Source organism: Cucumis sativus, chromosome 4 (genome assembly GCF_000004075.3).
Source record: "Cucumis sativus cultivar 9930 chromosome 4, Cucumber_9930_V3, whole genome shotgun sequence".
NCBI lineage: Eukaryota > Viridiplantae > Streptophyta > Magnoliopsida > Cucurbitales > Cucurbitaceae > Cucumis > Cucumis sativus.
In genome coordinates, this window is record NC_026658.2 from 6,144,404 (window position 1) to 6,212,252 (window position 67,849).

Below are 67,849 nucleotides of genomic sequence, written 5' to 3' on the forward strand. Positions count from 1 at the left end.
ATGAGAGATTAGATTGGTAGCTAGGTTAATTTTGTCGTCATTTTGATAGGAGAGGCAACTACGCCGGGGAGAGGACTCATTTTGATAGGAGAGGCAACTACGCCGGGGAGAGGACTAGCTTGGACCTAGGGAGGTTGGGAATGTTTGTTATTATCTTTGCTTGTTATTTCTTGATCTCTATTGTTGTAACCTTTTGACATCTATACATAAATAAAGATTATCAGAGTATTTGTCCGTTTGATTATAATGGATTGTGAATCACAAACCGACAGTAAATCTAACCAATCAAACATGAGATTGCAATCCATACCCACTTCAATCCAACCCCATTACATCCTCCAAACACCACCCCTCAGATTGTTGAATCAACTTAATAGTATGATATGGTATAAAAAGGAAACAATTGCGCATTTGTGGGAACAGGCAGCAACTTTGAGAAGTTTGGGGCTATGTGGTGAGGAGACTAAAGTTTTTCCTTGCTCATTAAGGAAGAGCGATTGTAGGAGAAGTTTCAGGAATGCCTATATATATATAAAGAAAGATAATTTTAAAGAAACGAAAACGTACATTTGGCTATTGTATTCTATTTTGGCCCTGTATCGTCTCCAGTCGAATACCTAATGAAGTGTTTCTATACCAAATACCAAAAAGTATCAAGGAACTGTACATATACTATAATATATCACATAAAAATTACAAAAGCAAGGGCCAAGGGTTTATACAACTTTATAATTGTCTGTCTGTACACATAACGGCCTCTATCCTTCCTTTCACTTGTGAGGGGCTGGATTCTGCTCCCAGCTTCAGAAGCTTTCGTCCATCAGGGTTTGTGGGTGCAGGTGGGTTCCTCCAACTCCAAACCAAAATTATTTGGATTTCTTGGGTTGGAAAAGGAAAATAGCATTGAACACAAATCAAACGAGTTGTGTTCCTCTCGATCTGAACGAGCATTTCAGTTGTGAATTGTGGTTTGTTTTCCACTTCTTCTGTATACAGTAACAATTGTTTTGGATCAGGATATCAACTGAGAACAAGGCATTCGTATGGGTGCGAAGACCACAGTGAGTCGTGCATGGTCGGAAAGGGAGTAGTCCTCGGGCCACCTTCCTTTCTCAACTTCAGCAGGAAACAAGACTGCATTTTCAACACTAAAACCAATCGTTTGCTCCTGATTTTCCTTTGATTCAATCTCGTTGCTCTTTTCATCTCTCTTCTCTGTCCCCGTGGAATTCCAAATTCTCTGCTGTGTCAAGGGATGAGATGGTTTAGGTACGTTATACCACAAAAACACGTCCACCATTACTATCACAATCAATACCCATGCCTCTTTAACTCTAACATCTAGTACTCCGCTCCAGTTTTTTTCACTAAAAAGACGAAATACTAGACACCAATAGGCAATAGCTAAAAACTGTCAACATGCCCAGTGCCAACTACAATTCCATTAATATCATTTATCTACTACAGCTCAAAGTTTATATATTTTATCCTGTTTCAAAACAAGCAAGAAGAATTCAAGTTGAGAATTTATGAAGTAGCACACACTTGAACTATAAAAGCTTACCTGAAATTCATTATGATCAAGTATGCCATTTCCATCACTATCTGCTTGTACCCACAAGTCGTTTATCTCTTCAACACTAAGGCCATGGAGATGTCCAGTCAAATTGAGCTGAAGCAAAAGATTTAATCATTCGTAAACAAGTTTTTCAATTAAAACCAATGAGGATCTTTCTCGTCCACAAACAAAATTGGCATAAAGTTTTCAAAACCAATATCAGCAAGTCTCTTCATCTACCTGTCGAAGTCCCTCACAGAAACCAGAGTAGGTTATATAGTCACCATCATTGTCCGCCTTCAGAAAGGCAAATGCATCATCTGCTGTCAGTGAAGCTCTTCGAAGCAGATACTGATAATGTTAAGATTGAATTAGAATCGGAGAAAGAAAACAACTTGATAGTCACGACAAAGTTTAGTTATTTGAGTGATGTTCTAAGAACTAGGAAGACAGGCAGCACGAGATGGTTGGTTCAAAAGTTTATACCCCACATTTGTTGTATTAAATTAAAAAATAGTCTAGAAAAATGTCCTTGGTTGGGCATTACAACAAAGTGGAAATTCAACGAAAGATAAGCACATCGAGCAGGAAGATTATTCTCTAAGACAGATAAGTTGCAAATATATATTGTTATAAAATTGAAAGCCACAGCAATTAATATGGGTGGAGAACTTGTTACCTTGAACATGCCAAAAATAGCTTCACTCCAGCTTGCTTTTAGCAATCTTCTGTATCCGTTTGGATTTAAAAGCCATATGAAGTCAACCCCACAAATGTTTCCCCGATGATTCCGGTGACTCACCCACTGGTTCATACACACAGATAAATAATAATAAAAAAGAGCACTACCCAAGTTAGAAAAATAGTCAACGTTGTGTTTGTCATGGGGGAAGGGAATTGAAGATGTTAACCTTGCGTGAATCTGCATCTGTGTATTGATGAGCTGTGTCATATGAGGACACAAACCCCTGCGACCTAAGAAACTTGTACACATGTCCACGTTTGCTTCCATTCCAGTCACTAAACAAAACAAGCATTCAGAAACACAATTACCATGTTGTTCTAGCGAAGCAGATAATAAAAGACAGTGACAGACTCAAATCCAATAAAATTACAATAAAGAATTAAGAAGGAAGTGAACGAGGTATACCCGCAAAGTATGATGGGCATGGGATTGAGTTTGTTTTCTTTCTGATAAGATTCAACGTATTGCAGAATTTTGTATACCTGAAAGAATAAGTTTAGAAATCTTTGGAATTGGAAAGTGCAAGAAGTTGCATAAATGCAAAAGGCCATAAGAGCACCTACCTGATTCAAACGGACAAGACAGAGACTAGAATCGTGAGGAAATAACAAGTGAGTATTGACGATGAGAATTTCCTGACGAATATCATTGTTTCGGCAATGGGAAAATGGAACTGCTAATTCAACATGTAGTAATTGCGCGACGCGGTCTCCACAATCGTTAAATAGCAGTTCTCGGTAGTTTACCACTCTGAAATAATCCTTATGCACCGCAGTCAACAAACCTGAAGAATCAGATCGAAATGGGCGGAGGCCAGAATTCAGAAACACAATACGAATAGCCAAATCATGGAGGAGGAAGTGTCAATTTACAATTTGGATAAGATTGAATGAAGGAATGTTGAGTAAGAGAAGAAAGACGTACCATCGCCGCGGTTGTTTGTCCGAGCAAGCTTGAAACTGATATAACCGGCGTTGCCAAGTCTGTTTTCATATATATTCACAAGTTCTTGGTTTCCAACCCAGAATTCCTGACATCAACGGCCTCGTAAGATGAATTTAGGAAGAAACAAAAAATAAAGGGATCTGGGAAAAAAAAAAAAAAAAGAAACCTGAAGGCAGATAATGGAAGATTTCTCATACAAAAGCCAATCCAGAATTCTCTGATTTCTGGCTAGCCAGTACGTTCTGTAATCGCTTTCGCGACAACTGGGATCCTGTTTTGAGTGCATCCATTGATATTATATTAGATTAAAAATGAAATTGAAATGGAAAAAGAGAAAGAGAAGAGAAGAACAAACCTGTTGATTGAGACGGTTGTAAATGGGAGCGAGTATATTAAAGGTGGTGCAGGTAATGGAAGGGCGTTGATGGTGGTGGTCTTTAATGGAGGATGCAATGGCGTAACTCCCAATCATAGAAATTCTTCCCTTCATCTTCTTATCTCTTCTCATTCTTGATCTTCCTAAGTCCGGATGTAAATTAACAAAACCCCCCACCAGCGTGAAATGAAATGGAGTGTATTAGAATAATAATATTTATATTTATTATTGGAAAGAAAAAAAAAAAGAAAAAGAAAAGGCGGAATGGTGATGGAAAATGAGAGAGGTCAAGAAATAAATGTTAAGTTGTTAATCTGTCGTCCTGTGGTTGTGGTTAAGATTGTTTGTTTTAACCCAAACGCCAACCAACACCCAACGCCTATTTTTTCCTACTCCTCATATTTCTCCTCTTCTCGCTCCTACTCCTACTCCTACTCCTCCGTCTTTTTGCATTAGATTCCCCATCCCCATTTTTACAGCTATATGTTTTCCAAACCCAACTCAATTTTACCACTATATTTGACCTTTCTGTTTCTCTCTCAATCAAATCAAATCCAATGTTGCTACTTTTATTATTTTACCATTCTCCACCTTATATCATATTAAACACATATTCCCATATTCTCATTCCATTCCGCCGAAAGTTGCAAATCAAATTAAGATTACCATTATATTATAATTTACTACATGCATTTCTTCTTCTCAATATATTAATATAAAACTTCATTTTCTATACATATCTCCGCTCTATTAAAATCTTTATCCCTTCTCTGCCATATTAAAAAGGGTCAAAATGGAAGAATCTATACTTACTTTTCCTTCCTTTTTTTCCACATATACCATTGTATCTTTAGAATTTTAAATAGCATTAGGACTTATTGGTTAGTTATGATTCAAGCACCCTTCTCTAAATTCACATTCTTACCGCGAGTTATTGATGTGATTCAAGCACCCTTTCATAAAATTTTCACTCTTCCCTAATTTTAGATTCAAGTTTAATTTAATTTGTATTTTAGGGAAGAATTTTACTTTCATTCCTCCCATTGAAATGTATTTTCCTACTTCAATCAAGACTTTCATAAGTAAATAAATAAGAGAAGAGGATGATTCACTCTCATATTTTCTCTACTCCCTTACCCACACAAATCAATTAGTAGAATCATCTCACTCTTACTTACTTATAGATGGAGTGTAAGTTTTAAATTTTCCTAATCCAATTTTGTTTAATGTTTTAATTTTTTTTTTTTTTATCAAAACAAACACTTAAATCTTGAATTTGCATGTTGGCATCCACTAAAACTTAAAAAGGATGTTATAACTTAAGTTTGTTTCTGTCACTTAAATGAAACAATCGAATTGGATATCAAAATACTTATATTTTATGTTTTTTAAATACTATTGGAATTATTAATGTTTTAAGTTTTTTTTCTTTTCAATTTTTTAATGGCTTATTTGGCCTTAAGAATTAAAAAAGTCTAAAAGAAATGAGTGTATAGTTCAGAGGAAATTCTTTTAAAAAAACTAATAAAACAATAATTACTAATTAGTTTTATTTAAAAAGTGCAAAAAAAAAAAAAGTGTAATGAATTTTCTATCTTAGTAGTTATGTTCTGTAAATGATTTATTCATTTTTATATATTTTTTAAAAAAAGAGCATATATTTATGACGAGCAACAAAATTATTTTTCAATATGCCTTTTCTTTTAGTCTCTTTTCCTGATGTACTTTTTATTTTACTTTTTAAAATTGTTATTTGATTCAAGCTACTCAAATGTAAAACGATCTTTACAAAAAAAATAATCAAATTTAAATGAAAATCCTTTTAAAATATTAATAGCCGAATATTGATCATGTACCAAAAAATTTCATATTCTTGAAAAAAAATCAAGCACACTCGATTTTTTATATTTTTTATGGAGGGCTGTTTGCATGGTTTGAAATTGTTATGTGTAAATATTTTCTCGTTTTATTATATATTTTTAAAAACCCTAGTTATTATCTAATTATTTATTTTTTTATAACAATTTTACTTCCTTCATGTATTAAATTTAGAGGACCATCATTTTTTCTTTAATTTTGATTGAATTAATAAAATTGAATCCCAACTTCCGATTTTTGAATAAAGTAAATAGACAAAATAGTAATGATTCGTGTCACAAATTGAAAAAGTCGGTAGAGTTTATTATTTTTGTAAAAATATTCATGTTTATCATTCTTTATTATCATTTTTCTTCTCTTTTGCAATCTTCTTTTTTCTCTTAGGTATATTTTTTTCTTTTCGTTGTCTTTTTCTCTTATGTAATTTTTTAAATATTTACATTTGTCCTTTCTTTTCACATTCTTTCTTCTACAATTTTTAGTTTCCTTTTCACAGTCTTTTTCTTTCTTCACTAGCTTTTTTTTTTTATATATATTTTACAAATTTTTATTTGGTTCAAGATCGTGTGTCAAATATAAAATATTGTGAAAAAATCGTTGGGATATAGGATTGTCAAATATAATACAAAAATATAAAAATAGTCAAATCTAAACTATCGTTTTCCAAATATATTCAAATATAAACCATCGTATACTAAATCTAAATGATACAAAAAAAATATTGAAAAAAAATTGGCTACCCTAATTTAAACTATCAAATCTAGACAATCGCATGTCAAATCTAAACGATAGTTTTCCAAATATATTATGTGCGCTTGATGCCAATTAATCACATAATTTTCTATTGAGGCTTGTGGGCTTTTTTTTCGTTTTTAAAATTATTATATACAAGTAAATATTTTGTCATTTTGTTCTATTTTTTAAAATACCCCTACAAAAAAAACTATTTAAATCAAATTAATGAGAAAAAAAGAATTTGAGTTGGACATTTTATAAAATAGAAATAGCAAACAATCCTCTCTATATATATATGATAATATGACCTATGTTACTACATTTTCTAAATTGCAAAAATATCAAATTTTAAAGCCGATAACATTCTAATAGTCATCCAATATCCGTCTTATAGTCGTTTGATATCACTAATTTTGTTATATTTACAATACCTAAAAAATAAATATCATAGACTGTTTCTTTTTCTAAATGTTTTTATCACCTGATGCAATTTTCCAAAAATGAATGAGACGAACGGATAGGATTGAGATGCTTCAAATAAATAAACAAAATTCTATTTATACTCAAACCACCGTAGCAAACTCTCCAAAATTATGAATTAAGATCAAACACATATATATTGAAACAAATTTAACTTTGATACACCTAGAACATCATCCAGTTTAATGGTTTTAATCCCATTTGAACTTTAAATCTAATCTACGTAATTAAATCATGTTTTTATATTTGAATATCTACAAATGAATCACTAAATATTTATTAATGACGTGACTTATCACCAATAAACTATAAAAGTTGGATTTGTATTTTATATTCTTGTATTATATTATATTTAATACATTTTTTGAATGTGAATGTTATATTTACCTCGAATCAATATAAGTATAATATAGAGTATGAGAGAAGGAAATCACCGACGGATTTAGTATAGGTCCAGGGGGCTCGAGCTCTTCTCAATTTTATTGTCTTTATATAATATCTATAAACAAAACAAATTAATACTTAATATTTGTAGACAATTTAGTGGTAATTATGTTTGTCAGTCCCTTCCAACCAAAGGTTAAGTCAATAAATTTTCTAGATCTGTCGTTGAATGAGAACACTTAATATGCAAACCCTATCATAACAGAGAGTGAGTGGTGGAGTTTTACGTGGGTCAATCAAATGTTGACTATCGATCAAACTTAAAATCGAGTATGGTCTAAGCTTGGACTAATTTTTGGACTTTGAGTATATGACTGAGCCTAAAGTAAAGATAAGTAGTATTTTATTTTAGAGACAATTTTAAATATAGAAAATAAATTGAATCTATTTCCAAATTAGTGGAAAATCTCCAAATTTTTTATAGATTATTTAAATTTCCTTTCTATATATTTTTGTAAATAGTTTCAATTTTATTTTACTATTTATGAGAATTCATCTTTGTTTATTTTAGTTTTAATACTTAAAAGCTTTTACGTCTTGTCAAAGATGAAATAGAATTTTACCTTAGATTATATGCAAGAGTATAATGCAATTTTTTCAAACACCTAGATAGAAGGTAGCCTATAATAATAAAATTTGGTATGATATGAAAGGAAAAGTAGGAGAAGAGACGTGGAGAGCTGATAAGATACCCTATAAACCAACGGGACGTTAATTAAGAGAATTTGGGAAGTTGATTGTTGAATTTAGCATTAGGTGAGAGGGAGAGGACTCTACTTTTTTTTCAATTAAATCTCCACGCAAAACAATAAAATAACGTAACGGTGTCAAGTTGGGTGTCTTTACCTCCTTTGCCTTTTGTTTGCCTTATCTAATATTATATGCCACAAATACCATCGTACCTTTGATGACTTGCGACGCATACAGTTTGGAGCCTTTTAATCGCTCAATCTGTGGGCCTCAAACTCACATATTTGCTTTCCTCGAACTCCACCCACAAATTCAATCAATCCCACTTTTCTTTTAAACCTTTCTACTCTCGCTTTTAGTGTCATGCTTTAACCCTACTACTTTTTCTTTTCTTTATCTTAATCATACTTTAGTTTCTTTTATTTGTCACTTTTTTTAAAGATCTTTTTTTAAAAAAAGTATAACAAACCGATATTTACACGGTATAGAAAAGTTGCAAAAAGAGAAGAAAAAGAACGAAAAGGAAGAAAGAAGAAATCGGAGTCACGTAAAATTAAAAAGTGACAAGAACAAATCAGAAATATTTTAAAGAATAGTCGTTTTATTCTATTTACCATCATTCCTATTATATTCATTCAAAATATACATCTGTCTCTTTGTGTTCATACTAATGATAACGTTGTTAACAAATGAAAAAAGCAAACGTGATTTTCAATTTCAATTTCTTCCAACTTACTTAGTCTCAAAGGCTACAAATCAATGAACTGCAGCTTTGAACTGCAGCTTTATTTCTCTCAAACACTCTTTGTCAAAGACTTATGGATTCTTGCATTTAAGTAGATCAATTATTAAACAATATGGGTTTAGTTCATGATTATTGTACTTAAAGCATTCTATTATTGAAAAAGAAGAAAAAGAAGACCAAAATCACCAATTTGGAACATCAAACACTAAATGCACATATTCAAAAGTGAAGAAGTTTTTCTGATCAATTAAAAGGGTTACTTGCATATATATAGCCAAATGAGGCTAAAATATTGTAAAAATTATAGCAAAATATGAAGCTTAAAACTAATTGTAAATCTAACTAAATGTACTTTGAACCGTGGAAGCATGAAATTTCCAGTTTTTTCTAGGATATTTTGATAATCTCGTTTTATAAAAGTTTTCTATACTAGTACTTGTAGGTCTCTAATAGTATAACAATTATACTATACTATAAGAATTTTACATTTTCTTGCGTCTCCTGCGATAAAGGCTTATTAAAGTACAAGTTCTCCTCCCAAACAAACCGACATGAGTCTTTTTAGGATGTTTTGTCATCACTCACATACATTCTGGAAAAATTTTCAGGTCACCCAACATAGAATTGCTTCAAGCTAAGCACACTTAAATTTGAAGTTTCCATGATCGAGCCACATAAAAGGAAGGTGCACCTTGTTAGTATATGTATTAACTTTTAATTATTTTAAGTCTTTCTTAACTTTACTTTCATGTTTTTAGGATATCTCTCATTCAGACGTGATATCGGTTCATTAATATTTTTCTCATAAACTGGGGGGTGTTATATCAACGATATGATTCTATCAAATAGATACAATACTGTAAAAGTTGTCACGCTCCCAGCTAAAATTCGTCCATCTCTTACGTTCTTAAGCACAAACAATGCGACTTGGGTAGTTCTAATGCCTCAAACGAAGAGCCAGAACCCCCAAACTTAAACTTAGCTTTTTCTGAAACTTAAAGTTGAATCTGACCCATGGAGAATGTTAGAACGCCTAATCATTAAGACTTAAGCTTCTACTTAAGAAACTTACTATGCGATATAAGAATGCAACTGTTACGACCCAAACTTTTAGACTGAGCTATGGTCATTATTCAAAAGATAAATATCAAAAGACACTTTCTTGAAAAGGAAAAACTAAATTTTTTATAAAACTAATATCAATAACTCTTTGTAAAAACATAAAATTTGCAAATTCAATAAAACACCGTAAAAACATGACGCGCAGGTTCTAACAATTTTAAAGAAAATAAAATAAGAAAATAAGGTAAAACCTTAAGTAAAATGTTTAAAATATAAAATACTAAAAAACTTATCCATGGACATGGAAGCAGAATTGAGTTCCCATATGACATGTCATGGATCATTCCTGTTCTCGCTAGTTTTCCAATCCTCTACCTTTGCCTAGAATATTAAACATAGAAAAGAGTGAGTATATAAATAGAGGCAATTACAAAAATAGCAAAAGAATTTATGATAATAGGTCCTATGTCACTACATTTTCTGAATTGTAAAGGCAACAAATTTAAAAGTCAATAACTCTCTGGTAATTGTTCAATAACCATCTGATAGATGTTTGATAGGTGTCTGATATCACCAATTTTATCATATTCGCAATATGCAAGAAATATGTCACGTGGTTAGAATCTGAAGCTAACCATACGTGCGGCACTTGGCTAACTACGATGCCCACGTGGCCAAGTAAGCCTTTCCCGGAAGGGGTAGTGCGCCAAGCACTACGCCAACGGGTTACAGCGGAAGTACTTAGGTTGGTTGCAAGACACGAGAGAGGTTGGAAGGATGAGGGAGTTTGGATGGACACGTCTTGGGAATGATACATTGCATTCCAAGAATAGATGAATACATATTTGGGTACAAATATGCTGTCTTCTTGTCATGGGGGCACCATGGGCAAGGAGACTTTGGGTGGCAAGGTTACCTTGTTTGGCTAAGACATGCCAAGATGCAAGGTTGCAAGGCTTGATACAAATGAGGCCCTCCCCAAGTATTTATAGACCATCCTCAACGACCTTGGGCCTTAGAAGGTCGGCCAAGGAAGATTCTAGAGATTACAAGTTCATTTGGTACATAACAAGGAAGCCTAGAACATTCTAGAGAGGACTAGACCTTTCATGACACTCGTTGTCCGTCATAATAGCCTTCTAGAGTGTTCCAGCGCGTTCCAGCATCATCCAGCACGTTCCAGCATCATCCAGCACGTTCCGGGGCCTTCTCGGGAGCTTCCCGCGCATTCCAGCATATTCTGGCACTGTCTCGGACGTTGTAGAGGCTTCTAGGGATGTCTAGACCGAGCACGGGCGGGGCAGCACGCACATGGGCGTGTCTGGAGCCTTCTGGAAGAATCTGGGGACGTTGGGCCGACACGGGCGCGCGCGCTGGGGCCGCGGGCGTGGGCTGCGCGCGCGGTACTGCGCGCAGCGTTGGCATGGGCGCGCGCGGCGGGGTCGTGCGCGCCATGCCTGGACGAGCATGGGCGGCCGACTGGGGTTCGCGCGGGCTGCGCGCGCAGTTGCTTGTCTTGCCGCCTGGCCATGCGCATGTGCCCGTGCGCATGGGTCCGATGGGGGGCGCTGGTGTCGGGCGCCTATGGTCGTGTCAACGGGCATCTGGGCGTGCCATGGGGCTGTGTCGTGGGCTGACACTTGGGTTGTCATGGGCACTCGTCGTGGCACGCGTGCCGGGCTTGTGAGCTGTCCTCGAGAGGTGTCTGCCAATGTCGTAGGTATATGTCGTGGTCGCCCTTGGGCTGTCTTAGGACCACGTTGGGCTGCTCCTGGGCCTTGCCGAAGGAGTCGTGGCACGAATTGGCGCAATTTTGGGGGTGATTTTTGGGGTCAAAATTTCACACGTGACAAATAGGTACCATAAACTTTTTCTCTAAATATTTTTGTCATATGACGCAATTTTCCTATAAAGTATACCCAGGAAAAGACCCACTACTGGTCCCACTAGGTGATGTGTTAACTTCCTATTCGAAACATAATAATAGTGTCGTGTGTCTAATAGAGCGCACTTGGGCAAGTGAGAATGTACGAATACTCCTAATCGTGTGAGTGATTCCGAAGGAACATCCCTAGTCGTGTGAGTGATCGTAGATACACATTGTGCGAGTGATTGTAGATAGAAATTGAGCGAGTGAGACTATATGAACACCCTAATCGTGTGAGTAGTCTCGTCAAAACACCCCTAATCGTGCGAGTAGTCTTGTCGGAACACCCCTAGTCGTGCAAGTGACCTCGTATCCATAGTAAATTGTCTCAATATGATCTCATGCTAATTTATACCATTGATATTATGAGATATACAACTAGGTAATAAATAAGACTATTTAAATTTTTCTCTCGGATTGTAACTAAGTCAATTCAAAATTTTTCAATTTTTTTTTCATTTCTAACATAATTGATATATACACTTTTGTCAATGTCATAAATTCTAATATTTATACAATCTACTATTAAAAGAATGGAGAGAAAGAAAATAAAAAGAGTGAAGCAAATTTCAAAATATTTAATAGGAAAATTGCATCAAATAACAAAAATATCTAGAAAAAAACAGCTCATGACACTTATTTTTTGTATATTGCAAATATGACAAAATTAGTGATCGGAGAAGAATAAGAAAACGTTTCGAAATGGTGGAAAGGCTATTCCTTTCCTCTACTCTCTAGGGCTTTGACCTATTCAGGCATTGCGCTCATTCAAGCATTCTCTTCTAGGTTGAAGGAGATGACTTTATATAGGCAACATTTGGAAGGAAAACTTTTATTCTTTTGAACTTGTCAGTGTCATCCACTGAAAAGTGTCTGTTGCACATCACATCAGCTCCAACTACCAGTCTTTGTCTTCTAGTGACCCTTCCTCGTGTGATAGCGTTGTTCCTCGCCTAGAGACGTTAATCACCAGATGAGTTCCCTACCACATAGTCCTTGTGCGATATGTTTCCTGCAGTTCACTAGTTTCTTTCTTTGTTCAATATATCGGGTTTAGACATTAACATTGTGTAAAATAGTTGGAACACTTATGTAAAGTGTATTTCCAAATACTTATATGTTTGTAACACAAGTTACGCGTTTTGATCATCTTATTATGCATTTTGATCTCATTATTCTAATAAAATGAGCTATAATAATGGATATTTATACACGTTACTAGTGAGTTGAATTCGAAAGAATTTTTGGAGACAATAGCCACTTAATTTTTTAGTTAAGTTATTGAATTTCTCTTTACTTTGTTTATTGGAGAGTTTCGACTGCCAACTAGGGAATATACTTTTGGCTAAAATCAAGGTAAGAGATTCTACTACTAAACCTTCAAACATGAATTTAAGTTTTGCATGTATTTTGTGATTATGCAGTGATAGTAGCTGAAAATGCATAATGAGATGTTGTGGTGTTAACTGATGTTACATGATGATTAAGCATGATTTATGGATCACATGCTTTATGAACTATTATGACTGATGATTCATGTCATGTTATGATGATTGTTACATCTTTTTGGACTGTGGTATGTCTGTTAACTTTGTCTATTAAGCTTTTTACCCTACTTGTATTGTGTTCTTATCTATGTGGTTACTCGCATGAAATCGTAGGTCATTAATGATTAGCACAATGTTGATAATATTTTTCAAGATGCCTAATTATTGCCATTAAGTTTATTAGTAGACAACATATTCAAAGTAGCACTCTAGAAAATCAATCAATTTAGCAAAATTTTAATATATCGAAAGTGGTATCTGTTTTGCAATGATACTTCAGTGAGATAGGATAAAAACCTTTATAGGGTGATTAATTATCCCTTCAGTAAATTGAGACAATCTCATCTAAATATTACACTAGAATAACTCTTATTCCTATAATAGTTAGTCATCATTGTTTAGTCAAGAAATGATTAACTTAAAAATTTCTTGTAAGTGTAACCCTTCATTTTAGATTCTAGAGTTCTGCCGCAATAAGTAATATGTAGGAAAAAACCGATTGGAGCTAAAAATAAAGAAATTATATCCATTTCTAGAGTTTAAGTAAAATCTCATGCAAACACTTTCCATAAGGCAAGCAAAGTTGCCTCGTGGCCGAGCATGAGAATTTACTAGAAACTAATTAAGAGACTACGGGATATGTGTTGATACACATCCCTCTCCCACTTACTATGAACACTATCTCCATTCGCCTTGTTATTAACTTATGCAAACATCACCCATAGGGGGACACAAGAAAATGTGTCTCAAGGTCGAATATCTTCGACTTATTTTATAGTTTTAAATTGATTTAATTAAATAAAATTAAGGGACGTTTTTAAAAATAGCAAAATAAATTAAAATATTTACAAACTATAGCCATATCAGTGACTATCCATGATAGAATTTGCTATAGGTTGTAAATATTTTGTAAAATCTATTATTTTTAAAAATTCTCCTAAAATTAAACTAAACCATTAATTAATTCTCTGTCACACCTCATATCGTACAATCAAGGAAAATGTCAAAGTACTAGGAATATGACGTGAGTTTGTTACAACTTTGAAATTTTTGTATAGCAAAATATTATTCTCAACTTCTTTTATACTATTAACAAAACTTAAAACACAATAATGGCCAACCTAAACGCCAAGTATAATAAATACCTACCAAAATGTTTATTAATAACATGCATTTGATACATAATTACAACACTTTGACCAAACAACCAATGTTTTATTTCCAAAATGTCTGGAGTCATCTCGTCGCAAATCTTTCAACCTTCTTCACTACTTGGCCTAAACGCCTAATCTTGGAAGATAATTTTTTGAAAGAATGTCTAAAAGACTGAGGTTTTATGAAATCCTTTTCGCAATATCTTTTCATAAATATCATTTCGCATAAATAACATCAAATAATTTCATCTCACATAAACCTTTCTTTATGCTTAACATATTCATAACATAACAATTTCACATAAACACACATTAGTTAACATTCATTCATTTCTCCAAGGATCCCGAATCGTTCTCTATGCTTCGTCTCATTACCTCACGTTTGACTACTGTATCAACAACATCTGAGAACATACAGATTTGTCCTTATTGCTCAGGCCGCTAAGCTTTATACGCTCCTTTCAATGCATAAGTCAGCTTCTTATCACCATGTGGTCCGTACACCTCATGACAGCCTTGACTCTTTATGTGCACATAAAAGTTAGCATCATCTCAAGGAATCAACTAATGGTTTTAAAACCATTTCATAACATGGAAATTGTAATCATCAAATCAAGCTTTAATACTCTCACTAAAAACCCTTTCATAACTTCTTTTTGAAACACTTTCTTATTTTAAATCATCTTTCAAAATAGTCAAGTGGAACCACAAAACATTTAAGAAGAAAACCACTCACCACACTTTAACAAAAATTCTCCTCTTCCTTCTCTTCTCATGGAGAGGGAAGGGAAATTTTCTTAATCTTACATGTTAATCCCAATTATATCAAATTTGACATTTTCTTAGCCAGAACTTACTTCTCGCCTAACCCCATACCGCAAATAACTTTAACCACAACACTTTTCGCGAATAACCTTATCGTATAGTTATATTTTTACAAGAAATCTTCCTTGCGAACTAACCAAATTTTACTCGCTTAGAACACTTATCGTGAATTTAAACTTCAAGGCTTCCTCATAGACTTCTTCATCGTGAAACTCTTGGTTCTTATCGCAAAGAATACCCAAATCCCTAGTTGTTTTAAAACTTACGAACTTTCTTCTAAGAGCATTTAGACTTATAGGTTCTACTACAAATCCTTCTTTTCTCAAAACTACCTCGCGAATGAACTTCTTAATCACAAAACTTATTCTAACAATAAAATATTTTATCACTTAATCCTTTCTACGCATATATCAAAGACAAATTTCTATAGTAGTTTTAGCCGAAATTTTACTTCCTATACTCGAATTAAAAGTGGGCCTCACATTCTCCAAATTAATTAATAGCTAAATTAAATATCTTATATTTAACTTAAACCAAATTTGAATCTCATTCAAATATGAATTTCTCTCAAAACCAATAATTTTAATATGAATCAAATTCACATTAAATTAATACTTGAACTCATTCAAATATTTTATCTCTCATGAATTAATTTTGAATCATATCCAAAATTAAATTTATATAACAAAGTTTGATTAAAATATCTAAACTTTATATTATAATGTATTACCATACATTATACTAATTCCCAAAGTAAATTTGGACATTTCAAATTACAACCAATATAAATAAATCTCATTACCCTTTACAAGCAAGGAAAATGACCTAATGGACCTACAGATCAGAAGCTACAATAATATGAGGTTAATTGACTATACTCATTAACCACGTTAATCAATATTTGTTAACTGTGTGTATACTCCACTAAAGACTCACAGTTGAACACTGGTTGTTATATTGTGTCGTGGACTTGGATTTAATGGTCATAAAAGTTACTATAGCAATACTTCACTAAGTCAGGTAACCGCACTTAATGTGTTCATCACAACTTTCAGTATTGCTTGCTCTTGATTTTGGGTTATGTGTCAGGTCATCGCGCATAATGCACTCATTGTAACTCTCTGTAGAGCATGCTTTGATTCTAGGCGATGAGTCATGATCATTGCATTTGAAATGCTCTCATGTACTTCTTCATCGCATAATTCTTAAGTCCTCGTTGAGTACAAATTTTTCTATTGCTCGCACAAGTGCAAGCAAACAATAGGTTTACCTGGGTGATCCAGGGTCAAACACAAGAAATTGTTATAGATGTTAGTTTTAGGTTCCACTTACCATTAGGCATTATGACAATTAAATTGAAAGAATGACATACTAACTACTACTACCGGTTTACTACTTGAGACTCATGCATAAAGAAATATGTTATAGCTAGGTATAATAAGGTTGAAGTTACTTTGAGTGAAGGAAATCTTACGTACTATTAAATGGTTAAGTTAATGATAGCCTTAACGCACTATAATTGCATAATCATCATATGATTAAGGCAACCTTCTCTCGAAGTGTTTAAACGCAACACTTGTTTACCTTTCGGGATACAAATGACTATGCTTGCTTAGAAAAATTAAAGTAGAGAACGTGACTCGTAATACTTATAGGACTTCTTGTTTAAGGACGATAACTTCTTGATTCCTGTTGTCCGCACTTGTTCTATTTTCAGGATACAAATGTTGGAAGCTACCTCGCTAAGGTGAAGTTTGTCACCAAACTCATTCTTTGCACGCATTAGTTTTATCCTTGCTACTTACCCTTTTGGAATAGTTGGCGATTTACACTGGCCAAGTGATGAATATAGATCAACTAATGCTATATTATTTATAAGTTGAACTCCTTATCAAGAACTAATCACAAAGAACTCCCCATTTACTAACACAAAGATAGATGAAGAGTTAAGAAATGGTGGATTGAAAAGGTATAAACATGTAATCTATATATAAAGAATATAGGCATTCAGCCACTGTACAATATGAACAATACATACATTACAATGAAATAAAAAATGGAGAGATAGAAGAATGGAACACATCACTACAAGTTAAGAGTTCAACAACAAATGACTTCTTCTTTTATCATGGCTGCATATTCTCCAGGTAGCTTGTTCTAGCTCTCTCTTTCTCTATAATTTTTTCCAGCCATTTTGAGTCTCTCTTTCTCGGCTTGTTCGAGCTCTAAGCCTATTTGGGCCTCCATTTTCTCTCGGTAGGGATGAATTACTTGTATAGGCTGCTTTTCGGCGAAAAAACTTTGTTCCTCTAAGTGGGCCAGCATTGTCATCTGACCCTGTGAAGTCACATCATTCCAACTACCGTTCTTGTCTTCTTGTGAGCCATCCTTGCATATGTTTAGGTTCATCGACTAGAATTTTTAATCGCCAGGAACGATCCATCGCATTATCTTTGCGTGAGATGTCATGTGCTAACTGCTCCTTTCTTCTTTTTCCCACTTGTCTTGCATTTTAAACATGATAATCGCGTAAAATAGGAATGACATTTATGTAAGCCATATTTCTAAGTATCTATGTCTTTACAACATAAGTCTTGCATTTTGAGCATCCCTTATGCGTTTTAACCCCATTATTCTAATAAAAAGGACTATAATAACGGTTATTTCTGCATGTTATCAAACTCTTTTCACTGTAGATATATTTCTGTGTTCACATATATAAACCAATAATAGTAAGTTAGTCCTTCATGAGTGTTCGTAATATCAACTAGGTTAAATTACCATTTTACCCCTTGGTTACCTCTAGTTCTTAAATACCAGTGCTCTTCTAATGAACAACCTGTTTATGGTTCAACCAATCAACAGAAAACCCTCTAGTGCCATAGAGAAAGGAGGACCATTTGTTCAAGTCTCGGAGACACCATTTAAGGAAACACTCATCTACTTACCCAAGAAGGAGTGAATTCCTTCTTGTGTAGCTGTGTTTCCAGCTCCCCAATCATATGAATCCCCAAGATGGTAGACATATTGAATCGACAACATAGGTCACTCTCATCTACGACAGACCATTTAGGTTATCACTTAAATATGATCCACATGTATGTCTCCACATACATGTTTATGTTACAGAAGATAACCTTGGATGTTAATTTATTAATTTTGTGGGTTAATGCAACTAAATGACAAATAAAATAAAAACACTTGATTTTATTAGATAAATAAAATGTTTGTATAATATATACAGTTACAAACTACAAGACCATGAGATTTAGGGCATCAACCCCAACAATTAGAACATCTTGATGAACTTTTAAATTCACCTACAGATGGAATTCATTTCGTTCTAGGTTTTTCAACTTGACGTTTAAGAATAGGAGGTAATGTTTTCATGACATCATCTTCAACTCTCCAATCCAAATGAACTCCAATAAGTTTAACACACCCACTACATGCTGGTGACAATGTTTCTCTATGATAAAACTCAGCTACATAAGAATAAGTATATAAATTAAGCATATGTAGACTAGATAGATTGCTATCTGAGATTAACCTAATGGGATTCACCTAATAGATAAGATAAGTAAGAGAAAAGTAATAAGTATAAATAAATATATATGAGATAGACATAAATAAACTACTATATGTGCTTATTGGAGATACACACCCAAATAAGATCCAAATACAACAAGTAAATTAACTTTGAAAGTGTTTAACTATAATTGCATAATCAACATATGATTAAGGAAACCCAAAAAGTGTTATTAGGTAACTATTTGTTTTTTTTTAAAAAAATTATTTCTACCAATTTTTTTAATTTCTTTTCATCTTTATTAAGTAAAAAGTTAAATTATTATTTTAAAAAAAATTAAAAGTTTTATTTTTTTTACCTTTAAAATGGGACATTTTTAAAAATAGCAAAATAAATTAAAATAAGAACATTTTTAAAAATAACAAAATAAATTAAAATACTTACAAACTATAGCAAATTTTTGTATTTTATCGCTGATAATCTTTTATCACTATAACATATCAATGACTACCAATAATAAAAGTTGTTATAGGTTGTAAATATTTTATAAAATCTACTATTTTAAAAAAATTTCCGTTAAAATATTTATCAACTATAGCAAAATTTTGGATTTTATCCCTGATAGTCTTCTATCGTATATCAATGACTATCAATAATATAATTTGCTATAGATTGTAAATACTTTGTAAAATCTACTAATATTAAAAAAATTCATTAAAATATTTATCAACTATAGCAAAATTTTAGATTTTATCCTTGATAGTCTTCTATCACTATAGCATATCAATGACTATCAGTAATATAATTTCCTATAGGTTGTAAATACTTTGTAAAATCTACTGTTTTTAAAAAAATTCCTTTAAAATATTTATCAACTATAGCAAAATTTTGGATTCTATTCCTGATAGTCTTTTATCACTATAACATGTATCAATGATTATCAGTGATAGAGTTTGCTATGAATTTTAAATATTTTGTAAAATCTATTATTTTTGAAAATTTTTATTTTAAAATAGGCTTAATTTTTAAAATTATTAGTAGAAAGATAACAGAAGAAGAAATATAGAAGAGGTTTTTATAAACTTAATTTTAAAAAATAAAAAAAATGAAATAGTTGTTGATTAGAGCCTTGAAACTACTGCTAAATTAATTATTAATATATTTTATCTTCATATCATTTCTTAAATCAGCTCTCGTAGCTCAGTTGGTTAGAGCACCCGTTTAGTAAGCGGGAGGTCTTGAGTTCGACTCTCAACGAGAGCAATAAGGTTTTTTTCACATTTTCCCTTTAGGTGAACTCACGCCACGCGTCATAATATGAGTGCTGGACTATAATATCCACTCCAACTGTCATCATTTTCTTCCCCATTAATTTTCCTGGAAAAATATCATAAAAATTTGGGATTATACGAAGAATATTTACAACCATGGATTCTCTGTAACTTTCCCAACCACTCACTTTCTTCTCTTCCAATTGTGAAATACGGTTGGTCCATTTCTCCATTTCTCCATTTCTCCTTAACAAAATCACAAATACGATTGAGCCCTTTTCCCTCCTTTGTTTAATTTTTGGTTTTGGTTCACAGTTTTTGATTCTCTTTTGAAGGAGAATCATCTGCTAGAATGCGCTCATGTCACCTTCGGAGCTCAACCACAGCCACTGTTTCCACTACTGTGATGTTCCCTCACAAGTTTTATTTCCGTTTTTCCCCAATTTTCCGGCCGAGGGTACTTGGTCGCTCCGTGAAATTCCGCCGCCTTTTTGATCGAATTAGTCCTGTACCTGTTGTTACTGCGTCCATCAATTCTGTTATCGCCTCTGGAAATGTTATTGCAGCTGCTGCAGCCGCTGCCTCCGGCTCTGGATCTGTTCATGGTGCTGTCACTTCTGCAATCACGCATGTTGCTGTTACGGCCGTCGCTATTGCCTCTGGAGCTTGTCTCTCTACAAAGGTGGATTTCCTTTGGCCCAAAGTGGAGGAGCAACCAGGTTTCATTTCATCATCCAAGTTTATTGTTGTTGCTATTATCGTTATCGTTGATATTATGTTTGGAGATTGGAACATGGTTAGAGGAAACGGGTTTTTTGGGGTGGGATTAGTTATTGATTAAGCTTCAAACGGTTTTACTAGTCAAGTTGCTTCCAAGTTCAAAGATTCTTTGGTTGGGTTATGAGTAGACATTGACATTTATTTGCTTATGAAAGTAGAAAATACAATTCGAAGTGACTCGATAAAACTCCGGTTTTCTTCTCTGGGGAAGTATAGAGATGCCAAGCTCAGGTTAATCGAGCAAACCTCTTATTCAATCTGAAGAAAAGAAATCATTTTGAAGCTAGCTAGTTCATATCATACATTTTCATTATGCTAGCTTCGATTTTCATTTACCTTACAAATCTTATTTGGTATGAACTCGGTCCCAGTCAGAGTAGATTTTTCTTTTTTTCTGCACACAGTGCTCCATTTGAATACCGAGTCGTTGCCCTCGTTACTTTTTTTTTGGTCTCCATGTTATAACTTATGGCAGTAATGACAATGTAGAACTTCGTCCATATCTCGACCAGAAAATCTAACCTGCCTCTATTTGGTATTTTTGGTTTTATATTCATGATGCTCTTTAATTCTGTTTATAAAGTGATTCCCTTTCTGTCTTCTGTTTACAACTGCACGTAATCTTTGTTATCTTAAATTCTTCCATTTTCTTGTTTAAAATACATTACTCAATGCTTAGAGAGATCAAAACTTCACAAAGAAATGTACTCATGGTGGTAGCATGTTTTAATTGGTCTGTAACTTCTTGATCTCTTAATAACGTGCATAGGATCATAACACTTGGAAAGTTACCGAACTTTTTAATTATCTATCGTCAACTAATATTAGTTTTCCCTGCTTGTGCTAAAGTCATTTCCTGCCATAACATTTAATATCCATACAGGTTCTCTTGTATTGGATGGAGTTGACGTAACTGGATATCTTATATTTGAGGATACCAAGGTTTTTCATTTTTCTCACAGCTAGTTTGAACTTTCTCATATTCTGCTCTCAAGTTTTCCATCTATGAAGGCAGGTGCAAAAGGCTATTGAGTTTGCAAAAAAGGCTCATCATGGACAGCTGCGGAAAACTGGAGACCCTTATTTAACTCATTGCATCCACACTGGAAAAATCTTAGCTGCTTTAGTTCCACCCACCGGTAACAGGGTACATAAAACACATCATTATTTATTATCCTCTATTTTTGTGGTTCATTATTGTATCTCAAAACTATAATTAATTATTTCTTAAAAGAGAGAATTCCGAAAGCCACATCTTTCTGCGTATAAAAAGTTTTAGAAGTTTCTGTATGGCATTCCTTATTACTATAGTTTCCTTTTGGGGGATAAAATGAAACGTTTCATTTTCAGGTGCTATCAAACAAATACTACAGAACTCCAAAATTCTTTACCACATTTCCTACAAAAGAAGGGTATTTCAGAAATGACTGATCTCTTTTTTCCTTATCTTCCCTGAAATAAAAATGTATCACAAGTTAATTGTTAAAGGGTAGAAAAAGAGGAGTAAATTTATGTGAAAAACTATATAGCAGGGGGAGAAGAAACCACAATAGAGTCACTTTTTATTATTTTTCCACACTATGAAAGTTACAAGAGGAGATAACTTTATAGGCTCTAACAAGCCATTATACAAAAAAGGAAATAAACTTGGGGTGAATAAAAATACTAAAATACCCTCGGGGCTATAAACTATCAACAAAGCCCCTTATTTCTAACACTTCCCCTCAAGTTGGGGTGTAGATGTCAATCAGACCCAATTTGCTAACATATCAGTTAAAACTTGGCCTGAGTAACCCTTTGGTGAAAACATCAGCAACTTGTTGACAAGATGGAATACACGAAATACAAATGTTGTTATTGTCCAGTTTCTTGTTTATAAAGTCTTTGTTAATCTCCACATAAATGTTCTATCATGTTGTACAAGATTATTGGCATTATTATAGCCACTTTATTATCACAATAGACCTTCATAGGTAAAACACTAATTAACTTTGAGGGAGTTAAATTACTTTTCCTTATTATTAAATATATGAATGTTGGTCTTCTTATATAGGAGAAAGACCTTTTACAAATAAAGAAAGAATAAAAGCAATAAAGGCTAAATATTTGAACAATAATAAGTATCTAGAAATAAAATTCCAACGCTCCCCTAAACCAAGTTTGAAGATGTCTTCCATAGCTAGCTTGTCAATCAATCTATCAAATTGATTCTTTGGAAGGCCTTTAGTTAGGACATCAGCAATTTGCTTTGATGTAGGAAAATGAGGAATACATATTGTTCCCGCTTCAATTTTCTCTTCAATAAAATGTTTATCAACCTCGATATCTTTTGTTCTATTATCTAAAACCGGATTATGGGTAATAGAAATGGCAGCTTTGTTGTTACAATAAATTCGTGTAGGTGTAGTTAAGGAATTCTGCAACTCTTCAAGTATCCTTTTTATCCATATGCACTCACAAATTCCATGAGCAAGGCTCTAAATTCTTCTTCAACTCTACTTCTAGCCACCATATTTTGTTATTTACTTCTCCAAGTAACCAAATTTCCTCCAACAATGGAACAAAAACCAGACGTAGATCTTCTATTTGTAGCACTTTCTACCCAATCTGCATCAGTGTAGACTTCTATTTGGAAGTGATTATTCCTTTTGAATAGAATGCCTTTCTCATGAGACCCTTTCAGATACCTTAAAATTCTATATGCAACTTCAAAATGAGTCGGTTGAGGAGCATGCATAACTGACTATAGCCATGCTTACAACAGAGGCAATATCAGGACGTGTATGAGGCAGATAGATTAATCTACCAACAAGTCTTAAAAAAAGGTTAAGTTTTCTCTCTCCCTTCTCTCCTCTCTCCTCCCCAATTCTATTCCGCCAGCCACACTCTTGAACATTTCGACAAGATGCAAGATTTAGGATGGAAGTTGTCAGATGCAAGCTAAATCAGTCACACTACTGTATTTGGAAAGAAGAAGGAAGTTGTCAAATCGAAGATATGGAAGCCAAAAGAATCTTATCCGTCTCTGACAACCAACTTTGTTGTATTCTGTCAGCTACTTCGAAATTATTACGAACACCAGTGGATAGTTACTTTAACAAATTCGGAAACACAGACAAAGGAAGGCTAAAGATTTGGCAGATCCAAGCAAAGTGTTAGACCACCCATCATACGCCAGTATAGTAGGAGAAAAAACAGGAAAGAGAAAAAGGACGAGGAGTTGGTTATGTAACCAACTGCAAGTGGGGACCACAAGGAAATGGAGTGCCGACGCACGATCACCATGGCAGGGGAGTGAGGGAGCAAATATAAATAGAGACGAGAAGGAAGGGAGAGGGCAGAGAATTTTGGTGATAAGAATCCTACTGTTATTCCTTGAGAGATAGGAAGGCAGCCGAGGGAGAGAGGGAGTCTTCGACAGGGAGCTTTTATTTTTCTTCTGTATTTTTCATTAGCCACAGTATTTCCTATATTGTATCCTTTTCCATTGCCAACTGAGAAGTCGGGTTCTATCACAAAGTTTGGTTGGATCCGTAGTTGCGATCATTGGCCTTTTGTTGGGGGTCATTTCAATCTAAGGGTTTGCTCAGGAGAAAGGCAACAAGGCTGGTTGTTATTTTGCAATATGTTGGGTAAGTTCATTGAAAGAGTGGACTATATCAAGTGGTTTGTTGGTAATGCACCCGGGAACCCATCTCTGAGATTGCTTGAAAAGCAAAGTTATGCAGAAAAGGTCAAACTCAGTTATTCCAATGAATTAAAAGAAAAGTCTGAGCTAATGAAAGTAAATCAAGCAAAAAGCAGGAAGATATGCAAGTGACTGGCTTCCCTACACATACAGCACACCAAAGGCAGAAAACCAGAAGCAATTGGTTATCAAGAATTTGGAGGTAGTTCCAACTAACTTCGAACAATTGTGGATTGTGACTAAGCTTTTTGCTTTTGATGATTGGAGGAGAGTTCATAAAATGCTGGAGACAGTTTTACAAGTTAAGGTTGTGATAAATCCTTTGTTTGATGAAAATGCTCTAATTAGTTTGGATCAAGGCCCAATCAAGGACCACATAAGGGGAGGAGTTTGGCAATTGATGGCTCCTTTTCACCTCAAATTTGAAAAATGGGATAAATTTAAACATAGCAGGCCTGTTGTCACAAAAGGATTTGGAGGTTTGCCAAAAATCAATGATCTTCCTTTAGATTACTGGAGAAGAAGAACTTTTGAGGTCATCGGAGATCACTTTGAGGGGCTTGAATCCATAACCTCAGAGACTATCAATCTCTTAAATTGTAGAGAAGCAAGAATCAAAGTCAAAAGGAACCTATGTGGCTATATTCCTTCAACGATAGAAATAAAAAACCCAAGAAGAGGTAATATTTTTCTGCACTTTGGGGACAAAGAACAGATGAACCCGCCGAAGTACATAAAAAAAAATTTGTTGTTCATGATTTTAAAAATGCCATAGACCTTTTACGCACCAGAACTGCTTTGTATGACGAAGAGGTAACCTTACAGGATTCCCACCGGTCCTAAATGTTCCCAAATCCACCTTCGGGTCTTTACCAGTAGCAAGAAACCCATTTGAAGCCATGAAGAATTTTTCCGATCAATTGCTGGTGTCGGAGAAGGGGAGGGAGACGATTAGGAGCGTAGACACAACATTAATGGAGCTGTTAAAGGAACAGTAACATGTAATTAATCTCACCAAGCCTAAAACAGACAACTGTTGCTTTAAGTTGACGGGCCCCACTATTTTCAAAAAGCAGAAATATTAAGAGTCAAGTAATGGGAGGCTCTCTTCTGCCTGAAATGATTCGGCCAGTCTGGTCAGCTCACACTATAATTCCAAAATTCCCTCCAACAAAGTCGCTCATCCAGTTGGCGCCGCTTTTTCTTCCACTACTGAAGGTACCCTAAATAACCATAGATCAAGCAAAGGAAAGAAGCAAAAAATTTCCCCAAGAATACCGGTGAAACAGTTCATCAGAAAACAAACATCATTTGATAATGCTTCGACTGCATTGCTGAAGTCTGAAGCACTTGCAATATGTTCCTTTAAGGATCTGAAAAAAGACTCTTAAAAGAATCAGCCAAGCAAGTCTTCTTTATCAAAGGAAAATGCAGATCTTTTGGAAATTTGTACCTCCATTCAATCAGTCTTAGATAATATCAGGTCAGTATCTCCACGTCCCACTACTGTTCATTTTAATTACTCAAGCTTCACAGATCCTAACACTAAAATCACTTTAATCCGAGGGTCGCCATGCCAATCAGTTGAGTCAGTGCGAAAGCTCTCAAATACAGAAATTATCTCCCCTTATAGTGTCAGCAGTGAAGATTCTCTAGGATTAACGCAAATTCAAGAAGACAGAGCAAATGTTGAAATTGAAGTAGTGGACCTGATTTCCCTTTTCGAAGTGGAATGCGGTGGTTTTAGTAATATTCATTGCTCCTCCCCAATCAAGCCAGTAGAAATTCCAAAGGAATTGTTGCCCATTATCAATGACTGAAATTGTGTTGATATAAGTAAGTCATTGTAAAAGCATATGCTCAGATTTTTCTCTCATGAAGATCATTTCTTGGAATACAAGAGGCCTAAAAGACCCATCCTAACGTTCTGCTCTTAAGAAGTTCATAAAAAGCTATCACCCAGATGTGGTTATGATTCAAGAATCAAAAATGGAAAATTTGGACGTAAAGTTCATTAAAACAATTTGGAGCTCAATGGATATAGGATGGGAATCAGTCGATTCAATTGGCGCATTCCGGAGGTATTCTTACTTTATGGGATAAAAACAAAATCACAGTGATGGAAACCATAACAGGACAATATTCCCTTTCAATAAAATGTCACTTTGTGCAAAAAGTGTTGTTGGGGTACCAATGTTTATGGTCCGTGTGGTTATTGAGAGGAAATTTGTTTGGGCAGAATTACAAACTATCACAGAATGTGGAGAAGAGGCTTGGTGTTTGGGAGGAGACTTTAATATCACCAGATGGGCTTACGAGAGGATTCCAGTTGGCAGAAGCACAAGTGGATGAGACAGTTTAATGAATTTATAGATTCAGCCAATATAATGGAAATTCCCTTTCAAAATGGCAAATTCACTTGGTCAAAGAGGGTGGCACAGCTGCAAGATCTTTGTTGGACATATCTTTTATCAATAATAAATGGGATGATGAATTCGAAAACTCAAGAGTGTCCCCTAAAGCAAGAACTTTCTCCGATCACTTCCCATTATTATTAGAGGCTGGTGCAGTATTATGGGGGCCAGCCCCATTCAGATTTTGTAATAGTTGGTTGTCAATAAAAGAGTGAAACACAGCCATTGAGGAAGTTTTGAAAGCGCCCCAGGCAACAGTTGGGCTGGTTTCATTCTTCATGAGCAGCTTCGTAAAGTTAGTGATGAGCTTGCAGAAAGGGTTGGTTTGAATGAAGTGGAATTGGCTCTCATATCAGCCATCCAAACAGAATTGCTATGTATTTACAGAATTGAAGAAAGAAACTTTATACAGAAAAGTAAACTAAACTGGCTTGCTGCAGGAGATGAAAATATAGGTTTTTTCACAGATTTCTTAATGCAAAAAAGAGGAAAAACCTAATCACAAAATTGGTGGATGAACAAGGGGTGATAACGAAATCTTTTCGTGACATTAAAAGGGTTATACTGGGGTTCTGTGAAGGTCTTTATACAAGACTTCCAGGAGTCGGATATTTATCTTTTATGGCAGATTGGTCTTGTGTCTTTGTTTCTCAAAACTTATCACTTATCAACAGCTTCTCTGAGGGGGAATTCTCAAGGCACTAGGGGGCAATAAAGCTCCTGGACCGGATGGCTTTTACCACAGAATTTTTAGTGAAAAATTGGCCAAATCTTAAAGAAAGTTTCAAGAGATTGTTTGATGACTTCAGAAATGGAAAGCTTAATGCTTGCATTCAAGAGAACTTCATTTGCTTAATTCAGAAGAAGGAAGATGTGATCCATGTAAGAGACTTAAGACCCATTAGTCGCACAACCATCACCTACAAAGTGGTTGCCAAGATGCTAGCAGATAGGCTCAAAGGGGTTATGAACTCAATAATCAATCCTTTTCAAAGCACTTTCATTGAGGGTAGACGGATTTTAGACTCGATTCTGATAGCCAACGAAGCTGTAGAAGATTACCATGCCAAAAAGAAAAATGGTGGATTTTGAAACTAGATCTTGAAAAGGCCTTTGATAGGGTTGATTGAGGCTTCCTTGAAAAGGTAATGTACGGCAAGAAATTTAGTCCAAAATGGACTTCTTGGATAATGGGCTATATCAGAAATACCAAGTTCTCCATCTTTATCAACGGTAAGCCAAGAGGAAGGATAGTGGCTTCAAGGGGAATTCGACAAAGGTGATCCTCTTTCCCCTTTCCATTTCTGCTAGTCAGTGAAATTCTAGTAGAGATAATAAATAAGTTGCATTTGAATACACATCCCCATTCTTCAGTACGCCGATGATACCATATTGTTCTGTAACGACGATGAAGGTATGTTGTTTAAGCTTAAAGATGCCATTAATTTGTTTGAATGGTGCTCAGGTCAGAAAGTGAATTGGGACAAATCAACGCTAAGTGAAACTAACTTGGGGGATGACGAGCTTTCTCGCATGGCTGGAAAATTGGGTTGTAAAATGGAAAAACTTCCCTTTTTGTATCTAGGTCTTCCGCTGGGAGGATATCCTAGGCAGAAATTATTTTGGCAGCCAGGTTTAGATAGAGTTTATAAAAAATTGAATAAATGGAAAAGATTCAATTTATCAAGAGGTGGAAGGCAAAATCTTTGCAACTCAGTCTTGGCCAGCCTTCCAACATACTACCTGTCCATCTTTGCTATTCCAGAAAAGGTAGTTTCTGATTTTGAAAAGCTAATTCGAAAATTCTTTTGGGAAGGGAATTCTGGCATCAAGATTAACCATTTGGCATCCTGGATAAAGGTCAAACCTTCCCAGTTAGATGGGGGGCTGGGTTTGGGTGGTCTAAAAAGTTAAAATAAGGCTCTCCTTGCTAAATGGGGCTGGAGGTTTATGTAGGAAGATTCTGCGATAAGTAATTAAAAGCATTCATGACTGCAAAAAAATTGAGTGGCAGAATCTAAACAAATCAGGAAACAACTTAAGAATCCGCAGATCAGTATATCTAGAGAATGGAACAAGGTGGAAGAGTTGGCTACTTTCAAAATTGGGAACGGAAGGAGAGTAGCTTTTTGGACAGATTCATAGGTCTGTGATCTTCTTCTTAAAATTCAGTTCCCAAATCTATTTAGATTAGCTGAGCTGACTGGGATTATGTTACAAAATCTTGGTCCTTAGTTTTTCAAGGATTGCTGAAGGATGAAAAAAATCAGATTTCCAGCGACTATTAACCCTCTTATCTTTGAAAGGATTAACAGATTTGGATGATAGAGGAGTTTGGTCATTAGATTCCTCGAGTCATTTCTCAGTTAAGTCTCTATCGAGTCACTTTTCTCCTTCTTCCCCTTTGGAAAAAGATTGCTTTAAAGCACTTTGGAAAACCAGCAGTTCAAGGAGAATAAATGTTCTGGTTGGATTATGGCAGTTGGTCTTCTTAACTGCTCTGAGACTATGCAAAGGAAGCTACCCAATAATTATTTGCTGCCATCCAAGTGAGCACCTAGTACACTTTTCATTCTCTGCCCCTTCTGACTAAATGTTGGTTTAGCATATTTTCTATGCTCAAAACAACTTGGGTCTTCGATGGTTCTCTAAGCGCCAACGTGTTTCAATTACTGAGGGGGCTTTATTTATATAAAAAAAAACATTTTTTAATTTGGGTTAATTTGATAAAAGCGCTGCTAGCTGAGATTTGGTTTGAGCGTAACTAACATATTTTTCATGGTAAAAAAAGGGATTGGGTTGACATCGTAGACTCTTCTAAAAGAAATGCAGCAGCTTGGTGCTCTTCAAATGCAGAATTCAAAGAATACTCAATACAGCTGGACTGCCTTCATCTGAAGAGAATTAGGGCTGTTATTCTCCACATTGCTGGAACAGATTTTGTGTTTTTGTAGTATTGCTGGGCTTTATTATGTAATTCTACATTTGTGTTATTACTTTTCAGCTTTGCATCTGTCTACCGTTAGGTAGTTTATATTGTTATTTTCGGTCTTTTCATGACCTTAGTATCGTTCTTGTATTTTGGATACGATGAGGGTGCTAATGGGGTGTCAACCTAGTTGAGATGTCCAGGTGCACCTATCGATCCTCTCTCTTTGTCTCTCCCCCATTTCTAGGCTCTATTATTCTCACTAAATAACTCTCTTGTATTTTGAGTTTACTATTGATAAAGAAGCTTGTCTCTGTTTCAAAAAAAAAATCTACCAATAAGTTTTTGATATTGTTCCTTGACCTTTATTTTTTTAGCTTTTCCTGCAAGTAGCGTCAAGTTAGGTTCAATAGGAGTTTCTACAATCCTGCAACCAAGAACGCTTGTTTCTTCACGTAAGTCAACAAAACCCCCTTCTTTAATCTTGCAAATTCCATTACTAAGAAGTATTTCAACAATCCCAAATCCTTAATTTGAAACTCATTAGCTAGTTTTTTCTTGAAATAGCTAAACTTGCTTCATCATCACCTGTGAGAATAATATTGTTTACATAAACAATTAAAATTGAGATTTTATTATTCTTCGAATGTTATAAAATAATTTATGTTATGCTTCACTTCGAAGAAATCCATAAACGGACATGACTTTTCCAAAACGTTCAAACTAAACCCATGGGGATTGCTTAAGGCCATAAAGATATTTCTTCAATTTGCAAATTTTAATGCACCCAACCTCCTTTTCAAAACCTGGTGGCAAGCTCATAAAGACCTCTTCCTCGAGATCACTATTCAGAAAGGCATTTTTCATGTCAAGTTAGTAAAGTGACCACTCTAAATTAATTGCAAGAGACCAAGGAACTCTAATAGAGTTAATTTTCGTAGCAGGAGCAAATGTTTCTTGATAATCAATTCCGTATGTCAGAGTGAATCCTTTAGCTACTAGTCTAGCCTTGTATTTCTCAACACTACCGTTATCATTACATTTTATAGTAAACACCCATTTACAACCCACTGGTTTCTTATTTCTAGGCAACTCTACTATTTCCCAAGTTCCATTTTGTTTGAGAGCATTCATCTCTTCCATAACTACTAATTTTCAATTTGGATTATCTAAAGCCTCGTGTATATTTTTTGGAACAAACAAGTCATCTATCCTAGATATGAAAGCTCTATGGCTATTTGACAAGTTTTTATATAACATAAAGTTTGCATTGGGGTATTTGGTAAAACTTCAAACACCCTTTCTAAGGGCAATGGGAACATCAAGGTCAGACACAACAGGCAAAGTACTTTGAATACCTGAAGGAGTAGGAATGGAAGGACTACCAGATTCTTTTGTTGGAGTCTCAGATTGGCTATGGGAAGGATCAACTATCTTGTCTTGACTCCTTTGATTGAATTTTCTTCGAGTATTAAACTTAAACTCAAGAACTTGATCAATATGATCATTTTGTAGTATCTCTTCCCCTGATTAAGAAGTTTATGTGTTTGACATCATATAACTAATAACATCTGAACTGGAAAGAGGAATACAAATATTCCAAAAATTTCTTCCAAATTTGGTTTCTCCCTCTAAAGTGAATTTTGGGGAAAATAGGGTTGATTTTCTAGAAAAGACATCCATACAACAAATATTTTTGTCTGAAGATCAAAACATTTGTAACCTTTTTTACTTGAAGAGTAACCCATGAAAATGCGTTTCTTCGACAGTATGATGATTCATTTCCACTGCAAGCGATGTGTCATTGTTCTTCTCCGATTTTTGCTCAGTCTTTGATACTTCTTTTTCATCTTCTTCATTGATTTTTTCTTCACTTGTGACTATTTCCTAATCTAACATTTTTAAGTTCTTTTTTCTCAATTTTATCCTCAAGATTTTCTATTGAAAATTTTTCCAACCGTGGTTCCTTTGTTTTCTCTTTCGTATATGAAACCATTCCGTTCTTGAACTCTTACAAATGAATTGATAGTTGATCGATATGTTGAATCATTTCCCCCAATGAACGTTGAATTTCCTTTGTTGTTTCCTTTATTTCCTCCAATGCTACGGGATCAAAGTAGTCATTTTGATGGATTCTTGAATATGTTTTGTTAGAAATAATGGTCTTGGGTCATGATGAAAGCCCATGGGTAGTTAAGATTTACTTTGTCCTAATTTTTTATTCTTTTAATTAGGCTCGTGTTGCCTATAAATATTTTCCCTCTCTGTACCTCTATGTATTATTAGAAAATAATAAGATCATCAGCAATGTGGTTTTTCTCCTTGAACTATATTGTATTCTTTGTATCTATTTTCAATATGTTCAATCTCATAGCAAGTATGAGACTTATCCATTGATTTTCTTGAATCAACCTTTCTTGATAGTGTTCCATGGCCGAAAGAGTAATTTTGAGTCTTTAACGTTCATCTTGGATGGTAAAAGTTCATTCTTGACAACTTTTGTGATTCTTTAATTCATCCAACTCCCAATCTTTACGTTGATTTTTTGAAAAATGAGTTTGATTGGATCGTTGGGCCCTTTTATGATATTGTCGCCTTCTCATTCGGTCCCAAAATGCCTTACCAACATCATTGGAGTCACTAGAATTAGTAGAATCAAAATTTCAATGTGGATAATGATGGGTTTTTTGAGAAAATCGAGCAGGGCCAAAATAAGAACGTTGAAATTCTTATTCCGAAACGCTTGAATCAGAATTCCAGCATCGTTTATGGATGTAAAATTGATTTTCTTGTCTACCAACTGCTAGTTTTTTTCTTGGACATCTTTCATTGGTAGTAGTCCATTCTTGCAAAATTTTGATAAATCTTTGGTGTCTTCTTTCTTTCTTGGAATTTTAAGGATCCCTCTAATTAGATGTATGTTGTTTGGCAACGAGCACAACATTCATAGCTCCCTCTCTTGATTGGCATCAACATTACCCAATTAACCTTTATTCTTCTTGCATCACTTATATTCCGTCTCACTCTCACATTGCACACAGTTTTTGTGCTGGTCTTTCTTATTATGTAATAGTTTTGTCCTGCTTACAGTTAATGGATATCCTTATGTCTCGTCATCTTATTAATTTAAAGTTCACACTGCAGGCCGTTGACACAGTTGTGGCTGGAATTCTCCATGACATAGTTGATGATACATGTCAAAAGTTGCACAGCATAGAAGAAGAATTTGGTGATGAAGTAGCCAAGTTGGTGGCTGGTGTCTCTAGGTTAAGTTACATAAACCAGGTATTATTAAAAAAATATATTTAGATTAAAACCCATCATTAAATCTCTTATCCCTCCCCCATGGAAAAAAACCATTATTAAAGTTAGGTTATGCTTTTGAATATTAAGAGCATGGTGTTTTTTGTTTGTGGTATTTCTCATGAGTGGGGATCTTAAATATTAGAAGGTAAGAACTTAAGATATCCTGGATGTGTGATAAGTTGAAGCCACTAAGAATATGATAAGCGTATAAAGTTTTTAAATTTATAGGAGTACAACCTGGACGACCTTTATCTTGGCTTTTCTATTCTTCTTCATGGTTTCTTTTACCCTGTCATAATATTGTTTTGATGTTACATCTGTGTCATGCCTCAATTTTCCCCCATAAATTGTGATATTCTTAATGCTCCTTTTGGAATATAGTCATCAATATCAATTTATACAATTGTAATCACAGTGTAGTGAAAGACCCACTGCTCTCTACACCTATCTTAGTGAGGCTGCTTGAGACATGTGCCTCAGCGCTTGTGCTGCACTGCTCCTAGAGCCCCAAGCCTTCTATTTATTTATAAATTTTCTAATTATTAAGGAATAAATGCATGAAACTTTTTAAAGCAGAAAATATGGTTGGTAAACTTTTTTTGAAAAGGAAACGAGCTTCAATATTATTAATAAACACAAAGTACAAGAGAGTTATACATTGAGAATGACAGAGAAGCCTAGAAATAGGGAAGAGAGAGAGGATCAGTAGGTGCACCTGGACATCTCAACTAGATTGACACCCCCTTAGCACTAAACTAAGAAAAGAATATACTTTAACCTGCACTGACCATTGATGATGTGGTCTCCCTCTTTTCACCCTAAAGCAAGAAGATACCTTTGTTTGAATGTTAAAGGTGTCTTTTCTCATACCTTTGATATTTCTACACACACTGAAGATTTATGTCTAAGAATGATGGTTCTCACTGTCTTGGCATTGTGGCAGGAACCAGAAAGTATCCTCCCCCTAATAGAAACAGTGCCAGTGAATGAACATTTCTGATCAATATGGGTCTTCAATTGCGTCTCTCAGAGTCTTGAACCCCAAACTCTTCTAGAACTAATTTTCTCCGTTTCATGGCCTCTTTCCTTTCTCCAATTTCTTCAAGCTGAGAAACACCTTGGGCTGCTTCAGAAAACCCTTCTCCATCTGTTTTGCCATGATTAGGGATTTGAAGACCGATAGAAGCCACCTTAGAGTCTGATACAAAGGAAAAACTCTAGAGGCAGCAGAGGAATAAATGCATGAATGTTGTTTACATTTTCTCTATTGTGCTCTTCACTGAAAGAGCTTGTGTTTTTCATTTGTTTGTTCTTTAGGCCATGGAGGGCTGGTGCGTTAGTGCACCTCTAGTTTTAAACAACACTATGTAACCATATTATATACTTTCTGCAGTTGCTGCGCAGACATCGCCGAGTTAACTTGAACCCAGGTTCCTTAGGGCATGAAGAGGTATTGACTGTTAAATTAACCAAATAAGATTTGATGGAATGGTATGCATGAAAGTTTCTACAAAGATAGAGATTGTAATTTTCACAGTTCAGATTTTGTCTTGTGCTGTAAATTACATTGTGCAATGCTTTGAAGCTTATAGGGAGATGTTTTATATCTATCTACCCACTAAACTGTTTGTAATGCATATAATATTATATGGAAATATGTTTTCTTATTGTTTGTCTACTGCTTAGCACTGTCGTTAAACTTAATATTTCTTTTAGGATAGGTCTTTTCAAAACTCAGAAACTTTAACAGGATATATTTGTACATTACTTTCCATGTACTTTTTTTAAGTGCAATACATTGCATTATGTGAAATGTTTATTATTAACCTAATGAACAAGTAAAAGTTTTGGGGAAAGTTATTTATTCAATGTACTTATGTCTGATATTTTCCAGCTACTACCCACACTGTGTTAGGCTATTCTGTAAATTGCAGCTTAGCCATGAGACATTACTACCTCAGAAAAGAATGTGCAGTCAACAAGTACATTACCGTTTGACACAATGTAGATGGATGGGTTGAATACTCGTCCATTACAATACCTGACTGATAGGCCTCCCATTAAGCATGTCTATAAGAGGAAGGGTAAAAAAGGGGTTTTCACTCCAGACAAAAGGGTAGTTGAGGTGATCCTAGGTCCTACGTGGCAAGGGAATTCTAGTATATATGTGGGTGTTTTGTGCTAGGGTTAGTTATCTTGAACTTTGTGTTTCTGTGGATGAACGTTTGTTAATTATAGAGAGTACAACCCTCTTAGTAGGTTGAGTTTCTAAGTGTAATTTTGTGCTAGAATATAATACCACATATTTCCCCTATTATTTCTGTGTTCTTGTGCTTCTTTTCTTGACAAGATTCGTGAAGCCTTGTAGTGGTATTAGAGACGTTCGATAGGGAGGCGGAGCAAGATGACACAAAAACAACTCGAGAATAGACTAACTGCGATAGCGATACAAAGGGTGCCGATATTGGAGAAGACCGTGGAGAAAATGCACACGAATTTATTTGAGATGTACGAGGATTGGCAAAGACAGACACGAGCACGGGAAAAAGGAAAATGAGGACTGACGATGAGCCAGAAGTTGGGGAGGGAATGGAGGAGGGAGAATCTTCCCAACTCAGGGAGTCAGGAGCAGGACAAGATTAAACCAAGTTCTATAAGCAGAGCACTATTTCTAGCTACATCTATTGAACAAGCAAGAAAAGCTGAAGCAGTGGTGATCTTGGAAGGAAGAGGTTTAAGTTGGTTTTAATGAGCTGAGAATCAACAAAAGTTTAAATCATGGAAAGAGCTTAAACAACGAATGTACCACCGTTTCTGCTGCCGGCAACAAGAAACCCAGTGTGCCCGATTCTTAGCCATTAAATAAGAAGGGAGCATCTTGAAATACTTGCAGAGATCCGAGGAGTTATCGGCGCCGCTACCGGACAGCGGAGGATATGTTGGTGAGTACATTCACCAATGGGGTGGACTCAATAATACGTATTGAGGTTTTCTTAATGCATGCGGTGGGCCTGGAAGACATGATGGATGTGGCTTGTTTGGCAGAGGAGAAGATTGAAACGACTTGCACAACACAATGCCCATATGGAAAGGATGGGAAACCGGCCCAGAAGCCCACGGTAAGAAACTCCCACCCGAATGGTTACCATAGCTGAAAAAATTCCTTCAAGTTCGAGCGCACTCCCTAACGCCATCGGAGCTACAAATAGGCGAGACACTCATTTTTGAAGGTGGACGGATTTAGAACTACAAGCTCGAAGGGACAAAGGCCTCTTTTATTGTTGCGATAAGCCTTTCAGAAAAAGACATTGTTGTAAGAACAAGGAATTACGTCTCTACATGGTAGCAGACGACTTGGTAGATAACGAAATGGAAGATCTAGCAATGGAAGAAGGTACGATAGACGTGTGTCCGGTAATTGAATTGTCTCTAAACTCGGTGGTAGGACTCACTACACCAGGAGCTTTCAAGGTCAAGGGAATGGTCGAGGATCGCAAGATCATCATCATGGTTGATTGTTTGCTTAAGGCTTGTCAAAAATCCTCAACATCTCTATTATGGTGGAAACAACCAACTATGGGGTTATCATGGGTTCAAGGAAGGGGAATGTGCAAGGATGTCATGGTGGGGCCCAATGATGACCATCGTGGAAGCTTCCTACCCTTGGAGCTCCACAACTTGGATATGGTTTTGGGTATGCAGTGGCTAGGTAAACAAGGGGCAATGACAGTGAATTGGAGGTAACAATGACATTCTTAGTAGGGGACGCTAAGGTGATTCTAAAAGGGGACCCATCTTTCTCTCAAATGGAATTCTCACTAGTAAAAACATGGCAACCAGAGGACCAAGGGTTTCTCATCAATTTTTGGGCTATGGGAATTCCAAAGGCAGACCGAGAGGTGGTCACTGAAATTGTTGAAGATCTCCGACTAAAATTTGACCATCTATAGAAAGAATATGAAGATATTTTCAGCATGCTCGACATATTACCTCCAATGTGCCAGATAGACCATCAGATCCAAGCTAAAAGAAGGGATAGACCCCATGAACGTGAGGTCCTATCAGTACCCACACTCAAAAGAATGAGATTGAAAGATTGGTCAACGATATGATGATGACCGATATTATGCGCTCAAGCATTAGCCCATTTTCCAGCCTTGTGATCTTGGTAAAAAAGGACGGAAGCTAACATTTTTTTTGTCGATTACAGGGCATTGAACAGAGCCACCATTCCATATAAGTTTCCCATCATCATGACTGACGAGTTGCTTAATGAATTGCATGGAGCGTGTATTTTTTCTAAGATACACCTCAAGTTGGGGTACCATCAAATTCGAGTATGTGATGAAGATGTAAGGAAGACTTGCATTCCGAACACCTGAGGGGCACTATGAGTTCCTTGTCATGCTATTCGGATTAACTAACACATTAGCTACTTTTCAAGCACTAATGAACCAGGTTTTTTGGTCTTGTTTACGTAAATTCTTTCTAGTATTTTTTGACGACATACTTGTATACAACATTGATGTGGGAACTCATGCGAAATACCACCACACCGTGGTTTTTCAATTGTTGAAGGAACGCAGTTTGTACGCAAACCAAAAGAAATGTCAATTTTCGAAAGACATAATGGAGTATTTGGGCCATTGGGTATCAAAGAAGGGAGTTGAGGCATATTAGGAAAAAATTCACGGTATGGTGGAGTGGCCTCTTCCTCGATCAATGAAGGAGTTGAGAGGATTTCTAGGGTTGATAGGGTATTACCGGCGGTTCGTAGTCAACTACGGTACTATTGCTGCATCGCTGACATGTTTGACAAAAAAGAATGGATTCTAGTGGTCTTGGTGTTTGAAACTCTTAAGATGGCCATGGTAACACTGTCGGTCTTGGCCCTCCTGATTTCAATTTTCCTTTCAAAATTGAAATCGATGTTTCACGATTCAGGTTAGGAGTTGTTTTGTCTTAAAATAAGAAGCCAATTGCATATTTCAGCTAGAAGCTATTGCCAAAACAAGGGAGAAATCCATGTACGAGCTGGAACTGATGTAGAACATCCTCCTTTCTTGATGTTTCTTTAAGTTCTTTAGTATTTCTTTAGCTAATTCTTGAGTATCTTGAATTACCATTCTTGTATTTTAGGATTAGTTATTTTTTAGTTAAAGCTTGTGTATCTTAAGTTACTAATCTTGTATCTTGATTTAGTTATAAATAAACTAACTCAATTCCAAGTTAGTTCTAAATTAACCAACTTCTAACAACTCTTGTAAACTTCCAGCCTATAAAAAGGCCTCCCTTCTCATTAATAAATCATATATCATAAGTATTATTCATAAAAACTCCTAAATTTTGTAATTATTGCATCAGGAACTCATGGCAATTGTCCTATCAATGGAAAAAATGGCGACATTACCTATTAGAACATCGATTCACAGTGTATACCATCAAAAAGCCCTGCGGCGGCACATTCTTGAGCAAGGGGAAGTTCCACCAAGAATCCAAAAATGGGTGACAAAACTAACAGGGTATGACTTTGAAATTTGAAATTTTCTATAGAGCAAGCCTAGAGAACAAAGCAGCGGATGCTCTCTCACGTATTCCGACAGAAGCTCAATTGAACGTGATATCAGTACCCTCACTGCTAGATATGAGTGTGGTTGAGAAGGAGATTTAGGCCGATGAAAAGTTGAAAGGGATTTATGATCAAGATGTGCGAGACCTTGATTGTATCCCACGATGAGGCAGGGAAGATTATTATACAAAGGAAGGTTTGTCCTCCCAAAGACCTCCAGTTTGATTCCAAAGATACTTCATACTTTTCATGATTTGGTAGTGCGGGGACACTTGGGACATTTGCCCACTTACAAGCGTATTGCGGCGGAGTTATTTTGGGAAGGGATGAGCAATGACATTAAAAAGTATGTGGACCTTTACTTGGCTTTATCTCCCACCAGGTTGCTTCAACCTTTACCTATTCTAAATCATATATGGGAGGATATATTAATGGATTTCGTGGAAGGCTTCCAGGGGTTATGATATGGTGCTGGTAGTTGTGGATCGTATTAGAAAATACACACATTTCTTAACTTTGGGACACCCCTTCTTGGCCAAGACAATGGCTATGGTTTTCACTGAAGAGGTGGTACGACTCCATGGATACCCCTGGTCCATTGTCTCAGATCATGATTGGTATAATACAACTCATCATGCGTCCATTAAGACTACCCCTTATGCTGTGGACAGCTCCCCCCTCCTATCATTTCCTAGGGCCAGTCTGCAACTACTAATGATTCCGTGGAACAGCACTTACAGTCACGGGACGAAGTGCTAGCAACCTTAAAGTCCCACTTGAGGCACACCCAAGAGCAAATGAAGAAGTTTGCTGCTATTCATCACCGAGATGTGGTCTTTGATAAGGTCTACTTGAAAATCCAACAATCTTTGGCTAGAAAACAATGTGAGAAGCTGTCTCCTAAGTACTTTGGTCCTTACGAGATATATTAGGGTGTGTGGGGGAAGCGGCCTATAGGCTGGATCTGCCAGCCACAGCTAAAATCCATACTGTTTTTCATGTCCCAATTGAAGAAACCAATCGGGGATAAGCATCATGTACAAACTAACATATCCGTGTTAAACAACTAGATGGAGTGGATCTTGGAACCAGCAAAGGTGAAGCAAATGCATTGGAATGAAGCAGAGGGAGATTGGGAATGTTTGATGTCTTGGAAGAACCAACTGGACCATGAAGCTACGTGGGAGTCGTATGCCGTGCTTAAAGAACAGTTCCCTGATTTTCACCTTGAAGACAAGGTGACTTTTCTCCATGGAGGTATTGCTAGGTTTCCCATTAAGCATGTCTATAAGAGGAAGGGTAAAAAAGGGTTTCCACCCCAAACAAAAGGATAGCTGAGGTGGTCCTAGGTCCTTATGTGGCAGCGGGAATTCTAGTATATATGTGGGTGTTTTGTGCTAGAGTTAGTTATCTTGAACTTTGTGTTTCTGTGGATGAACGTTTGTTCATTGTGGAGAGTACAACCCTCTTATTAGGCTTAGATTTTAAGTGTACTTTTGTGCTGGAATATAATACCACATATTTCTCCTATTATTTGTGTGTTCTTGTGCTTCTTTTCTTGACAGGATTCGTGAAGCCTTGCACTGACTATATGGTTATAAATATGATCAACATTCTTTAGATACTCATTCTACCCACCTAAGACTTCTGGTCAATCTTTCTCATGCTTGAACTATTTGTTTTAGGCAAATAAATTGCGAGTTATGCTCTTAGGCATGGTTGATGATCCACGTGTTGTGCTCATCAAGCTTGCAGACCGTCTTCACAACATGAGAACCATGTACTAACTCTTCACTTAGTTCTGATGATCTATTTATGTATAATGGGTGGGATTCAGTTTCCTCCCTTACTTTTTCTCCTTTTCCTTTAAACTGAAACTAAATTCTCAACCTCAAAATTTTCAATTTTGTCTTTTGGTTTTTAGATAATGAGTTTTTTTTAAAAAAAAATAGATAACATTTAATAGCAGCATTTCAACTGTAGATGATATGAAATTACAAAAGAAGAGGGCAAAGGTAGGCTGCAAACTAAGGAAGATTGGAAAAATATTTCCCAATCTTCATGGAGATAATTTGATATTGTAGCTTTATGAGTAGTTAACCATGATCACTTTTTGACAGTTACGCTTTACCACTGCCTAAGGCTCAAGCTGTTGCACAGGAGACCTTGGTTATTTGGTGCTCACTCGCTTCTAGATTGGGATTGTGGGCACTGAAAGCTGAACTGGAAGATTTGTGTTTTGCAGTTCTTCAGGTTGATCTTGGTCTTTGTTTTGGCCACAACTTATTTTTACACATATGTATGACTTCCTAGGCCCATTAGAAAAAGAATATTAAGACAAAATAATTGATTTAATTACATGTACAACTGTATGTAGTAGGAGAGAACTTTCTTATATGATCGGTCCTTTAAGTATGCATTTGATTGGTACAAAAAAAGAAAAACAAAAAAACAAAGTACGAATTATGTTTCTAATTTCTTTTACTACTATCTAATTTTACCATTCTGTTTAGGCATAGAGCTCACGGTGTTTAGTCTCTGAAATTGTCTCATTTCTCGTTGGTCATTTTGCAGCCCCAAATGTTCCTGAAGTTGCGTTCAGAATTAGCTTCTATGTGGATGCCTAGTAGCAGAGCTGGAAGTTCTCGAAAAATATCTGCCAGAGCTGACTTTCCATCATTGGATAGCAGCAGTTCAACTTGTTGTCACAATATGCCCATAACTGTGACTGATGAGGCCACAAACATGAAGGCAAGTACCTCGAATGGAGGATAAAAATTTCTTTCATGTGCTTTCTACTAGGGATTTAGGGGCAAATGTCTTGCTTTTTGAAAATTTTGTTAGAATGTCTCGTTTCAAACATTCGAGTTATAGTGGCCATTTTTCTTTTTCTAAGGTATTTTTTTTTCCAGTTTATTTTTTTCGCTATCTTCTTTTTCTTTATTTTGTAGTACATGACTTCAACATGGCTTCGTAAAGTAATGAAAATTACTCCTATTAATTTGTTTCTTTAATCATTATCCATAAGATTCAACTAAATGTTGAAAATGATGAAAAATCATGTTTTCTGGGGAATTTATGCTTGTTTGACTTAATAAGCTTAACTTTTCGAAATGGATTGTTTGGCAAGTATGCTTATAAAACAGGGTGTATGATCGGCCTATCATTGTTTGGTCAGTCTGGCTTGCGGTGGGTATCTCTTGTGTCTCCATGGGGGACAGGGGAGCTCAAACTCCTTTATCTAATTTGTTTTGGGTTTCTTTCCTTTGCAGTCTTGTATTGGGTGTGTTTGATTCTTCTATAGGATCTTCTTTTGTACTTTCATTTATTTTATTGAAATCTAATTGTTCATAAAAATATGTATATGATTGGAGGAGGAAATTAGAACATCAGAGTAAAATTTAACGTTTCTGTGCCTAAGTGGTTGGGCCTGGGGTATATATTTACTAGTTCTTGAAGAATTATAAAATTTATCCTCTCATTCCCTACTTCAGGAACTTTTGGAAGCTGTTGTACCATTTGACATCTTGGCAGACAGAAGGAAACGGACAAGTTATCTAAATAATCTCCAAAAGAGTATTGATGCTTGTATACAACCAAAAGTCATGCAAGAAGCTAGGAATGCTTTAGCAGCTCTGGTGGTTTGTGAAGAAGCGTTAGAGCAAGAATTGATTATATCAGTCTCGTATGTCTGCTTCTATCTTCCATATCTCTATTTTATTTGTGCATGTATAGTGCTGCTCATATCTGTCCATTATGCTTCCCCCCCATCCTTGCAGTTATGTTCCAGGGATGGAAGTAACTTTGTCCAGCAGACTAAAGAGTTTATACAGTATATACAGCAAGGTAAGAATGGACTCATCTCTTGGTTAGCATTATATTGACATGACTAAATCATAATCAATTACTGTCCCATTGTGCACAATTTTAGTATGGTTTCTGTTCTTGTACTTGAAAATTATCCCTGGATAATGAGTGGGGCTCTATTCTGGCAGAATATCTTCTATTCTCAGTTTTTTATCCCAGTGATTTTGGATTTAATCTCCACAACTTTTAGTGGTGAGGCCAGTCGAGCTCCGGACAACTTGGTTGAAACGTTATGTTATATTTTTGTAGGTTAAGTAATGAATCTTTTGGTTTAAAGGATTAAAATTGTAGTTTTGGTTGGCTCCTCTCTCTGTTTCTCATTATATCTCTTCTCTGCGTCCTACGAAGTGATTTCAAACTGCATGCTCGCCAACCTAGTTTTTCACTTTTCCTCCGATATGTGTCTCTTATACAAGGTTTGGTATGTGTGCTTTGGGTGCATGTAGAAATTTGCATGACTTTATCCTCACCCCTATAGATGGCTATATTTTTCTGTCACCGAGGGCTGGTTTGGCATCTTAGTGGCTAACTAACAGACCAAACAGTATTAATAAATCAAACATAATATATTCTTTTCATGCAAGTGTTTGTAGTTATGCATAGTTCTAATTTATAACACTGGAATCCTTCTTGTGTCTTCACTCACAGATGAAACGGAAAGATGTCAGTATCAATAAGGTATATGATACCCGAGCATTAAGGGTAGTTGTTGGGGATAAGAATGGAACTCTACATGGACCTGCTGTTCAGTGTTGTTACAGTCTTCTCCATACTGTACACAAGTAAACTGAACTTACCACTTTTTGTTTACCACACTAAGCTTCCTCTATCCTTTTTTAAGCTTTTATATTGTGTGGATGAACGACTTTCCCATAAGAAGAATTCTCGTTGGCAGCTCCTCTGCTAAGGATAATTGGTAAGGATGATAGCTGCGTTAAGGTGTTTGGACACTATTTAGCAGTACCTTTGGGTTTAAGTTTAGCCTTCAACGGAAATGTTGGATAACATGTTCCAACAGAAACATTGATTCTTGTTCATTAAAAAAAAAAAAAAAAGAAGTAATCTAATGCATGCTACAAATGTTTACCGCGCCAGCTTGTTAGGTATTTTGTGTGATATTTTGTCCCTTGTTAGTTTCTATATTTCTCTGTGGGCATTGGCAACAAAGCTTTTTGTCATTACCGACCCATTAGGTCTCATTTTTTCTTGATTGGAGTCCTTTTATGTTGTCTGGATCCTTCTTTGTGGACTTTGTTTATTGAATGCCGTAGTATTTTTCTCAATTAAAGGTTGGTTTCTCATAAAAACAAATGCTTTCTGACAACACTGGCAAAACCATATTGGTGAAATAATTTGTGCTTGCATGTGCTTCTGTGTCACCATTGAACTTTTTTTAAAAAAAATGGTATCATGATTAAACTTGTACAAGTTAGTAATGTTCTTATTATTCGTTGTTACTTTTTACATTAGAAACTTTTATTTGATTTACAAATTACAATGGCTTTGTGCATCTCCTGTATTCACATATGCAAACCAAAGTGGACTTGACATGCTAGAAACTACCCTTGTTTCTCTTCAAGATAAATGACAATGGCTTTGTGGAAAAATAGACCAAGTATTCCCGTGGGTTTACTTCTTCTTTTGTAGTTATTTGGTCCTGTAAAGGATGCCGTGTCCACCCCTCACTTTGTTTATTCTTAGATGTTATTCCATAATATTATACTTGTATCTGTGTATTTATTTATCTCATTTTAATAACCATCTTAACTAAATCTCAAAGTAATATCGTATAGGAGTTATTTCAAAAATAATAAAAAGAACAAACTATTTATACTTTATATGACAAAAATTCATTACCCTTGATTTTGTTACAGAGGGTAAATATTTACCTCTTTTTGCTATTTTTGACAATTCTCCTATTTTATATTAGAAATGGAACAAACACAATCATAACAATTTACACCGTGGCTAGAAGAATAAAATATATCAACAAAGAATTTTGATCTGTTGATTAAAGAGACTTGTATCATTAATTAATTTTCTCGTCCAAGTGCTCTTTAAGAGATCTTTCCAAATCATACGCAGGGTGTGAGAAATTAGCTGTTCTAGTCCATTCCTTTATAGTAGTTTTGTGGGACAAATATCTCTCAAATTTTTTACTTCAATTGTGTGAAACATATTTTTCTTATTTGTAAAGCTAGATTATACATCAAGTAAACACTTGCAGAACATGCGGGCTTCATTCAATTTTGTTCAATACATAATCTCTGCAATTCTTCACGGCACTGATTTTGATCTGTTAATTCCTCTTTCCTCATTGTATTATTTAATTTTCACTGTGCAGACTATGGGCCCCCATTGATGGTGAATTTGACGATTACATCGTTAACCCGAAGCCTAGTGGTTACCAGGTTAAAGATGTTTATGCTATTTTGTTGCTAATGAATTAATTTAATGCTTGGTTACCAAACAATGAAGGATCCCAAAAAGATAAGTACCTTTTATAAACATTATGCATGCTTTTTTAAGGAAAAAAAATCTGTACTAATATATGATAAGAGCAATTTATTGATGAACGTAGTGAAGAAAGACTCAACCCAAAAATCGAAGGAAGTTACAAAAAACTCTTCTTATGGTGCACATACTAAAATGAGTTCAATTCCTAGTTGGTTCGTACGCCCTTACCACTGACAAAGGAAATATTACTCAAAATGAATTCAGAAAAGTACTAAAATCAAGAAATTGAGTTACATAAGATTGCCTCTCTTCTTGCAAATTCATTGTATGAAATTCACAAAAGAAGAGCATAACCCAAAGACAAGATTTCTCAAAAGAGTAGTGTTCTTTGTATTTTGTTAATAATCATTTACAAAAGCTTAACCTTTTTTCCTCTGGCGTGTAGTCCTCCATTCATGGCCTCTGGTTAACTTTCAATTTTTTTATTTCAGTCTCTGCACACTGCAGTATTGGGTCCCGATAACTCTCCTTTGGAAGTACAAATAAGAACACAGGTATTAACAAACTTCTATCAGGATGAAGTTTGTGAGGTTCTTATCAGGCTTTCATGTTGATCATTTGACTCTTGTTTCAATTTTAGAGGATGCATGAATATGCTGAACATGGACTTGCTGCACATTGGCTTTACAAGGAAAACGGAAACAAAACCCCGTCGTTAAGCAGCAAGGATGATTCTGAAAGAGATGTATCCCGGTATTTCTCTGATACAGAGTTCCAGAATTCCATCGAAGATGATTCTCACAAGTACGGTTTTCTCAAAGCTGGCCATCCGGTTCTTAGAGTGGAAGGAAGTCACTTGCTTGCTGCTGTTATTATTAGGTATGTCTGTTAATCTAGATTTATGCAACAGGCTCGCAGCAAACAATTCAATAAGTTGCGTTTACATTTGATAATGTATTTGCAGAGTGGATGAGGACGGAAGGGAACTGCTTGTTGCTGTGAGCTTTGGACTTGCAGCTTCTGAAGCCGTGGCTGATCGAAGTTCTTCGTTCCAAATAAAGCGTTGGGAGGCTTATGCTAGATTATACAAAAAGGTTTAGTTTCTTGATTGTCCAGATAATTCAGAACATATTAATGTGAAGAACTTTGTTTGCCGCAATTAAATTCTGATTAGTAAAGTAATATTTCGGGGAACTTGTATGATGATTTAGTTGGAGAAGTATTAAACGTCTTAATATGAACGGAAAGTAGGACCAAAATAAAATACAAACCTCGCCCATGCTAGGTTCTTTTCCTAACGATGATCTAATGGTCCACTTCACACTAACATAAAGTACGCTATAAAATGTTCAATCTTGTATTGAATTGTTTTCTCAAAGTTCTTATTCAGATTGAGATTTGTTCCAGTGCTGCTGCTGATTCATTTTCAGGTGTCTGAGGAATGGTGGTGTGAACCAGGTCATGGGGATTGGTGTACTTGTCTAGAGAAGTATACACTCTGTCGGGATGGTATGTACCATAAGGTATGCATCTAGATTTATGTGATTGCTCTAGTTAAGGTCGAATTAATTTTTATTTTCTCCCTTGGTGTCTCCACCATTGTATTCTTTTATTCACATACGCATATGCTTTCATGTATGTATGATATAGATGTAGTTTCATTGTTATGAATGAAAGAATAAAAAGAGAGCTAGGGTTACAGAAATTGTCACAAATAAGAATGTCCGTCTTCTGATAAGAATTTTCAAAGCAGAATGCAACAAGTATTGTGCTACCGAAATTTATCAGGAACTTTGCAGTCATTATTTATGGAGATCTTGGATATATACGTGGATTAATGTTATTTTATAGGCAAGCTAAGACAGGAGGGGCCATATGGTGTGCTGAATTAGTTCTTTCCTCAATACTTTGAAAATTATCAGCTTTCATCTAATTGCTGTTACTATTCCAGCACAGAAAGTCAGAAATTGGATCATGAGTATCTAATATGTCACTTTCTATACTGTCGTAGTTAGACACTGTTATTTTCTAACATCACGTACCATAGTTTACTAGTTCATAACATTGGTTGATGTCTTCTCATGCAGCAAGACCAATTTGGTCGGCTACTTCCAACCTTCATTCAGGTCATTGATTTTACAGAGCAGGAAGAATTTGAATATTGGGCCATAATGTCTGCCATTTCTGAGGGCAAACAGATTGAGACTGCTTCATCTAGGACAAGTTCAAACTCAGTCGCATCAATCTCTACTGACGCTAGCATCAATACGAAGGTTTTGTTCTAATTACTAAACAAAATTACCTGTTTGAAAAACCTTTTTAATAAATCTACAAAGTACATCATGCTATTTAGTGCCAGAATTCTATTTTTGCACCACCCATTCAATCAAATAGCTTCATGAACAGAAAGAAAAACTTAACTCTCATTAGATTTTGATGTCATGTGTATTGAGGGGTAGTGGTGTGATGTTTAAGCCTTAACGTTTACTTCAAAGTCCAGGTGCGTTTTCTGAGGACGATGCTTCAATGGGAGGAGCAACTACTTTGTGAAGCTGGTAACTTTAGACAGGCGAAACAGGGAGGAGAGTATTATGTTTGTCGAAGCTCCATCACGCTCGAGGAAGTGGTAATTGTTTGCTGGCCCCTTGGTGAGATAATGAGGTTAAGAACTGGTAGCACAGCCGCAGATGCCGCTAGAAGGGTTGGATCCGAGGGTAGGCTGGTTTTGATTAATGGTCTGCCAGTATTACCCAATACAGAATTGAAAGATGGAGATGTAGTTGAAGTGAGAGTGTAAATAATTCTTGAATTGTACAGCTAGGTCAATGGGGGAAAATTCAAGATGTGGTCTAGTGAATTGCAGGTTTATGTGAATATTAGTGTTCATTTACTGTAGGAATAGTCCGAAAATTTTCATGATTGGTGTCATACCTTGATAATCATACTACCTTTGGCTGACAAATTTATAGAATCCGCCATAACTGAAGATTTTCATCCTTGAAAGCAACAGAAGTCGGAATGTATGCTTTGCAGCCTCAAGCGAATGGAGATTGGTCATTGCAAATGCTTTATTAGAACTTCGAAGTTTTTAGTACTTCTACTGTAATTTAATTATCACATGAATTACATAAATGATCGACAAACCGAGCTATAAAATTTAGCCGTTGTAAATGCTATGTTGGAACTTAGAAGTTTTTAGTAGTTCCACTGTAATTTATTTATCACATCAATCACATAAATGATTGTCCAACCGACCTGTAATAAGTTAACTGGAGCTTTGGTTATTTCAAATACTTTATTGGAACTTGGAAGTTTTTAGTACATCCCCATCTTGCAATTATTTACAATTAATTAAAAAGGAATGTAAATTAAAAAAATTATTGATGAATAAAATTTTAGATGCTATTGATGATCATGATAAACATCGTTTATTTGTCTCTCAATTGAATTTAAAATCTTATTATATTTTGTATATAATTTGGTTTATTTTTGTATATTTAATAACGTGGATATAAATTTATTATCATTATTCTAAGTTTTTCAAAGCTAGAGTTTGTAAAGGCCCCCAGGAAATCATCAAATTTTCCGCCGAATCTAAATAAATAGAGCAGTTGGGCTCAAGACCATATGAGAAAAATTAATACTATCAACCTGTCAATAAATTAGGAGTGGACAGTTGCAAAGCGCCAAATCATTTTCATTGGCCATATGAGAAGTGTCATATCAAAAGTTCAGAAACTAAAAACATCGGTTCACTCAAATATTTAATCAAGAAAACATCCCTGCCAAAATAGTAAGAGGGCTCATATTGTAGGCTAATTCCAAGTTGCAACTAACCACCCATTACTCTCCCAAGAGCAAGATAACACATCCGAATCGAATTATATTGGATTGAACAAATTGATATATCGAAGAACTATGGCTTACCAGCCATGTCTCCTCACTGTGAAAAGATCAGCCGAACTACAGCAGCTAGCTTTAAGGTGTGCCAGGAAAGCTAAGAATTACTGTTTGGAGCATTATTTGTCTCAGATGATCCAACTATTTCTTCAAAAGTTTCCATGTCCATCGTCATATCATCGTTCATATCAGCCTCTTCAACCTCCACCATTACTTCATCCCCGTCTCCAGCTATAGGTTCAATTCCATTTTCTACTGCATTGGATAGCTTTTGTTCTTCAGCTTTCTCCGATTCATCTGACTCGTTTGGCTTTGGGTTGGAGGACGGTACATGCAGGTCAGAACTGACGGCAAGTGTGGATGTCACCAGAAGATTCTATAAATGTAGACATGACATTGAGCGTTACCCATCAAGAGATTTATGATCCAACATTAAGGCAACCAACATTTAAAATAAAAACTAAAAAATCACAATACTTCTTTCAAGACAACTTTTACATGGAAAGAAAACCCGATGAAGATACAGGAGGACGAAAAGTTCCTAAATTTAAAAGATAACCAACCCGAACAAAGCTCCCAGAAAATTTCAGCCTTCATAATAACGGTAATTTAGTTTACATTAATTTGAACACATGAGTAAGTATCATATTTGAAGATAAAGAACCATACATCAACAGTTCAATGAAGGGCCACAAATAAATTTTTTTAAATGAACAATGAAAAAGGGGAAGAAAAACCAGGCCGCATTCAGATATACAAAATAAAATAAAGAACAAGTCCAAAATGAGAAAGAAAATAAACACACAAAAGATCAATAGCAGAAAACACCTTTACCTTTTCCAGAGCTAGAGCAAGCTTTGAGAGATTGGGATAGATGGTACATGCATCCAGTAGGATCTGTTTGCACATCCAATTTTGGAAAAATTATTTAAACAATGATAATAATCATAATTAGGCAACATCAATTTATGACCATCAAAGAAAGAAGGTATGAAAAAAAAGAAAACTCTTTCTGTAACTTTTTCCATCTTTGAAAGTATTATAACAGAAAAGGAAAGGCAAGAGAGAGAAATCAAGATATGGTTGCTTCAAATATTTGATATTGTGCCAAAAAAAAATTCTATTTGCTGGATAACATGAGCAAACTAAAAAGTTAAAATGAAAATTTAAATAAAAAAATTGCATTTTAGTGGATATGGATAATCACCTCACAAATCCTTTGAAGGGTAAATGGAGGACCTTCAACGAAGCTATGAAGTGCTGCAAAGTAAAACAATAAATAAAATAAGTCTTTTTTTTAAACGGAGACAAACTTCTTTATTAATAATAAGAACTCAAAGTACAAGAGAAATATACAATGAGCTAAATAAAGAAGACCAAACTAAAATAAGTTTGTTCGCAATGGAAGTTAAATGCTCTTTTATTGAGATCAGATCGAGAGCTTTTTGTAATCTCTGTGGGCTTTGGCTTTGTAGAAAATCCTTGAGTACAACTTCTATTTGTGCCCAAGGATGAAGATGTTAGGCCACTGATTCTACTGAAATATGCGAGAAGGGGCGAGACAGGAAGTCAGGGAAAGTTAGTTAAGAAAGGGGGACCACCAAATGGTTATGGGAGTGACTGAGGTTGCATGTATATAACAAATGAATTGTCAGTAGTTAGGGTATGCTTTTTCTGTAATAGTAAGTAGCCAAGAGGAGGGAGAGAACCAGCTCTCTGTGATCGGCTAGGGTACTGTAAGACTTAGAACACTTTACTTTTGTTATTTTTTTTAAAGGATACGAGTCTCACTATCATTAATATTATTGAAAGGAGAGGAGAGACAAAGCGCACAACCGATTTACGTGAAAACCCAAGTACCGGGAGAAAAACCACGATTGTTTGTTGTTATTATTTTTTAGTGAATAATACAATAGGTACAAGGGAGAATAAATAGAGTATGCAAGGGAATAAAAAAGGAAAATATTTCGGAAATAAGGAAAATATTCTCATAATCTTTTCATAAATATTCTAGGATTCTAACAAGGAAAATATTTAGAAAATAAGGAAAGGATTCTAACAAGTATATAGAAAGATAGAGAAACAAAACTCAATGTAGATGAGAGTTATACAAAAAGCAAAAGGGGGAGGATCAGCGGATGCACCCGAGCATCTCAACTAAGTTGACACCCCATAGTACCCTCATCACATCCAAGAAACAAAAATAAACCCTTTAAACTAGGATCCTATTCCCAATACAAGATCAAAACAAAGTAAAGCAAAGAGCCACAAATACAAGGCCATAACTAAAGATACATAAGCTGTCCAAAAACAAAACATAAAAACAAAGGCAGCAGCCAAGAACAAAGAAGAATAACCCTTGATTGAGCAGAAAATTGGTTGATGCGTAAGGCTGATTCGGAAGATATAATGATCGAAGACTTCAAGGCTATAAAGGCGAGCTAATTTAACAAAATTTCCTGCGAAGAGTAATCTTGAAAATATTTGGATGGTGAACACCATGAGGATGCGCTCAACCGAACAGAATCATAACGTTCCATCCAAGTTGAAGGTTTATCATGGAAAACTCTTTGGTTTCTTACAAACTAGACTTCAACTAAGAGAGCTTTTACTGCGTTTACCCACAAATTCAGTTGTTTTCTTCTTCACGGCTGAACCAGCAAGAATTTGTGATGTAAGAAGGCCAAGGGTTAATTGGGTAATTAGGTAATATTCTAGGTTAATTCCCTTTTTACCCCAATTGTAATAGAAATCTATAAATAGGAGTCTTCTCCTCTTATACGAGGGATATTATTCATTCCAATAAAAAATCCATAATCTTGGTTCTTGGAGGATTTCTCCTTGAGGTTACTTAGATTACATCAAATTGATACCAGCTTCACCGATGAAGGGAGCTGTGACTGGCAAGAACACCTCCGGCAAGGGAGAGGATGTAGTGCCGAATGAAGAAGAGATCCCATCTCCACGCACTTCGACCGCCCGATTGATGGCCATTGAAGAAAGCATGATAGAAGTGTTCGACCGAATGGGAAATCTTGAAGCCACCATGGAACGACTTGCTCGCCAGCTTGAAGTGGCGTTGACTGCCCTTCCCCAGCAGCAAGAAATCAGCAATAGAAACCACCAAGAAGTTCGGCGCATTGCCAGCCGAATTTCTGGCCAAGTATGCCCCAAAGAACGTCAAAATTTAGTCCAAGATTGGGGGCAACGAGGCATTCGAGGGGCTGGAGTACATAGAGCTGGACGAAACCATCAAGAAAGAAAGTTTGAAGTGCAAGAAAAGAGAAAACTAGTCCAAAATTACCAAGAACCCCATGTAAGAATTCAAAAATTCCGCCAAATTCTTCAAGAAAAAAGGTTTGAAGCTCAAGAACATAGGAGACCTAATCAAAAGTACCAAAAAGTTTCCCCAAGATTTCAAGATTGCTTTCAAGATTTTGCAAGAACGACTCAACATGTAGATCAACCATCAATTTATTTGCAAGAGTCCAAGAACAAATTTGTTTCATACATGAAAGAAAAAACAAAAGAATCACAGTTGGAAAATTTTCAAATAGAAAATCTTGAAGATAAAATTGAAGAACAAGATCTTGAAAACGCTGATTTGGAAATGGTCACAAGTGAAGAAAAATCCAATGAAGAAGATAAAAAAGAAGTATCGAACACCGAGCAAAAATCGAACAAGAACAAAAATCGAGTAAGAAGGCTAAGGGTTAATTGGGTAATTAGGTAACATTCTAGGTTAATTCCCTTTTTACCCCAATTGTAATAGAAATCTATAAATAGGAGTCTTCTCCTCTTGTATGGGGAATATTATTCATTCTAATAAAAAATCCATAATCTTGGTTCTTGGAGGATTTCTCCTTGAGGTTATTTAGATTACATCAATTTGGTTCACATTGTTCTTAAGATCTTGATAAAAAATCCCAACAAATGTTGAATGTTAGGAGAAGGCGGAACCAACAATTAGAAGCAAAAACACATTCAATTAAAAAGTGCTGGATATTTTTCAGATTAGCCACACAAAGGGGGCAGGCATGAGGTGAGAGAACATGAGAGAGAAGCTTTCTTTGGAGTACTGAAGCACAATTTAATTTTCCGAACAACATAATCCAAATAGAGATATTTACCCTTCTTGGGCTATTAGAATGCCTTACTTTTGTTATCATTATCAATACTAGTAAGGAATACCTTACAAAAGATTTTTTTATCTCATTAGTTGCTTTCATGTCTTTTGGTATTGTATATTTCCACTGTTTACATAAAAATAAGGCAAAATTGAACAAACCACCCTTGAACTATGGAGGTTGTTACAATTACACCCCTAAACTTTTGATTTGATCAATCACTCATCAAATATGTGGTCTATTACAATTACACCCTTAGACTTTGGATTTGATCAATTAGCCTCCATAGTTTGTCAATTGTAGCAATCAAAACGCAATGTGTTGGGATCAAGATATTTGTAAAATTATATTTCATCAAATGTTCCTTCAGTAAAAGATAACTAGTTAAAAGATATGTATATAGCTCACAAACAAGGGTCAATAAAAATAAAAATTAACAAACCAAAGGGGTTGGAACAAATAACAAACTTTTGGAAGATAATTAATCAAATTAAAAGTTCAGGGTAGTGATTGTAACAAACCACAAAGTTCAAGGGTGATTGATCAAAATAAAAGTTTACAGATGTAATTGTAACAAACCCCATAGTGAAGGGTGGCTTGTGCAATTTCCTCTATTAAAAATAATCTCTATCTATTACGCAGCCAGGGTGCCCCTAGGTTAATCTACAAGTTGAAGGTTGTGGAACTAGTCTAGATTTTTTCTAAATCTTTGTTTTCACATAAAAATGGTTTTCAATAAATAGATTTGAAACAAGTAAAAACTTTTCAAAACTAGTTTCTTTATAACCTAAAATTCCCTAACCTCACTAAGTTCATTGAATTATTTTAACTGGACAGCTGTTTGACTGAATTTCGCACTAAAGGGAGCAATGAGTATATTTTATACACAGATAGGTGACTCCAAAAATGCATGACCACTTGAATAATTTAAAGTGTAATTTACTGCCCAAACTTGGTTTTTCACATAAATTTACAGTAAACACAATAGGAAAAGCTCACAAACCTTCATCCAACCGCTTTACCAGCTCTGAGAAGGTTTCTCCTAAAGTACTTTGTTGTTCACTGGATGCTTTTGCTTCAGGATACTCTGATAGCACCTTCAAAGATGGGAACAAAAAGAAAACAAGAAAGTGATAAATTTTTCATTTAAAACTGAATACAACAAATATGATATGCACGCTCACTATGCAAAAACCTTAAAACATCCACTGCTAAGAAACAAAGGAAATGTATTCATGCGTACCTCCCCATACCTGCTTCAGTTGAAAGGATAGCATACTCTTCAATTTCTCCCAATCATACCTGAGAACATAAAATACATATACACATGTATATTGTAAGTTAATAAGAAAACATTAAACTGATCCACGCAGTTCATATTTTATGTAGCTGATTGTGTGCTCAGTACAAATATCATGTGCATACGCATAACTTCCAAGAGAAAGAATAAGCTTTTGTGGAGACATACAAATAAAGCAGTGTGGCCCTAGATTAAGGCGGCAGAGAACCAATTAATGATAAAGGAAAACAAAAGCTTCCAATAAAATAAAATGCGACTGCAAAATAAGGTCTAAATCATGTCCTCTATGGAACAGAAAATGATGGATACAGGAATTCCATAAAGACAAGGCCCATAGATAATATATCAAAAAAGGAAAATTTAAAAAAACGCAAGTTCATTGACTAATGAAATTTCCATGGGTAGACCTACGTCCCAGAGAGTGTACCAAAAAAGAAACTTCAATGAAAATAACCACAAGAGGAGAAATTACACTGTTCTTTGAAATGGGACACGAGTAACAAAAGAATTATTTGCCCAATTAGTAAGCTTTTTCAAGAACATACAATTTCCTATTTCTTTTAAGCAAAACCTTTCATAAACTTGTCTAGCAGAATTTAACCAAAGAACCCCTTCGCCACCCTATTTAAATTACAACAGGAAGCTGTAAGCATTCAACATATCAAAGTGCTTTAATCAAACGTTTGATGTAGCAGTTCCAATTGGAACAGCTCATTCAGTTCCAATGTCTGAGCTGTGATCAAACGTTTGATGTAGCATCTTCATATTCATACTGATTCAATAGAAATTAAGTGGAGAAGAAAGATACCAGAATTTTCCTGTGGATGCAATCGCTTCCAATGTACTTCTTACTTCTTCCTCATTGATTTCTTGTTTCTGCTCCATGACTCTGGAAATTGCAAGTTAAATACTCTTAGTCTTACCAAAAGATAAATATAACCTACTAGAGAAACAAATCAGAACAGCTTGACATGAAATGCTCATCAAAGCTATGGTCCTCCTGAAACTAACCTCTCTAGAAAAAGGTAATCCTAACAAAAACTCAAAAGGCAGAAAGTGATCACTTTTTACAAGTTGCTAAACATGCCCTCAAAAAATGAAAATGGAATTAAAGCCATTTGAAAGTAACCCACGCTTGCTCCCATTACAGGCAAATACAAACATAGGCCACATAAAAGCATAAAATCTGAAACCTCGTATAAGTTGTAAATTAACTAACAGTGTAACAAGTATTCTAGTATTCTACAGAGTGTGGGAGACAAGAAGCTACAACCTAATTATAAGAAAACAAGATCAAAACCGAACATCATGACCAAAAAATAAATATTACAGGAAATAAATTGTATGCTTATATACCCATCATTTATGGTATCAGGGACAGGTAGCACATCATCCTGTTCTTGATGAACAGTATCGGCAGAAGCTGGGAGCTCAGAATCTTCATTTGGTGGCACCTCCATCTAGGGGTCTCTACTTTCTACCTACTTATGATGTAAAAGATGATATAGATATTGAAGTTCCATCGGCAAAGTGAAATAATAACAATAATTTTCTTGTAAGCAAATACAAAAAGTGATTGTATTTTCAAAATTTATAACCAAAATGCTAATAAATAACAAAAGTTTATTTTATAAAGTCAATAATAAATTACCGGTGGAGACTAAATTTATTATTTGTTGAAAGTATGTACACTAAAGAGACCAAAATGGTATTTTAACTTTAAAAAGAAGTCACATTTTAACTTTAAAAAGAAGTCACATCTTTAGTAACAGTACTTCCATTAGAGAAGATAAAGGACACTGCTACGGGGACACCAAACGAAACTGAAAAAACTTAAATGAGAAAAACGCCACCAAACCAAAAGAAAACACAATAACAATTAATCCTGAGGTCTGAGGAGACCAATTATCTACTTCAACTATATAGGACTGTCTATGAAAGCAAAGAAGAAGGAACACAAAAAGATTTAGGAAGCTTAGAATAAATTTTGATAGCACATCTCATTTCACTTTCCATTTTGCCAAATAGTCAAATACCAACCCTATAACCAAGAAATGGCCACAAGCTTTCAATTCACTAGACAACCTCCACATTTAAGAGGTCTTTGTAATTATTTACAAATGCCAAGTGGAGCTCCCTTTCTGAGCTCTTTTGTTCAGTGTGTGCATATCTTTGGACTCCCCATTTTCATAACAGTGTTAACACATGGAAATCAGTATCTTGCCTCAAACGCAAGTATCAACCTATTGTTAAAAGTAAGAAGAACAATGATTGCACTGAATAAACAAAAAAAATATATATATTAATCTTTTCTAAAAAAAGAAAATGAAATGGATGACATACTGATTTACAATTCAGATCTCTAAAGTTAGACTATCGAAACAATCAGGCATCAGATCTCTACATGTTAACTTGGTCCATAATATTATCACTTCAATACATAATATAAGTGACTAAATCCAAATACAAATATACAAAAAGAAAATTCGAAATTAAATAGACAACAGCTGCTTGAGAACCTACATGTCACTTGACTAACAAAACAAGCCCACAACAAATACTGTTCAAACTCGAACTGTACCATCCAAGGCGATGGGTATGCGTTCGTATACTTTTTTTACAAAAGCTACTTGACTTCAAAAATTTTACGTCGAGACCATTAATCAGAGAGATTACTTGGTTTCACCGATTTATAACATCGCCATCATCATAGGGTATACAGCTAAACATCCAACTTCTTATTCAGAAGCTGCTAATTAATGAAAACTAAAGAGACGCCGATTCAGCAGCAAACAAGTAAAACAATTCGTGAAAGCAGCCATTTCCGTTACTTCTTCTAATTCCTTTACATGGCGACCAAACAGAATCGAGCAAGAGATGGAGCTTACCTAGTGAGCTTGAAGATGATCTAAACTGAAGCGAGAGCTACAGCCGAGACTATCGGACCGACTTGGGAAGAAGATGAGAGCAAATCTCTCAAAATGCAATTTAAGGCCCAGGCCCAATGACATGTTTTTTCTTTTTTGGCATCAATATAAAAGGCAAATTATTAACTTTAGTTTGAAAAAATAGCGAAATAAATATAAAATTATTCCGAGTTAATTTAGATAGATGTAACCAAATCTTAAAATATTTACCATCCATAAAATATAAAAAAAGCCCGTAAAATTGTGCATTTTTTTTAATGTAATAGGTTTGCCCTTGTCGCTTTTGAATTTCGTGGAGCTTAGATTTCTTCCTTCTTCTTTTCATCTTTTTCACATGGGTGGTCATCAACCGTGTTCTCATTCCCTTATTTTTCTACAATTTTTCTTTTATATTTTTTTGAAATCATGATCATTCTTCTACAATTATTATTCTTCTTGTGCTATTATTATCTCTGTTTTCAATCAATCATCAATCTTGTATTATTTTTTTTCAATGTGTCATGGACAGAGATGAACTACATGATCGTTTACCATAGGACTTTTCAAAATTATTGTTTATCATGAACTACATGATCATGTATCATGAACTACACGGTCATTTAGCATGGTCAACCCGATCGTTTAGATTTGAAACCCTTTTTTCCATTGTTTTAAATGAACTAGACAACACGATTGTTTACATAAGATGTCTCCACTTTCATGTCTCTACATGAACGATTGAGAATCACATCATTTGTACTAACTACAAATTGAACCACATTTATTGTATTTTCAAAATAAGGTGTCCAATCTTATTCAATATTATAGACTATTTAGGCTATATACTCGAACGTGATCCACGTTTATGTCTCTATATAAAGTTTAAGTTTACTCAAAGATAGCATTGAGACCTTTGTTTATTGGCTTTAAGATTATAGTATCAATAACGATTTTATTGAATAGAATATGATTACAAACTACAAGTTTTAGGACATAAATTCCAACAGGTAGAAAGTTATCTTCTAACTAATTTAGAAGTTCACTCTTAACTAATCTCCCAATCATATTGAGATTTACGTGATCAAGTGATCTTAATACCCATAAATAAATGTTCTAAGAAACTTTGTGTCTTTTATACTAAGTTTCAACCATTCTAAACACATCGGTATTAAAGATGAAATTCACTCTAGTTAGTCTTAACTTATATAAGTTGTTTTTATTAGAATAAATCTAAGTACCTTTACTGAAAATGAATGTTTAATTGATTTCAAAAAATATTTTATACATATGTTCTAACATACAAGAGCTAAATGTTTCTTTTAAGAATCATACAAAAAAAAAATTAAGTATAATATATCTATCTTAAGAAACAACTTCAAGTCTCACACTACTTCAGCGAGACAGCCTCTCATGTTCCAATTTTAAGGATGATTTCGCTTTCTGAAAGCCTTTTTCTAGAACTATTTTCCTTCAATAAGAAGTAAATTTGATTAGTGGCTCTTGAATCAAGTATCTAGGTTAAAGTATCATATTCCACTAAGCATGTTTCAACAACTAGTAAATCATATTTACCTTGTATTTCCTTCTCAACAAGGTACTTCAGAAAACTCTTCAACTGCTTGGGATTCTTTGTGTGCTCGTGAACTTACTTAACCAACCAAAAAGTAGATTGTAGTTTTGCGTGGCCTTTGTTATAGTTGTATGTTTGGTTTGTGGTGTAACCTTGTTAGGGCTAATATTTAACTTCTTATGATGTGTCACTGAATACAGATCATTGCATCTAAAATGTTCCTCATGATTCTCTTCATCATGCTAGTGGACATGATCATTGCATGTGAAATGCTCCCAATGCCCCCATCACCTATTTCTAAGTCCTCATTGTGCAATTTTTCTTGTTGCTTGCTCAAGTGTAAGCGAAACAATAGGTTTACGTGGGTGATCTAGGGTCAATCACAATGAATTGATATCAAAGTTTGGTTCTAGAGTCTACTTCTCATTTAGGCAGTATAAAAAAATAAGATAAGAAAAAGAGTATAAACGAATGAAAGCATAAATTGAACCTACTTATGTACACCTAGAGAACTTTGTAGGTGATTTAATGAGGGTATTGAGATGGCATCAGCTTGAACTAACTTGTATAAAGAAGAGGGTGAAGGAATATCTTAATGCTGCCATGTGAATAAGCTATATAATCACCTCAATGCGACATAACTTGATTAACTATCTTAAGATTAAGACGTGCTCCTCTCAAAGTTATTGAACGTCACACTTGGTCTCCTTTCGGGATCCAAATGACTAAGTCTAGTTAAATAAGGTATATCTAAAAGTGTTCACTTATAAGACATAAAACTTCACGTTTAAGGACAACAACCTCTCAGCGCTTATTGTGCACACTTGTTCACCTTCCAGGATACAAATGATGAAAGTTATCTTGCAGAGAAGAAAACTCTACCTTGCGTGAGTTAGCCATATCTTTGCTACTTGTCCTCTCGGGTAGTTGGCGATATACACTGGCTAAGTGATGAAAATAGCTCAACTAACACTATAAGAATTATAAGTAAAGCTTCTTATCAAACATGTATCATAAACCTAAACTACAAATAACACAAAGTCAAATGAATAATATAGAGATAAATGGATTGAAAATGTATAAATATACATTGTATTAAATAAGGTAGGCCTTCAGCCACTATACAATATGAACAACATACAATGTAAAGAAATGCAAAAATGAAAAGAATAGAAAATACATTACAAGTTAAGGGAAGATGGGGGATGAGATCTTCTTCACTCATATTACAAGGTTTCACTTTACACTCTGAACGGAGAAGAAAACTTACAGATAATGGAAAGGCTATTTCTTTCCACCTTTCTCTAGTGGCTAGTCCATTCAGACATCTAGCCTTTTGTCATGGCAAGGGTGGAGTTCCTTTTTATAGGTAGATTTAGGCGAGAAATCTATCTATCTAAGCATGTCAGCGTCGAAAGCTGCCTCTGTTGTCACGTCTAATCAACTCCATCTACCACTTTTTTCCTCCAGCGAACCTCTTCTCGCATGGTGATTTGGTCTCACGCCTAGCTTCGCGCAATCTCCTCTACTATTGTCATCTTATTCTTTTATTAATAATCTTGCGTTTAGACACTCAAAATAGGGTAAAGGAAGCATAGTGCTTATGTAAAGTGTATTGCAAGCTACACATTTTGACACCCTTACAATGCATTTTGGTCTCATTATTTTACCTAAAAGATCATAATAACTTGTAAATACAAGTTATCATCAACCAATGTCCGCTTTGGTTGCAGTGGTAACATTTACCTTTCTCTGCACTTTTTTCTTCCTTGTTGACTTTGGGAGTCGTCCCCTTATGCTTCTTCTTCATTTAAACAGTTGAAGGTCCAATTTTGTTTTTAGAGCGTAATCTTCTTATAAACTTCTTTTTAGTTGTAGCAACATTTTCTTCCACTTCTAAAGATAAGATTTTGAAATCGTTGAAACTCATTCAAAAGGACGGTCAAAGTAAACTCTAGCTTATTCAAAGATACGTTCGTCTGAAATAGTATAAAACTATTTGAAAGAGATTTAAGATGAAACTTATTGATTTGCCACATTGATGGGATCACCATTTACTTCTATGGTATTAAAGTTCATCATTAGGACCAGGACATGTTCTCTAATAAAGGTCCCTTCCTTCATTAGCTCTGTGTAATTATGCTTAATTGCTTTGTGTTTGAAGGACCACGACAACTGTCCGAACGTCTCCCTCAACAAATGTAAAATTGCTTTAATTGTGGCTAAGGATTCGTGTTTCTTTGCTATTACATCAAACATGCTAGCAAGAATATACTTAGGCCTTTTCATTGGCCTTTATCCATCATTCATGTGCTTTGCGACTAGTTTGGTTAACACTTGAGGTAGGGGTTTGAGGACATTCCTCAGTTAAGATGAATCTTAAATTGTAAACTCGAGATTTTTTCTTGGGTTTATTTGCTATTGTCATAAATAATAGGAAGTTAAATTTAAGTTGTTGAAGAAAAATGACAAAGCATTTGGTTTAACTTGTGTTAATCAATTTGGACTTTAAAAAAAAAAAAAAAGAGAGAGAAGGGAAAGTTATTTAAGAAAGAGGAAGAGAGATAAGGAAAATGAAGAGACTTTTCAGCAGTTTGTTTTTCAAGAGTCATCTCCACTGCCCAAACCATATTTTCATCCATTTTCATCAAACTTTCAAAGGCGTCTTGAGGTAGAATCCGAGAAAGAAGAAGAAGGGGAAAGGGTTTTGAATTAAGGTGAAGGAGATGAAGAAAAACATGAAGGATTAGACAGTCATGGCAGAAACTTGGTGTTCACAGACAACCTCTGGTTTTTGAGTTAGTTTGAACTACAGAGAAGGAATTAAAAGGTGAGATTTATTTTGTTTGAAATCTTATTCAATTTCTAAAAAGTTTTGTGAAAGAAGCTGGGATAATTTATGATGTTAGATTAACCATTTTCGAAGAGGCAATTAGGTTACAGTTTGGTGTGCGAATTCGTGAAATTTCTGGTATCTTGGGTTTTTTGGACTTTAGAGAGTGAGTTAGAAGCTCTATTAGGTATGGTTGAAAATTTTATTAAATTTCCTACAACTTTCATGAAGAAATCATAAGTCAAAAATGATTTGAATAAGTTTAATTTCGGGAACAAGTTAGAAGTTAGCAGAAGACTCGATTTTGGAGTACCTATGTTTCGGGCAATTTTTGAAGCAATCTATTGGGATTATCATTTACTTTCCTTCAAGTAAGTTGTAGAAGATTTCAAAATGAAGATTTTGATGTAAAGTACATTAATTCTAGTAACGTATCGAGAAAGTTATAATTATTTGAAGTTAGGTTGTTGAATCTGAAAAATTCTGGAGAATATTGTGAAATGTTCTTTTATGTCTAAGTTTAGTATGAAAAGAAAAGACCATTTAAGGTCCGGACGCTCGGTTTTGGTTTGTTTGACAGACCAAGAGAAAATAGGTCGAGTCTACACACCAAAGGACTAACCTAAGACTGTCAGTGACGAAACAGATTTTAAAACATATTTCAAAATTGTTATCTACGATTATGCTTTTATGTTTGAATATGATTTTATGAATAGTACATGATTTTTATGAATGGTTTCAAGCTTAGATTTTATAATGAAATTTATATATGAGAACGTTATTATCGACTTTTTAAAAAGTAGTTGAAATGATAAGCAAGTATTGTTTTTAGATTTTAAATTTCCCCACGAACAAGTTGAGTAAGTTTAAGTTCTACGAAAGATAAAGATAAGCAAACATGTTTTAACGTTATTATCGCCTAGTATTACTACATGACTAGGAAGTTGAGTCCGAGGCTTTATGATACCATGTGCACACATGTTAGATTCCATTGAGTGTACTCCGTAACAATGATGTTGTCTTGAGGGCTCGATTGACTTCACTACATCGTAGAGCTAGTAAACGTTGGTTGTATTGGACGTGTCCTACACAACGAAGATTTATCATGATAGTTAAAATGTTTAATATACTTGATATGCCTTGCTAGATTTCAATGACGTACATGCAGAGTATTTGAGAAACCTGTTATTAGTACACATTTATATTTAAGGTTTTTATTAAATAGATTTAAATGTGTAAGGTTTTTCATGTGCTCTGATTTCTAAATTTATAGTTTTAAATTTAGTCACTCACTGGACTTTATAGCTTACCCTGCCAAAATGTTTTCCCCACTTTCCAGGTAGAGATCAAGCTCCCGGTGCCTGATAAGCTACCTTAGTTTTGTTGAAAGCTCCTAGATCGTTAGCTTGTACATGGTTGGAGTTGTACATAGAGTTTGTTTTTGTTATGTTGTATATATCTTTATAAGATTTAGATAAGTTACAATTTATATAAGCTTTAGGTGTTATGGTTGTGCTAACCTTTGTTGGATATTTTTTTTGGTTATGATGTCTCCATCAGGTTATTTTCTAAATCAATGATTTTAGGGCTACATTTAATGCATGTTTATAGATTAGCATGTTTATCAGGTTCAAGATTTCAGCAGAGTCGACAGGTATCGTTAGAGGAGAGTGATGCCAGTCGGTTTCACGTCGTCTTTCGGACTAAGCTAGCAAGTAGTTCGGGAGGGGGTGTGACATAAGTAATCAACAATTAGTATTATGTTTGGATTTGATTGCCAAGTCGCATAGTTGTCACCGTTAAGTTTTTCAGAAGCCAAGAGTTGTACTATTGAGCTATTGGAGCTGAAAAATATAACATATTCTATTTTGTGAAAAAACTATAATCCTTTAAGAACCAATCATGTTTAGCAAATTTTAATAATGTAGCCATCATTTTACTTTTTGCAACAATATTTCAAAGGTTTAAAATAACCTCTACTGAGGGGTAGTCGATTACTCCTCCTTTGAACCAAAATAATTTTGACTAGATTCTAACTTCTGAACATTTCATATTCTTATAGCAATTAGTTATCGCTACTTTAGATGAGAATATACTAACTCCTTAATAATTCTTTTAAGTGTAACCCTCCATTTTTTAGATCTTAGAGATAAGAATTAACATGCTCCTGAGAGTGGAAAGTCAATATAAAAATTGATCTAAAAGAGCCTATCCATATTTAGAGTTCATAGTGTTGCATATACTATAATACAATCCATCACTTGATAAGGTCGCTTCAATGAAAACATGCAAACATGTTATAAGAATCTCACAGTGCGACCTAATGGAAGATTTCTGATAACTTTTAGAAATACAAGTTAGTGTAACATTTTAGGTATAATAATGAAGTCTTAACATATGAAAAAGGAAGAAAACGCATAGTTAATAGGTAAAAAAAACTTGGTTACGCATTACAAATACAAAAGAGCTTTATATATACATGTTTATCACTTTTTTCATGTCCATATACAAGATTTTTGGTGAAAAGAGAGGAGTAGCTAGGTGATAAAAGTAATGCAAGGAGGCACGTGACTAGTGAAGCGATTAGGTGCATAAAAAGTTAGTGTGAATGTCAGAAAAGGACGAATTTAATGTCTAGGGTGTGGAGAAGCTTTTTTTAGATAATTAATGAAACTAGACTATGACACATCATGTCAATCCTCACTTATAAATAAAAGGGTACTTCTTCGAGAATCATATTTGAAAATTTGCTGAAGAGCAAGTTAACTTCCAACCTCTATTTTCCCTTATTTGTTTTACGTGAAGGCTTATAACATAAATGAGAGATCGTCCCTTCCGCTTCCCCTCAAGTGTATAGGCAAAAAGCATAGCTAATGAGTATGAGAAATCATACCTAGCGGCTCAACATACATTTTTGTACTTTCAGTTGTAATTTGAACTCCAAGGCCAAAAGGCTTAAAGCTTTATTTATAAATGAAATTTATTTCTACTTTCATTCTCTCATTTCTTTACTTTTCATAACATATACTGTAAAGTAGCCAAAGGCCTACATTCTTTAATACATTGCAAGTTTATGCCTTCTCAATCCATCATGTCTTTACTATTCATCTGTCAAAGTGTTATAAGTAGTTTAGGCTTGTGATAAGTTCTTAATAAGAAGTTTAACTTATAAGGTTTATCGCGTTGGTGAGCTTTATTCCATCGTTTGGCCAATGTCTATCGCCAACTACTCGAGATAGTAAGTAACAAGGACATAGCTAACACACACAAGAAAGAGCTTGGAGACAAACTCCATCTTTGCGACTAAACCTCCATCTTTTTTGTTCCAAAAGGAGAATATGTGGTGGTAACTTGACTCCAAGAGGTTACCATTCCTTAAAATAGAGATAATATGAGTCTTATAAGCAACAACCTCTAGATAGCTATCATTTAACTAAGCTTTATTATTTACATCCCGAGAGGCGAGTAAGTGTGGCGTTTAACGCACTAAGAGGTTCTTGCCTCAATTAAAAGACAGTTAATTACCACGTAGCTTAATCGCCTAACAACGTAGAGATATTCCTTCACAGTTTTTTGATGCAAGTTAGTTTAATCTCCATTTTCTCACCATCCTATGCTACCTTTTACAGAATCCTAGTGTAGATATTAGGTTTAGTACTTATACATACTTTTACTTTATACAGTATAGTTATTATATACCTTATAGATGAGAAGTAAGCTTTATAGCTAAGATTTGATAGAAATTCCATGTTTTTTACCCTGAATTTCCCAGAAAACCTATCGTTTCGCTGACGCTTGGGCAAGCGATAAGAAAACTTGTACTACATGTTTATTATTTAGAAATCAGCAACGCATAGGTGGGAAGCATCTTTTAGCGCTTAATCCTATCCTAATTGCCTAAGTCAATTGCATAGAGCTTGACGTGACATAACCATGAGCCAAAGTTACACACACGTAAAGCAAAACAAAACAAAAAAAGAAACCTTCCATAAAAAAAAAAAAAAAAGAAAGAAAGAAAGAGTCTCACCTCAAAACTTTAAGAAAGGACAAGACTGAAGAAGAAGAAAATGAATTCATGTTCCCTCGTTTTCCACTTTATTTTTTGATTATTTTAGAGAATGTGATGTAGGGGCTTAGAAGATTCTAATTTTCAGTCTTCCTTCATTTCAAACTACTACTACAAACAAATGAATTCATGTTCACACTCATTGTAGTACTTTATCATGTTTATTCATTTATTTAAATCGTTCTTATAAAAAGAATATTTATTTAAATCATCTAGCTACGTGGCTACTGATAATGGCCATTGGTCATGGTTATCTTTATATCATGTGGACGCTTGTTACTTCCAAAGTTTGATAGGAAGTTTTGTGGCATCTTTTGTGGGATGAATAGGTGAATTGATTTAAGTGTACAAACTGTTTTGTTTTTGTTTACTTGTGAATTGATTTAAGTGTACAAACTGTTTTGTTTTTGTTTACTTGTGAATTGATTTGCTTTGGAAATGTTCTTTCGTCATACTCTAAAATGAGATTTTATTTTCTTACTAGGTTTAGAAGAATCCATTGGAGGAGTGAAGAAACTTGAAGTAATTGATTGATATAAGACTTTTTGTATGGATGGTAGCAAAATCTTGGTTCCAATGCACTTATTTTAGGCTTGTTGGTAGCTAAAGATCTCAATGTTTATTCTTTTTGTATGTAAACTACCTTTTAACAAAAAATGGTTATTAGTCAATAAGTGTACAAATATTACAAAGTGTATTATTACGTATATATATTAAAGTGTTGACTCTTTGTTTTCACATGGGTGTGATGTATTAGAACTTTATTGTCATTGACCTGGTTAGTTTACTGGCAAAGCAGCAAGAAGAATAGGAATTGAGGAATATATGACAGGAAAGAAATATCATAAAATACGAATTTGTGACATTTTGTAATTATCGTCAATATCGAAACAACGATAATTTAATTTTATAAAATCTTTCACGATTGGTCGATCCTTGATAGGAAAAAATATCATAATATACGAATTTGTGACATTTTTGTAATTGTCGTCAATATTGAAAAAATGTCATTTATTTTTATAAAACTGTCACGATTGACATATCCTTAACAGATAAAAAATATCATAATAAACTAATTTGCAACATTTTTGTAATTGCCGTTAATATGCAAACGATGACAATTATTTGTTGTCATAAAATAAAATATGACAGTTATTTGTTGTTATAAAATAGTAATTAATGACATTTATTTTCTGTCATGAAAAAACTTTTTGTGACTAGAAAGCCTTTACACAATTACCGGCGATACTATGATTGTAAATAACTATCACAGATTTTGTTCGCGACAGAAAATAACTATCGTCGTAGACCATTTTTGTTCCAAAAAATATCTCACCACCTCCAAAATAAAATATATAAAAAAAAAACAATCATTGAGAGTTTATACATACAACTTGAAATAGGAAAAACAAATATTATGAAAGATTTCTTAAAATCAAGAAAGAAAATGCATAAAAAGTGCTTAACAATCACTAAAAGAAACTACTTAAAAACCATGTTTAAAATAGTTATGAGAGGCATGTCCCCATAATCCCAATTAAGCTAAAAACAGGTCGTTAATGGTTATAATAACATGAACGCCACAAACAACCATTTTACCATTTTACCATCTAAACTCTAAACCCTAAACCCTAAAATTTCTTTAAGACTAAATCCGTCATTCAAAATGTTCCAAAAAGCCATTAGCTTCCCCTACTCAACTCCAAGCATACAAAGAAACAGGATAGTAATTAATTGATTTTCTTTATTTTCTCAAAACAATCTAAATGACGGTTGAAGTTAGAGTTATATGTTTTATAATCTCAATTATTCCACAATCTTGGGCTAATTATTGTGTTGAGTTTTGAGAGACATGTAATTGTAGTAATCATGGTTGAGAGAAGTATTTGCATCTGGAAGTTTCCAAACTGATCTTCTGATAAAATCCGTTAATAAGAGTTAGCATTAAAAGTGATATATTTCAAATTTTAATTTTACTACAAAATGTTCTTTTGGTTATAATTAATACATGATTTATAAACCCTTTTTTGGGACTTATAATTAAGTAAGTCAATAATCTTAAAAACAATATAACTCAACTCTGAGAGACCCCTGCAAATAAACCAAAAATAAAGTTTTTTTTGGAGAGTTCCCTAGAACACAAGTCACACTTTGGATCTCGAAACACAAGCTGCTTGAAAAATAAACAATAGATCTTTTGTAAAGTTTTTACTATTTTAAATTTTT

At 34.8% G+C, this 67,849-nt stretch overlaps 3 protein-coding genes and 1 non-coding gene across 11 annotated transcripts; 2 read left to right on the forward strand and 2 right to left on the reverse strand.

The window, feature by feature from the left end:
• Positions 1–509: 509 nt before the first annotated feature.
• On the reverse strand, positions 510–3,963 carry LOC101203377 (uncharacterized calcium-binding protein At1g02270). Of its 2 annotated transcripts, none has more exons than XM_011655032.2 (10): positions 3,604–3,963; positions 3,415–3,519; positions 3,228–3,333; positions 2,867–3,087; positions 2,709–2,785; positions 2,470–2,578; positions 2,238–2,363; positions 1,799–1,909; positions 1,565–1,672; positions 510–1,243 (listed from the first exon to the last, which is right to left on the reverse strand). In XM_011655032.2, the coding sequence occupies exons 1-10, from the start codon at positions 3,754–3,756 to the stop codon at positions 1,013–1,015; spliced, it is 1,347 nt and encodes a 448-aa protein (XP_011653334.1). In that variant the 5' UTR covers positions 3,757–3,963; the 3' UTR covers positions 510–1,012. The 2 variants fall into 2 exon arrangements, with proteins under 2 accessions (XP_011653334.1, XP_004137201.1); XM_004137153.3 differs by having other exon boundaries at positions 510–1,240; positions 3,604–3,962.
• A 15,866-nt stretch (positions 3,964–19,829) lies between these two features.
• On the forward strand, positions 19,830–19,903 carry TRNAT-AGU. The gene has a single exon. It is a non-coding gene; the product is annotated as a tRNA-Thr (tRNA).
• A 92-nt stretch (positions 19,904–19,995) lies between these two features.
• LOC101208449 lies at positions 19,996–48,242 on the forward strand. Of its 2 annotated transcripts, none has more exons than XM_011655033.2 (19): positions 19,996–20,126; positions 20,227–20,630; positions 21,575–21,633; positions 21,707–21,838; positions 32,867–33,007; positions 34,422–34,478; positions 40,283–40,377; positions 40,718–40,850; positions 41,172–41,348; positions 42,092–42,282; positions 42,377–42,443; positions 43,113–43,246; positions 44,809–44,875; positions 45,413–45,475; positions 45,562–45,800; positions 45,886–46,015; positions 46,352–46,444; positions 47,009–47,194; positions 47,422–48,242. In XM_011655033.2, exons 2-19 carry the CDS (start codon positions 20,264–20,266, stop codon positions 47,716–47,718), a joined length of 2,628 nt encoding a protein of 875 aa, XP_011653335.1. In that variant the 5' UTR covers positions 19,996–20,126; positions 20,227–20,263; the 3' UTR covers positions 47,719–48,242. The 2 variants fall into 2 exon arrangements, with proteins under 2 accessions (XP_011653335.1, XP_011653336.1); XM_011655034.2 differs by having other exon boundaries at positions 20,007–20,126; positions 20,247–20,630.
• A 309-nt stretch (positions 48,243–48,551) lies between these two features.
• On the reverse strand, positions 48,552–57,255 carry LOC101208205 (serine/threonine-protein phosphatase 4 regulatory subunit 2). Of its 6 annotated transcripts, none has more exons than XR_004215983.1 (8): positions 57,137–57,166; positions 55,605–55,729; positions 55,057–55,137; positions 54,192–54,250; positions 53,952–54,045; positions 50,029–50,081; positions 49,656–49,718; positions 48,552–49,197 (listed from the first exon to the last, which is right to left on the reverse strand). XR_004215983.1 is itself a non-coding variant. In XM_011655036.2 (8 exons), exons 2-8 carry the CDS (start codon positions 55,706–55,708, stop codon positions 48,919–48,921), a joined length of 723 nt encoding a protein of 240 aa, XP_011653338.1. In that variant the 5' UTR covers positions 55,709–55,729; positions 57,137–57,255; the 3' UTR covers positions 48,552–48,918. The 6 variants fall into 6 exon arrangements, 5 of the variants coding, with proteins under 5 accessions (XP_011653338.1, XP_011653339.1, XP_011653340.1 ...); XM_011655036.2 differs by having other exon boundaries at positions 54,202–54,250; positions 57,137–57,255; XM_011655037.2 differs by having other exon boundaries at positions 54,202–54,250; positions 55,605–55,732; positions 57,137–57,240.
• Positions 57,256–67,849: the final 10,594 nt, after the last annotated feature.

Excerpts from the sequence above, each read along its gene's own strand:
- LOC101203377 (XM_011655032.2), bottom strand. The coding sequence starts at position 3,756 with ATGAGAAGAGATAAGAAGATGAAGGGAAGAATTTCTATGATTGGGAGT. Across the intron at positions 3,088-3,227 it reads GACAAACAACCGCGGCGATG|GTTTGTTGACTGCGGTGCAT; the intron begins GTACGTCTTTCT and ends CTGATTCTTCAG. Across the intron at positions 1,910-2,237 it reads CTATTTTTGGCATGTTCAAG|TATCTGCTTCGAAGAGCTTC; the intron begins GTAACAAGTTCT and ends TAACATTATCAG.
- LOC101208449 (XM_011655033.2), top strand. The coding sequence starts at position 20,264 with ATGCGCTCATGTCACCTTCGGAGCTCAACCACAGCCACTGTTTCCACT. Across the intron at positions 21,634-21,706 it reads TTATATTTGAGGATACCAAG|GTGCAAAAGGCTATTGAGTT; the intron begins GTTTTTCATTTT and ends CTATGAAGGCAG. Across the intron at positions 44,876-45,412 it reads CGAAGCCTAGTGGTTACCAG|TCTCTGCACACTGCAGTATT; the intron begins GTTAAAGATGTT and ends TTTTTATTTCAG.
- LOC101208205 (XM_011655036.2), bottom strand. The coding sequence starts at position 55,708 with ATGGAGGTGCCACCAAATGAAGATTCTGAGCTCCCAGCTTCTGCCGAT. Across the intron at positions 54,046-54,201 it reads TATCCTTTCAACTGAAGCAG|GTGCTATCAGAGTATCCTGA; the intron begins GTATGGGGAGGT and ends CCATCTTTGAAG. Across the intron at positions 49,719-50,028 it reads CCCTTCAAAGGATTTGTGAG|ATCCTACTGGATGCATGTAC; the intron begins GTGATTATCCAT and ends ATGTGCAAACAG.